This window comes from Hetaerina americana, unplaced genomic scaffold (assembly GCF_022747635.1).
Source record: "Hetaerina americana unplaced genomic scaffold, ioHetAmer1.1.p SCAF_3, whole genome shotgun sequence".
In the NCBI taxonomy this organism is placed as follows: domain Eukaryota; kingdom Metazoa; phylum Arthropoda; class Insecta; order Odonata; family Calopterygidae; genus Hetaerina; species Hetaerina americana.
This window is the reverse complement of record NW_027286874.1, coordinates 19,786,626-19,858,714: the sequence shown is the minus strand read 5'-3', so window position 1 is coordinate 19,858,714 and position 72,089 is coordinate 19,786,626. Positions and strand designations below refer to the sequence as shown.

Genomic DNA, 72,089 nt, shown 5'->3' with positions numbered 1-72,089 from the left:
TAAGTTTATCATAGCAACGTTTTACAAATCTAGCTCCTGTACGCTGCACGCGATCCAATTCGGCAATTAATCCAACTTCGTGAGGCTCCCATGTACTTGCATCATATTCTAAATGAGGCCTAACCAGGAACATTTCTCTTTGACTTTTTCATCACGTTTACCAAGTATTCTTCCAATAAATCCTAATTTTTTGTTAGCTAGTCCACATATTCCCCGTAGGGGGTATCTCCCAAGAGAGATCGTGAGTGAGGGTATTTAATTGAGTCTACACGTTCCATTTCGGTGTTCCCAATGCAGTACGTGTTCGGGTGGGAATTGCTCTTTTTCCAAAAATGTATGACCACGCATTTTCTTAAGTTTAATTCTAATTGCCAAGATTCAACATGTATATCCCCAATCCGGATCGAATGGGTTGCCTGATTTAATATTGTGCGACAGTTTACGCTCTTTGGGGAAAACTACTCAATTGATGAACAACGTCTACCTTTTCGTGGCAAATGAAGTTTCCCTATTTACTATTAAATAACCCTACCAAGTATTATTTGAAAATTTTGAAGTAATATGATTACCATACTTTGTGTATGGTAAATGTAATTCGTTTCATGGAAAAAATACATTTGGTAAACTTCTTGCTTATTGTGTTATTGAACATTATCTGAATATATTGATGGTGCCAATAGAAACACTTTCAGACAACTGGTTTAATTATGTTTCATTGTTCGGATATTTCTTGTATAACTAGACCATAACAATGGTGGGGCCTTTACAGAAAAATAAAGCGCATATACCTCTGTAGTCGCTAAAAACAGCTGATCGTAATAGTGACACATCTGTTTTTGCTTTTGGTGAGTAGTCAACGGTTACCGATGTACCAAAAAGGCTTGTATTATTACTTTCCAGCGTGCATCGAAGACCTGTGGTTTATTAGAATATGAAATTGATAGGAAAGATAGAATTGTCTAAAAATGAAGGTTGGGTGGATTTCTATGACGTCAGACATACTATGAGCAGCCTTGAAATCATGTATTGGATGCAGGCATAAGCGTGGCATCGAAAGGAAAGACTGTCTTGCTAGACATTTTTATTTCTCCTTGGAGAATCACTCGTGAAACCTTGGTTGGGACGAATATTAGGGTGTATAAAATTCCCGATGTGTCTCAAAATAGCCATTACAGGACAGTTGGGAATCTCAATGCCTGAAATAGGGAAGGAAATCAGAAAAATACGTGGGAGACATTCCATATGTCCCAGCACGGTGTTTATAAAAATACTCAAAGATGATCTTCTTGAGGAGATATCATTTATATGAACTCAAATTTTATAATATTCCAGATTTTGAATGAGGAATAGATAAAATATTCTTATTTCTGCTTGCTATTAATGCTCATTTGGATGGATTCTTCAATAATATAATTTTTTAATGCCGGAGAATTTTATTTTCTCACTATTTGTTCTTTTTGGCGCGCTTCCATAGGCAATTGGCATAGGGTATTTAACCTGCAATCTGTGAAAATTCGATCCATGAAATATTATTATCTAATATATGACGTACTAAAGATTTGTTTTCAAGTATTTTTGATGGCACACATACTTTATTACCAGAAAACTTAAAGGAAAATAGAATTTTCTCCCTGATACAAACCTTAATTTTAAGGCATTGCATTATGCTATGAATGTCTTTAACAATATTAACTCTAAAATTTACCATTCACATATTTATTTATGTTTCCTTTTAGTAAATATGAAATTTTATTTGGAGTTAATGTTAATTTTCTCCGTGATCCATGACTCTACGTTACTCATTGCGTTCGAAGATTGGTGCGTAATCTTCCCATATCACTAGTATATGTCGCAATTATGTAACATTAATGATCGTAGTAACGGAACAGGAATCCTCGTTCGTTAAAACGCCCTTACCGGGCACTTTTTCATATCTCTGATCTGCCTATATTGGTGAGAAAATCTACACCCGGCCGCCGTATTCACACCACCATTTAGAGTGAATATGTGAGTAAATGCTATGATTTTATTTTTTATGGTTATTCAATAAATTCTATGTTACTAGAGGCTTATGGAGGATCCGTTCTTCCGTATGGTAAAGTTAGAAGGTAGTTGAAAATGTTAAAAGAGGGTCGATGATGATTTTCAAAGGAAGGTGCCCTCGGAGCTCCAGTCACTACTCTTGCGGAAGTATTCATTAACATCTCTACTGCCATTATGAGAGAAGATAGTCGTTTAACTTTTGGATTGCTACACACATAATAAAAAATTCATCGGGTGCCACCCAAACCTTGGTAACATAATTATTCCACATGTCACTGGTTCACGCACGGTGGATTCCGCGAATTCGATTGCAAAATCGTGATTACTACTTTGATCAAAAATTTCCCGGAATTTATTCAGAAAATTAAAAATACAAGTTTATTCATCTAAATCTATATTGTCCCCTTCAAAGTAATCCCCATCGACTGCAACACACTTATGCCAGCGCTTGATCCAATCCTCGAAACATTTTTTATATTCGGTTTTCGGTATGTCCATCAGTGCTTCCTGCGATTTTTCCATTACTTCCTCTCGGCTGCTAAAACGCGTTCCCCGTAATGGTTTTTTAACTCGATTGAACAGAAAGAAGTCACAGGGAGCCAAATCAGGTGAATTCGGTGGCTGTTGGATGGTATTTGTTGCATTTTTCGTCAAAAAATTACGAGTAATGACAGCACTGTGCGACGGTGCGTTATCATGGTGCAAAATCCACGAGTTTTCTGCCCACATTTCTGGTCTCTTTCGGCGAATTGCTTCACGCAAACGTCTCATAACGCCCAAATAATACTCTTTGTTTACTGTCTGGCCTTCTGGCAAAAATTCATGATGCACTACACCGTTGTAATCCATGAAAACCGTCAGCATTGCCTTCTTTTTTGACTGAAAACGACGTGGTTTTTTTGGTCTCGGCTCATTTGGTGAACGCCATTCACTTGCCTGATGTCTGGATTGCGTGTCGTACTCATAAACCCACGTCTCGTCTCCAGTAATGATCCTTTTGATGAATGTGGGATCGGATTCAGCCTCGCAAATCATGTCTTTTGCGACGTCAACACGGTCTCTTTTTTGCATGAAATTGAGGTATTTTGGCACCAACTTTGCTGCTACACGACGGAAACCCAAATCATTAACCACAATGTCTTGGGCGGATCCATAGGCAATGTTCAAGTCCTCCGCTATTTCTCTGATGGTTAATTTGCGGTTATTGACCAACATTTCTTTTACTTTATCAATTTTTTCACCGACTTTCGATGTCGATGGTCTGCCACTGCGTTCATCATCTTCGATTGACTCACGACCACTTCTGAACCGCTCGTGCCACTGGTAAACGACCGTTTTTTTTAGAGAATCGTTGCCGAAACACTTTTCCAACATTTCCAACGTCCGTGCGCCACTAAATCCGTTTTTTACGCAAAATTTAATACAAGTTCGTTGTTGCAAATTTAAATCCATTTCTGCAATTGTAAAAAATCGCCAACACACACAGAGATAGATGTACTCTTGGCTACGTAACTTTTGCAAATGTCAAGTTATGACACTAAGATTTAAAGGGAATATCAACAACAGATGTACCAATTTAACAAAAAAAACAGAACTCAAATCGGAACGATGGGAGCGCCACACGGTGGTTATTCCGGGAACTTTTTGATCAAGGTAGTATTTCGCAAAAATCAATGTGAAGTGTGTTCCTCATCCTCCATATAGTCCAGAACAGACCCCATGTGATTTTATCCTTTTCTCCAAAGTGAAGAAACACCTTCGTGTATAGCGTTTTTCATCATCAGAAGCAGGTCTAGGTGAACTGAACATGTTTCAAATTTCAAAAGCGGCTGCTGACGCAATACAGGAGTCAAATCAATGGCAATTGTTCCATATGTACAGCACACCTTCCATTACACACTAACAATATAACACAAAAATAAAATTTTCAATAAATAAGTTATTCGAAAAAATCATCATTCATTGTAAAGCCCTCGTAGGCCACTGGAGTACATTTCTTTTGGTTCATCAGTGAAAAGTCGTTGACTTTTAATATTATGTTGCGATAAACTGAGTAGCGTATCAAAGTTATTACAGGATCTAGGTTGAGAATCACTCACTGAGCGAAAGTTAAATTAGAGGTTAAGTTTCTTTCATAAATTGGAAGCAGTTCTCTTTAGCGATTATGTTCAATATATTATTAGCCTCATTGTACTACGGTAGGAGAGTTCATGTATGTAAAATTAAAGATATTAAGTCTAGAATAGATAGGTTTAAGATGTCATATTCTCACGGAAGATAAGGAATCAAAATGACGCCGTTCGACCGCTTTAGGGGAAATATATTTTGTGGGAAAAGTTGTATGGGGTGTAATCACCCCCTGCCACACACATTAGCAGTGGCTTGTAGAGTCCTATGTAATGATAATGAAATAAAAACGTTTGTTACAGAATTCTCCTAGCTGTGTCAGACTTCCGTTTGGTGAAGTGGGCTTCTTCGATCATACGTGAAGTATGACGCGCTACCGCCACCTACGGCGTAGCAAATCCCTCTTTTTATGGTTAACGTTGATTGTCTCTGAATACTCGTGAAAATGACGAACGTCCTTTGAAAATGAGTGTCAAAAGCTGCCGCGGAGCCGCCTTACGCAGTAGGCTTTATCAGCAATCCCTTGTACCTTCCGCTTACTCCTAAAACTAATCATGATCTATTTATGATTTATTTTGCACTTTCTTATGTTTTCGTTCGAATGCTTCGGACACAAATGTGAACAGTAGCTTTAATTTGTTCTTGTGAGATTATGACTACTCAGCAACGACTTTTCATATGAATTTTTTCAACAATACAATTTTCCGATAAAATTCCAGAGTTCTCGAAATGTAAGTATAGGGAAAAGAATTTTTTGCGTGAAAAAATTCGACTTGGGGATTTATACGGAAATACGTGTTTTGAGGTTCCCAGAACACATTTTGCCCATGATCCGTTTTCCGTCTGTCTCATGTGCGTCTATGCATATTAAAGATTTTTTTCTAGGCGAGGTACATTAAAAAAATATTAATTAGGACTATGGGGAATTAGTGCTTGATATTTTTATTAACAGCATTTGAAATTATTAGGTTTTGGCTCAAAAACACTCATCGGAAGTAATACTATTTATTACTTTTTCGTCGTGTGTCAGTGGGGCTGCAAAATAACGAAAAACTTATACATTATATTGTTTATAACTGATGAAATTCCCATGAATCAACACTTTATTTTTCTCATCATGATGTAAAATAATTCAGCTCTTCGCGTGTGACTTGAAAGTATTTAAGGTTAAACTTTAAGAGTAATTGATTTTAATAATATCCCTTGCTTTCTTTTTGCAGGGGCTCAAATCAAAATAATATTTTATAGACCTGAGGAATGCAATATGTTGCCGTAAATGTCCATGCTATCCTTACCTTGAAAAAACATACATAAAATAATATAATGGTAAAATCAGATTTGATTGATGCTATTGAATAGTGGTTTTAGAGTGAATATGCATCAATATTGTGAAATATTGAAAGCATTTAGTTTATTCACGCATTGATGGATATAAGATACATATTCGCAGATTGATAAGGCGTATACTGATTAGGATTTCCCAGCGACTGTGGTTGTACGTTGTTATTCGATTGCAAATCTTTCTTCTGGTGAACTCTTGAGTTTTGAATTTCTATCGAAAAGGGTCTCATGCAAGTTTTTCCGTATAGACTCGGAAGAATTCAGGACTTCCTTCCAGAAAACGTTCACGATTGCTGCAGGAAACGTGTACCTGCCTCTTCCAGCAAAGTTGTGAAACGTGATTCGAAAACAAAAGGGATCGAAATTGGCCGCGGTGTTTTTTGTAGAATGCTGCTTAGGGTCATTTTTCCCCAACGGCTATAATGCAACAGCATTCCGCCCGGCTCGTTTGGTCATGTTGTTTCTCACAACTCTGTAGACGGAGTCCCCCGCGAGTTAATAGCCGCCTACGAACAAAATAATCTTCGACGGAAATCATGGATGCATCTCCCTCATTCATCTCTTATTTGTATCTTGAGGCATGTCTGAAATTTTTATCACCGTTCTCTCTCATAAACCGCATTTGATGAAATGCCAAATTTTAAACAATTCCTGCTTAAATAACTATATTATTGGCTACATAAATATGTTGTGTAAGTATTTCAGAGTCTGATCAAGACTTATTCCGATGTGATTTGAGAAGTGAGCGTCGAAGCATTTAAGAGTAACCAAAGTGCATTATAATGAAGAACTTGTTTTAAATTAGTCTCAGTTCGGTCATTGACATTATTACCTGGCTCAATGAACAAATCAGGATCGAAATCATTAACATGAAAAGCCCCATTGGCGGAGATTTTCTATTACCTAAATAATGATTTTCTTATTCTCAGATTCTTAATGCTTAAGAGTGAACGGAAAAATATGTCCTACATACCGTCTCAGGACGTCGGGTTTTCTGCTAGTAAAAATCATATCAACTCCAAAGCTACTAGCTGTTCATGAAGTCTAGTTTCAATTGCCATCTAATTATTTCATTTCATATTTGTTTCAATTTTTTGTTTTTGCATTCGTAATTCTCAAAAGTGGGTCGCCGTAGTCCAGGGTAGAGCGTTGGACTAGTGATCGGAGTGCCCGGGTTCGATTCCCGGGCAAGCCTCCTTGGGCACCTGCAGCTCCACCCAAGTGTGATTCTATGTGATTTTTCGGGTACCAAATCTTCCTGGGAAACCATAATCGGCCCAGGGAAAGGAACTGCCCCGTCTGATGTGTGAATTTCACACGCCGTCGGGCTTAGTACCGGTTGAATTCTGCCATCACGTACCACACCGACTTTCGGGTCGATTACTGTGTTTTTGGTTTTTTTTAATTCTCAAAACTTCATGAACAAATTATCATAAGACTAAGAAACCATCTCGGTTTGCTACTTAAAGCGTTTTCTATCTTCGTAACTAATAATTGTAAATTCGCTTTTGCGATCAGATTCGTGATAATTTTTGCTTCTTGCTCGTCACTAGCTTAAGCCTCGTGCTAATTTGAGGATTTTCAGGAGGAGTTTCGACTTAGATTTGCGATTTCCGTTGTTAACACAATGGCATAAATGATTTTTTCGTCAGTAAAATTCATGTTACATCATGCAGACCGAAGTTTGAAATAGGATGTGTTGTGATTATTTGAAGATATCAGCTTACTTAAGCCGTGGAGTGCACAGCGTGTCTGTTAAGCATAATCTGCATCGGAAATGAAAACATCTATTCCGGAGACTCCTTTTAACCCAGAAATAAACAATTGTATCGAGGAGTTTAAAAGCCTAATTGCTAAATAAAAATTATTTTGGCATTGGGAGAAAAACTGTCTTACGTAAATGGACTCGATTCATGTACCCGTTTTGTTAGAAAATGTCGGACGCTTGTAATTGGACTACCATCGTCATGCTGTTAAATGGAACACCATAGTAAATTTTATTACTGCAATAATTATTAGCATACAAGTTATTCAATTAAAATAATAAATGCATCTCATTTAAGGTAGGCGAAGATGAAAATTAGAGGGGAAGGCTAATCGTGACTGCTCAAATGAATAAATTTACATATAATATGGATTTAGATTCTCCCTCCCAAGGGGTATTACTCAGGATTCGTGGTGCCGGCAATTACCACCTTGCAATAAAACTTTAATTTCAAAGCCTTGTTGTTATTTATGAGTACCTGCCATAAGGAAGAGGCCATATAAGGAGGTATTATCATTTTCGCTGTCCAAGTTAGGAAAGCTGAGATAATTTCAAAGTTAAACTGAGAATAACCAAATAATTTTATACATGTTTCAAATATTATATCGTAACCAGCCAATAGGACCTGTTGTTGAAGGCAATATCAACTCTTATTCCAGAAGATAATGTACTGCTATAAGGGTGCATATTAGTCTTATTTCAGTGGGTTCCCAGCACCAGCTGAAATAGTACCGAAATTCTGCATCGTTTATAAACGTTAGTAGGAAATATTGAAAACAGAAGTAATGTATTGGTCGGGGGAAAATCTAAATCGGAAAAATAAATGAAAATAATTGGTTCGCTTTTAACGATTATGTTACAAAGGGGATGAAACAATCATTATGTTTGCATTGTAGTAATAACTTAATTCAGTTAAAATCTATTGTGGTTGTACGACAATAAGCCATTTAGGACGAAATTATCTGTTTCGTTCCACACCACAAGCTCTCTCTTTCCTTCACTTTTCCCACGGTGACTCAAATGTCATCATAATGCCTCAATTATTTCAGGATGTCGCAAGGAAAAAATATGCCGACCATAAGATAGGGAAGTTATAAATAGAGCCAGAAGAGATTAAGGTAGCAATTACACGTGCTATGAGGAAATAATACGTAATGACAAATATATATTACTGCCCAGTCAGTTTAGAAATAGGGAATGTGACACAGACGAGAATAGCTTGGGCCCAGAAACAAAAGAGCGAGATAGAAAGAGCACTGAGAGAGCTGAAATTGAACTAGGCAGTAGGCAAAGATAATATTCCCGCAGATTTGCTAAATAATTAAGGTAAAAGTGAAAAGAAGAGATCCTTTGAGCTTAAACTAGTATTTATGAGGGAGGAATATGGCAAGAATATTTCATTAGGTTATCTCGAAAAACAATGGAGCGTCAGTAAATGATTATTGTAGGATGATAAGTTTGATTTCAACTCAGTTCTGCGAATCATCAGTAGAAGGTTGTAGAATAGCGCAAATAACTACCTAAGCGAAGATCAGTTTGGCTTTAGAATGGGAAGGGAAACCGGTGACGCCGTTGCAGGGATGAGAATATTAGTTGAAAGGAACGTCGAATATAATGTGGAAGTCTTCGTGTGTTTCGTGGAATTTTAAGCAGGCATTCGACCGATTCAAGTGAATGAACTTGATGAAATATTGCGGACTATGAGAGTACACTGGAACGGTAGGCGACGTATTCCAAAAAATATTTAAGAAGTTTTTTATGGGCAGAGGATAGGCATTCTGGGACATGGTTGCCGTTATCTCCGGTACTTGTCGACACAAGTCGAGAACATGTTAAGGGGGCTGGCCCCTAGTTGGGAATAAATGAGGGCGCAGAGATGATTAAGTCAGCTATGTTTGCAGATGATCAATCAATATTTAATCAGACACCCAAGGAATTGCAGTTATTATTTAGTGCTTTACAGGAAATGTGTAAGAGGTATGGGATTAGGATAACCACTCAAAAACAAAGCAATGAGTTGGAAAACTAAGTTAAAACTTAATATAAGATGGCATTAACTAGATCAGGTGCTGCAATGTATGTATTTGAGCAGCATTTTAAAAGAACATGAGTATAGTAGTGAGGAAAGTAGGAGAATAACCGCGTAAGCAAAGGAAGTTGTCACAAGAAGAAGGGAACTGATGACAGGTACACTGGATGTGAATTAAAAATTGAGGAAGATGTGGACTATAGCGCTTTAAGGCTTTGAAACCTGGCCTTTGAGTCAAGAAGATTAGCATAAATGTGGGCCTTTGGAGATGCGGGTGTGACAATGGATGGAGATAATTAGTGTGACAGAGATGAAGACAAATACTGAAATTTTTAATATGGCGGTCGTAGAGAGGAATTTCTGGGGAATAGGTGGAAAAAGTGAGAGTTGGAAATATTGAAAGGTAGTGTGATGCTGAATGCCACGATCAAAGGGAGAGATTTGGGTAAGCGGAAGGAAATGAGGAGGCTTTTTAGACCGAAGGAATACAGGCAGAATTTACAGATAAATAGATCCAGAAATAATGCAGGGCAAACAAACGGAATTTTTCATTATATAGTACATAGTCCATAATAGTTTGTATAGGTACCGTCTAACTCCACCTTTAATAGGCAGAATACCTTGTATGCATTCTTCACTACGGAGCCACGGTATCCTGCCCATATGGTGATTTATACCCTGGTAATGATTATCACGATCAGTGATGTGACTCTGGAAGTAAAGGACTTTGGTAGAAAAATAAATTACCTTCTATAAACGGAGTTTTATCATTGAAATCTTTAGTAACCTTGTCATGGCACTGTAAAGGCCAGCGCACACTTGCCTTCCGTCTGCTTCGGCCCGTTTCCTTCCTCTTTTGCAGTGTCCTCGTAACAAACCGCATATCGCCGCCATCAGTCCAAATTCGAACGCAAAAGACCCTTTTTCTCACGGTCCGATGTGTTTTTCATGCGTTTAGCGGATGTGTTTGTGGATTCGCACGTTCCTGAGACCCATATTTCGGGAGAAGAGGACACGCACACACCGCTGCCCCCGACCACTTCCGTCAAATAATCTTGACCGAGAATTCCGGTGGGGACAGTCGGAGGCGAGCAAAGCTGGGGCAGTGTACCGTACGTCTCAATGCTGGATAACCATGACAGTCATTTATTTTGGGAGGTGGATAGAAGGCTTAATAAGGTCAGAGCAAGAGGACAAGCGTGGGCCCATATTATACACGGAAACTAAAGTTACAAAGGTTGTTTCTCAGAGTCGCGACCTAATAAGTTTTTCATTAAGATAATTGTTTCAAATAGTCCCTGTTGTCATTAATGTATGCTAGTAAACTATTCGATTTAAAATTACTGCTACTTAGATTTAATATCAAATGAGCTTTATTATTTTTGGTATTCAACCATTTAGTGCAGTTTTTAGATGGACATAGACTGAGCTGTGATTTATTTCTTTACCTCTCCTAAAAAAACAACGTAGCATCCAATACCTCAATATAATTACTCCAATCCCGCATACTTCCTCCCTTCATTCCGTTCAGCATGTCTATCCTATTCCTACTCCTTCTTCACTTGCCTAACGTTCTCGCCTCTATCACAGATTTAAACATCCCATCACCTCAAAATACTCTGTATCCGTATTTCCTGTTTCCTTTGGATTCATTCCAATGATCCCCTCTCCTCTTCATCATGCCTAGTACTTCGTTTGTTTTTCTTTCCTACCTTATCCCCACCCACATTTCAAAAACCCCCAATCTACGATTATCATCTCTCTAACGATCATGTTTCTGCGCTGCACGAGCCTTTTCTTAATGGTCGTATTAAACGTCTAGCCATCAATTACCTTCCTTTTTGTGAAGGGTTCTTTGCCTAAAGTAATTATTCGTACGTCCGTACTACCTCGACGATATTGGTTGGAAACACTTATAGGATGAATAAATTGTTCCACAAGCCCAAGTTTATGACCACTTATTTTAATGTTAAACTTAACTTTCCTCTTTCTTGATAATCGCATTTCCTTTTTCTTTATATTGGTTTTCATCCCACATACTACCTTGATCAAAAAGTTCCCGGAATAACCACCGTGTGGCGCTCCCATCGTTCCGATTTGAGTTCTGTTTTTTTTGTTAAATTGGTACATCTGTTGTTGATATTCCCTTTAAATCTTAGTGTCATAACTTGACATTTGCAAAAGTTACGTAGCCAAGAGTACATCTATCTCTGTGTGTGTTGGCGATTTTTTACAATTGCAGAAATGGATTTAAATTTGCAACAACGAACTTGTATTAAATTTTGCGTAAAAAACGGATTTAGTGGCGCACGGACGTTGGAAATGTTGGAAAAGTGTTTCGGCAACGATTCTCTAAAAAAAACGGTCGTTTACCAGTGGCACGAGCGGTTCAGAAGTGGTCGTGAGTCAATCGTAGATGATGAACGCAGTGGCAGACCATCGACATCGAAAGTCGGTGAAAAAATTGATAAAGTAAAAGAAATGTTGGTCAATAACCGCAAATTAACCATCAGAGAAATAGCGGAGGACTTGAACATTGCCTATGGATCCGCCCAAGACATTGTGGTTAATGATTTGGGTTTCCGTCGTGGAGCATGCCAAAAGACCTCAATTTCATGCAAAAAAGAGACCGTGTTGACGTCGCAAAAGACATGATTTGCGAGGCTGAATCCGATCCCACATTCATCAAAAGGATCATTACTGGAGACGAGACGTGGGTTTATGAGTACGACACGCAATCCAGACATCAGGCAAGTGAATGGCGTTCACCAAATGAGCCGAGACCAAAAAAACCACGTCGTTTTCAGTCAAAAAAGAAGACAATGCTGACGGTTTTCATGGATTACAACGGTGTAGTGCATCATGAATTTTTGCCAGAAGGCCAGACAGCAAACAAAGAGTATTATTTGGGCGTTATGAGACGTTTGCGTGAAGCAATTCGCCGAAAGAGACCAGAAATGTGGGCAGAAAACTCGTGGATTTTGCACCATGATAACGCACCGTCGCACAGTGCTATCATTATTCGTAATTTTTTGACGAAAAATGCAACAAATACCATCCAACAGCCACCGAATTCACCTGATTTGGCTCCCTGTGACTTCTTTCTGTTCAATCGAGTTAAAAAACCATTACGGGGAACGCGTTTTAGCAGCCGAGAGGAAGTAATGGAAAAATCGCAGGAAGCACTGATGGACATACCGAAAACCGTGGAACAATTTATTCATCCTATAAGTGTTTCCAACCAATATCGTCGAGGTAGTACGGACGTACGAATAATTACTTTACACCGGCTTTCATTTCTCTTTCCAGTTTCTTCCACACCTCTTTAACCATTTCCTCAACATACAAATAGTTATGCAAGGTGATATTGGACACCCCTGCCTAACCCCTTTTCTTAGCATTAACCATTCCGACTCTCTTATAGCCAATCGCACCAGAGAAGTCTTAATCATGTGCAAGTTGTGGATAAGTCTCCTATCCTTCCAATCTACTCCTAGTTTCTTCAATATATTCATTAATTATTACCATTTCACTTGATCGAATGCCCTCTCGAAATCTACCATGCAAAACAATTACACCCTGATTGTATTCTACGTTTTTATCTATTAGTGACCCTTTAACTGCTATGGCATCTCGTACCTCACCTTTCGGAACCCATACAGATCAGCTAATGCAATAATATGCCCTTCTCTCGGTCCTCTCATTGATGATCCTGAGAACAACTTTAGCTGCGTGTAAAATTTAACATATTGTTGTATGCTCCTCACATATGGTCTCTTATCTTTTTATTGAGGTTGTAAGTAACAGTTATTTGAAGATATCTACCAGCCAAATTCCTTTTTAATATGCGTTACAAATAAGTTCTATAAACTGTACTATCTCGTTTTCCTAAATTCCTCTATAGCTCCGCGGGCATGACGTCTACCCCAAAGGTCTTCTTTGATTTAATGCCCTTTCTATTTCGCCATTTGTCTGAACCTAAGCTTTCCTCATCTACGTCATATTTTTCTATTTGTAAGCTCCCTGGCGGAATGTCTTTACCATGCTCTATTAGTTTTCCCCCTCACTTTATAATTCAACTCTTTTTACTTTATTCTACCTAATCGTGAAACTGCGAATAAATGACGCTCTTCTTATTTTGTCTGCCCATAATCTAATATAACTGAAATTCCTATGAATATTTAAACATTTTACATGCCTGGTACGCCTATATTGGTGTTTAAAACAGTTGTTCCTTATGATTAAGGCCTGTCTCTTACACAATTCAATGCTTTCTTCTCGCGGTTTCTCCTCGTTTCTAAAGTTCAGTACCCTACCACATATCCATCTCTCCCTTCGCCCACCACCGTATTTCAATCCCACGAAACTATCAAATATTTCCTTTCAGTGGTACGCTTTATTATTTCCCCTAATTGATCATATAACCTAATTCTTCCTCCTTAGTGTAACTTGTTAGCTTGTAAATCTGAGTGATGGTTAAGTTCGGTGGTTATGGTTTTACTACTACTAATAATATTCAACTGATCTTTGTTTACTACGCTTACTTCTATCTTTTCGTTCAATACTACTGACACCTTTCCGTGGCTCTCTTCCCCTCTTCTGTATATTACAACTATTGCCCCAGTAAACTCCACTGTTCTTTCGTCTCACCTCGCAAAGCCCTAAATGTGTGTAGTTCCTCTTCATCTCCCGCTTTTATTTGATTTTTTGATATTTTTTTTGATTTTCAGTCCTCTATATGGTCTTTACATTTCTAAGTTTACTGTCTAACTGGATTGATCGTTTTTCTCGATATTCTGTGCTTCTACTGTAAATTTCGCTTTGCAAGGATTTAGTGAGATAACGACCACGGAAGCCTTGCCGCTGCCGGGCGCGGCACCCGGCTGATTGATCCGAGCCCCATAGTTGCCAGGAGCCATTGTATCTATAGTGGCGAATATAGCATTTTCGGTATTACCTTCCTCGGTAGTGCTTTTAATGTGACACCACCACTCATGTGGTCGCCCTCCTGGGATTAGACACCTTCGCAGCCGCTCCACCGAGGAACAGACGCTACGTGGACTCCCTTTCTTCTGGCTCCTACCCTTCGAGTTATCTAGTATGGCCGATGCTAACAGGGTCAAATATCAATGCTCCCTCCAGCGTACCTCTAGGAGTCACCATAAGACATAGGTCCTTACATCACGCCAAGATTGTAGCCAATGGGGTATTACGATGAGTTATTGCATAAATTATTTGACCATATATATGTGGTCTTTAACTTTGATAATTGATATTTCGTCATTGCATAGTAACTTGAAATAATGTTATTATAATGTGCGCAGACGTCATGTGAGGACTATAGGACAATTAGTTTGATATCCCACGCAGCTAAAGTTGTTCTCAGGATCATAAACAAAAGGATAGAGAGTAGGGCAAATGATTACTTAGGGGATGATCAGTTTGAGTTTAGGAAGGGGAGAGGTACGCGTGATGCCATTGCAGTAATGAGATTATTAATCGAGAGGAATATAGAACACAACCAGGAGGTATTTGCCTGTTTCGTAGATTTCGAAAAAGCGTTTGATAGAGTGCATTGGGAAAAACTAATGAGTATATTGCAGAAAATAGGAATAGATTGGAGGGAAAGGAGGCTAATCCGCAACCTGTACATGTCTCAGACTGCTCAGGTGGGGGTGGGAAACGGGGAGTCAGGTTGGGCAGTGTTAGGAAGGGGTGTAAGGCAGGGTTGCCCATTATCACCGTTGCTGTTCAACCTGTATGCAGAGGAAATGATCAAAGAGGCATGGGAAGAACTCGAGGTAGGAATGAAAGTGGGCGGGGAATTCATAAAATCAGTTAGGTTTGCTGATGACCAAGCTTTAGTTTGTCAGTCAGCCAAGGGGCTGCAAGCATTGCTTAGTGATTTCGAAATTCAGTGCGACAGGTATGGGATGAGAATCAATATTAATGAAACAAAGGTTATGCGATTTTCCAGAAAGAAAATGGCCAGGCTTAACATTAAAATAGGAGGGCAAAAACTAGAGCAGGTAGAACAGTTTACGTATCTCGGTAGTGTTTTGGACCAACACGGTCAAAGTAGTAGGGACGTAAGGAGAAGAATTGCGCTAGGCAAAGAGGCGTTCACAAGGAGGAGGGAGTTGATGACAGGGACTTTGAGTAAGGATATTAAGAAAAGACTCGTAAAAAGTTTGATATGGAGCGTAGCTATGTACGGTGCGGAAACGTGGTCATTGAAGCAGGAGGATAGACGTAGATTGGAGGCTTTTGAAATGTGGGTGTGGAGAAGAATGGAGAAGCTGAAATGGACAGAGAAGAAAACAAACGAGGAAATACTTGGTATGGTGGGCGAAGAGAGGGGTTTGTTGGGAGCAATCCTGTAGAGGCAGGAAAAGTGGATGAAGGGGGTGTTGACCGGCAGTGGGATGTTGAAGACTGTGATAGAGGGTAGAATGTTGGGCAAAAGAGGAAAGGGAAGGAACAGGATTTTGGACGGGATGAAGGGAGGAAGAAAGTACTCAGAGATGAAGAGGGACCTGATATAGAGTAGGATGATGGATTTGGTGTTTTGTTAGGAGTAATAAAATATTTTTTTGGTAGTTGTGTCCATCCAAAAACCTACCTTAACCGGTAGATTACCTTAAAAAAAAATGTGCGCAGAAGTTGTGATACCTTTTTTCGGTACCATCACCTGTATTTTCAACCATTGTTGTGGGACTAATCCCCTAAAGGTCAACTTAGGCGTGAGTTATGATCGCATGAAACGCCTGCTTCGATTTGATCAGTGCAATTTAGCGATTGGGGTTTTATTGGGACATTTTTATTCTGCGCCCAGTTTTCCCCATTACACGTCATGTGGATTTCCGAGGCCCTAATGTCTGAGGCAATAAAATTTATGTGACGTGGGCGGGTTCCAATTTCATAATAATGGCGACGGAGGTGGCACGAGGTGAAACTATAACTCAAAATGTCTGTTAAGGAGAGACTCAAGGATATAAAAGCCATCTGCCCCAAGTAAAAAGAAATTGAAGTCGATCTTTTGGAATATTGGAAATACTATAGCGTTTTTTGATTCGATGGAATTTGCCGGTGGTGTTATCGCACATCCCCAATGAGTATTCACAGCGAATAACTTAGCAATAAAATAAGTGAGCGCGATAGAAAAGCAATGATTTGCTTCTGGGTTAAAGGTAGCATTCTCAAAGTGAACGTCGTGAACTTCTTTCAATCTATTAAAACCTAATGGCAACCCTGGGAGGGGGGGGCGTGAGAAAGGGTAAAAAGTCCATTAGAAACTAAAGAATAAGATAAATGATGGCTCGAACCCTTTCCAGCACAGGAAGAGTAAAGATAGTTTAGTATATCAGTGGTGATGTGAAGAAGTTCCTCTCAGAAGCTCCGTATCCATTGCCTGGATTTGAATGTCAATGGATCAAGGGTAATCTCTGAGTAGCTTTTGTCGGTTAACTACGTGTATGTAACTAGAAAAACTTTCTGGCATTGCGGATTACTATTTTCAGGGTTTTGCGGCTTAAGTTTGACTGAAGTCTCTATAGATATATGTAGTTCCATTAAACGTTTTATCGCAAATCACCTAATTGATATACATAATTTATAAGGTTCGATAGCTGAACCAAAAATATTATAACGAGTAGTTTGGCTCAATCCTCATTATTGTTTTACTATCAGCGTTTAGTGTCCTAACGCATATCGAATTTCTCCAAGGAGGGCAAACAATGGAAACGTTTACAAATAAGTTTTATCGTATTTTACGTAATGTATAAAAACCTCCCTCAACCCTTCCAAATTGACAGATGGTTCCTCGACCTTCACAAGATTCCTAAGCCTTTGCCATTCAGGGCATGTCCAGCCAAGGAAAAGATTTCTGGTGCACGCAATTCATCCTATTTCTCAGAATATTCTCGCTGAAACTTTCACCTCTTCCAAGGAATCAAAATAAATTTTACAGGGAAAATGTGTGACAAACTCGATATCAGATGAATGCGAATGTGTACTCTAAAAGACACTCTTTAGAAGATTCTAGTTTATTCTCCGAAGTGATATAAAGTTAAGATAGGCATCGGAGAGGGAGCATTTCTAAATACCTAAACTCTTAGTATTTAACTTGTTGGAAATAATAAAGTTTCCTAACGAAACTCTTGTTTTATCAACCCTCGTATGATAAAGCGGTAGAATTTCATTACCAAAAATCATAATTTACCGCTCTGTTGAGAGATTGGCGTTACTCTTGGCGTTTCATGGAATTTATGAACGCCGGTTAGAAATGAGAAGAATGGAAAGCCCGAAAGACGTATTGTCATTGTATTCCAAATCGCTAATAATTCTTTGGGAACATAAAATAAGTTATTTTGCTTTTAAAGTTTGAATAAAATTTAAAATAAATACCTTTAGTGTTCTATAATTCAAAGCATTGGCGCACATTCAATTGGTACTTAGAGTGCAACAGCATAGCTTAGATATAAGACATTATTTTTCAGGGCGTTCAACAGTCTTTCTATGTGCATCTGCCTTCAGCGCTAACATGCAAGGTAGGGCTAAATATTCCCGATTTTGTCTCCTTAGTAAGACCAAGGAAATCACGAGAGGAATAATTCACCTGTAGACACGTTTATTTTAGAAAAAATCAAACCCAATATGCATAGATACTAAGAATGAAGAAAGGTAATTTAATTCATGCATGAGATTTGTTGCTGCATTATTTTTCCATAATCCACATTCAACTTTATTGAACCAACAGTGTTGGTGCATATTTAAATTGTGAAACATACATGTATGATGTACAAGTCAAAAATAACTGACAGCATTATTGTCTTTGAAAGAGGCACACCTTGAGGATATGCACCGTTAGCCCATATCCTCCGTGCAATTGGCAACGACATGGCCACGCATGCATAGTCGATTCCTAATAGTAGTGATGGGGAATGCGGAAGACAGTTGCAACGTTGGGGATATGTGGCTACTTTGGTAGCAGTAGCAATTTCATGAAATGAGAGAAGAGTCCAGGCGATTCCAGCGTCCTTACACCAAGGGGTTCTCAATTTAAGGTTCCATCTGTCGGACGACGCATTCCACTCGAAGTGTTCTCCAAATCACATCCGAGTTTAGATCAGAATACCTCTTAAAGATTCTGTCATCGCTGGAATTCGAACCCTGGCCCCAGGAGGGGAGCAACTCAACTAGCCACCGCATCAGCACGGTCCCCGAAGTAATATCCTACTATCATTTTGAAAACAATATTTCGGCTCGCCAGGTATGGAACGCGATCGGTAACTAGATTTTTGACCCCAAGAAATGCTCAAGAACATGGCATTTACCGTTGAATTCCATGTGCACATTTTGTCTGGGACTATCGAAGATGCATGCCACTAGGAACAATAACCCACACGGGAGCGTACTGACTGCGAACCCAGTACTGAGCAATAGTTACGGCTCGCGGCGCACTACGTATCGTGAAGCATGGCTAACTGAGTTAAGCTGCTGCGTCACAACCCACGAATGATACAGGAGACGCGTAACTCAATCACCTAAGCCAATTTCTTGGAGGTGAGACGCATTGATAGTTAGCCAAAGGAAAGCGTCCAAAAATGGTTCCAGTAATGTGGGGAGAAATTTCCACTTCCACATCCACTTCGAAGCCTATAATCAGTGGATGAAGTTAGTGACCTTAATCTGAGCCTATGAAATGCGGTAATTTCCACCACTTATCTGCATTTTGCATAGGATATAAATCATCAGAAAATTTTCTCCCGTACGATCAGTGCGACAAACTCATCACAACCTTTCGGCGATTTTTGAAAAGACAATAAGTTTTACTTGGAATATCTATCTCTTTAATGCTAGAAAAATATTTATTCATTTCTTGCTGTGGAGTACTCTATATTTACACCCTCCATTCCTTTTTCTTCAAAGTAATTTTTTCCATTCCTCCCTTAATCCACCCGCAGAATGAAAACTAGTGTTGAGAAGACTAGGCTTTAGTTTTAGGGTCATAGTTGTAGACCCATGATTCATATCCAGTTATGACTTTTTTTTCCGGAAAACCTGGGTTATCGTTTGCGGCTTGGAGCAAGTCCCCTGCAATATACGATAAAAGACGTTTCGACGAGGCAGCTAATGACCATTTGCGGAAAACGGACGAGGCCGATTGTTTTGAAAATTGGAGACGCTGGTATGTGTGTGTCAGGTCCCAAGGGGAATACTTCGAAGGGAACTAAGGCCTCATTTTTCTAGGTAGGCTATTTACAAAAAATATTATATAAATGTATATGTGTGTATGTGTATATATATGTGTGTGTGTGAATTTATTATTATTATTTATTGTTCGATAAAAAGCAAGTTTACATGATTATTTTTTTAAACATCAAGTACTTTTGGGGGAGATTCGTTTTTTCCGGAGCGACTGCACAGATATAGTTTTCTTCCAGGGTGTTGACACCCTGTTCGTATCTTCTCTCCCTGCACTCCTGACACTCCTTCCGCAGTGAAAGAAAGCACACCGTATTGATAATGCTCGCGGTGGTTGGACGAATCTCACTGAGGCAATGATAGCAGCGTAGTCGACGTCCCTCTCTCCCGTTCACTCGTAATAAGCATTTTTTAGTGCATTGCAAAACGAAGCTGACACCCAAAACATCTACAGGTAGAATGAAAATCAGGAGGATTAAAAGTACGATTCAGCCAAGAGGATGAGGGATAGTGATGAAAATGGATCGGCGAGGAAAGGAATAGGTTTGTGAATCGTCTAGAGGGTGGGAGGGATGCTAAAATGGTTACACTATACCATTAATCAAAGGGAGTGTTCGGAGGCGTGTTTGGGGATAGGGAGCGTATCAATTGGGGAAGAATTCTTGCATGAGGCTCGGTGGTTGTTAATTCTAATATTAAGGGGTGTGGTACCTCTGATCCTCCACTGAAACTCAAAACATTAGAGCAACCCTTCATATGGCTCTTGGAGTCCTGGAATTGGCCAGGAATCAATATTAGACATTAATTATCCTGCTCCAAACATATTTTCATTCCCCCTCCTCCCCCTCACCTTCTACATTTTCCCCACCCTTCTAGCGCTGCCCCTCCAAACCCTTTCCTTCCGAATTCTCTCTCCACCTCGATGAAGGTGGCTACGACCACCAAAAATTCGAAAAATAGTGAGTATCTTTTTTGTGTGTTTCTGTGTTTTTGTCTGTGTTCACTAGTGCTAACTGTTATACATTATATGTATTATATATATATACTATATATATATATATATATATATATATATATATATATATATATATATATAATATAATGGTGGCATAATATCTTGATTTTATCCAAAATGGAACCATTCATGTCCAATTATTCATTAATTTTGCTTTCTTCAAACTCGAAAATTTCCATTTAACGTTGCCTTGCAGCCAAAGCGTAGGCATGTCATAATAATTTGGCATAACATCATAACCTGACATCAAATTCTCTTCATACTTTTAGTCTTGCCTCAGAAATGCCTTTAAATTTGGATTATTATGTATAATTGCAACAAACTTGATCTGAGAAGGCGGATTTTTCAAGAAGGATTCTTCAAAGTTAGGATGAATCTAATAGAAGGCAGTGGGCTTAGTACGTGCGTTATAATTGATATCTTTAGAATGATCACGAATTTTTGTTCTTAACTCAATCTTTTACAAAAGGAATTTCTATTTTTACGCAAAGTATTCATCGTCGTTCCGCAGAGAGACGAAATAATTTCGTGATTGAACGTGGCTATATTATAAAAGTATTGAGTGTGACGATATAATTCATAAGTGTCAAAGAAGGGGCCAACACATCGATTTGACCCTCCATTCGTGGATTTTTGGAGCTATAAATTTTCCTATAGACCACAATTTATTTTAAAATAGAGGATGTGGAGCTATTGGCTGTTAAAGAAATAATCTCAAGGAAGAAGATCCTAAGGCCAATAAAAATAATTACGAAGAACTCCTATACCGGTATTTCGGTCACCAGGTGACCATCAACGGTGAGAAAATCAAATGGACACTTGAACTTGGAGGAAGAATGTGCACCAGGCACTGTCCAAAGTCAAGTGGGTGTTCAGGTCGGGGGGTGAGGTATATATACCTGGAGGGGAAAGGGGGAGGGGTCAAGTGATGGTCGGTAGGTGGGGGGGAGTTTGTTGAGGTCACGTAGGAAGGAGTGGGGGAAGAGTGGTGGCTATTAGGAGGGGGCTGCCTATTTCTGAAATGACTAACGAAGTTAAAAAGTGAACTGTTGATGATGTCTGGTTCATTGTTCATAAGTTTATTCTTGTTTAAGTGAATGTGTAAACTCTCACATGCATCGAGTTTACAGTGTTGTATCGGTTTTAATAATGTTAAATCGTTGGGAGTGATGGAGTGTTCCGTTTCAAAAATGTGTTTGGCGACAGCTGATCTATCGAAACGTCCGTTCTTAAAGTGTGCTATGTGTTCCTTAAATCTGATTTTGGGATTACGTTTCGTCTGTCCAATGTAGGAGAGTTGGCAGTGTGAGCAAGTAATTTCGTAAATACCTGATTTGTCTAACTGTGGTGTTATGTCTTTCGGGTTCCCCAAACACGTAAGAAGAGTGTTACGGTTCGAGTAAGTGACCTTGGTGCCAATTTGTTTAAAGACCTTATCAAGGCCTCGGGTTAATGTGGGGTAGAAAGGTAATGCGATAAATTTATTATTGTTGTCTTCCCGTTGTGGTAGGAGTGTAGTATGTTTATTAGCAAGTTTTCTTTTTTTGTTTCTGACTAATTTGTCTATAATTTGGGCTGTTTATCCGTTGTTAATGGCTATTTGTTTGATATTTTATGTCCGCTGTAGAAAAATCAACGCCTGTCAGTGAGAATTTACTTTTCTCAATTTGTGATACCTTATTATTTTGAAAGTTTTAGCTTCGCTCATAATCTACGAAGTGGTTTGGAAGAACTTTGAGAGTTTGGATCACTTGCGCAATCGGTACTCAATGTTTTTCTTTCAGAATGTCGCCGCCGTTCTGATAGCGCAGGAGGAACTTTCTCCGACTTTTTCCTTAATTTCAAATGATGTTGAAAAAACATCCGAAAGTCTCATTCAGTAGGTATACTTTTTCTAGTAATCCCAATGGCGATCAACTCATTTCAATTCCGTTGCCTTCTCACGAAGGAAGACAAGTTTTATCTTTCATTTCACTCTGGAAGAATGACGTTCTTCTCTATGGCTAGGCGTTACTCACCATTTAGCAATTCATGTATCACTTTTTTTATAAGTATATTTCCTGATTTTCCTGCTGCGAAGTGAACACGTTTAGGATATCTCAACTGTATTTGTTTGACATTATCACCACGCACCATAAAAATGGAAATAATTTTTAGCTAAAAATTAAAAGCTGCTATAACCTATTCATCGGATATTATCATCGACGTAGTAGTTGTACATGCTCAATTTGTGTGCTTTATATCGAAATATCACGACAACCGATTTCAACATTAATCGCATCACTCTTTATCTCCTTCTATTTTGCGTATTTCAGTTGCAAATTGAAATGATCTCCAATATTTGAAATTAACTTTGTCGTTGGAGGAAAGTTAAAAGAAATAAGAAAGCGAGGAGATATTTAAAGAAAGAGGGACGACAAAGTTTGTCGTAGAATGGACAATGCTGGGTAAGCTTGGATGAACATAGAAGAGAAAAGTCATTTTAAACGATGAAAATATTAGGCAGTATAGAAGAATTGAAGAAGAAATTAAAGGTGGCCCGAGTAAGGTTGGATCCAGGGGGAAGTACGACCTTAGATGCACACCTTATAAAAACCTTATAGATGGGACATTTTTCAGAGACAGTCCACAACCTATATCGATCCGAAAGACTATCAGTGATGATTATTGCTTGAATCCATCTCCTTCTTCTACTGAACATTGTGGCATAAGAGTATATATGGCATAAGTTTAATTGATTTTAACTCCAGTATTGCGTCATTGGCAGCTGTTGCAAGTTAGAACACGTTCGGTGTACCTACGAGAGCAAAGGAGGTAACATGCGACGAGCAATACCATGCATGGATTGACACTTAGCTTTCGTCTGCACAAATCGCCATCCGAGGCTTATGTAATGCTACAGGAGGCATATGGAGAGTCTGTTCCTCCCTTTATCCGAGCTATAAGATTATCTAAACTGTTTAAAGGGGTAAATATCAATTTTAAAAGAGCTTGGAGCTCCAGTTGCTACTGCTCCTACGAAAGTAAACGTAAACACCAAATTACGTTAGGAGCACTATCAAATATATTGAACATTTCATTGTGTACCACCCACACGTTGGGAACAGAAAAATTTACGAATGAAACGTGTTTATGAGCAGTGGGTTTTGAGACTACACATGCTCAAATAGCTGGAGGTGCGCATATAATTTTGGCCGCAGTAGCATGTTGCCGGAAGATGAGTATCTTTCGAAGGATATCACTACAGAGATGAAATTTGGCTACATTATTTTGATCCAGAGATCTAACAGCAAAGCTCTTATGAAAATATCCAGCCTCACCAGCGCAAAAAAGACAAGGTAGTGGCTTTTGCTGGGAAAGCTATTTGCCGTATCCTCATTCGATATTTAGAGAAATTTGTATCAGCATACTGTATCAGCACACTACTCTAAATGGAGCATACTCTAAGGATATGATGAAATTTCTCCTAGGCCAAATCAATCGCAAAATACCACGTTTCAAAGTAAAAGGCTGGATGCTGCACCACGATAAACGCACGGACGCACTTCGCAATTTCTTTTGCTGAATATACAGGATAGCAAAAATCAATGGAAAGTGTGTTCCTCATCCTCCCTATTGTCCATATCTAGCCTCATGCGACTTTTTCCTATCCCGCAATGTAAAGAAACACCTTCGTGGAAAACTTTTTCTTCCTCAGGTGAAGGCTGCTGAAGCGATTTTGAATGATCTATCATAAAACGGTTTCCAGCATACTCCAAAGACGTGAAAACGGTTGGAAAAGTGCATTGCATCCAATGGAAATTCTTTGAGGAGAACCATCAGAGTGTGAATGATGAGTAAAATGTATGTTGTTGAAAAAGTTGCTGTCATTTTTTATTGAACTGACCTCGTATTTTCCATGCTCAAAGTGGTTTATACTTGGCATTTGCTGCTTGGCCTTGCATATGGCATCTGCGCCAGCCGGTGATATTCGTCTCTACCTTGGGACTTAGATTTACCGGTCGATTCTCACACCTACACGATGATGTGGTGGAGATCTAATTTTTTTGTCAGTAAAATCCGCGAGAATGTTCTCATTCCAATACACCCTCAGGTTTTTTTTGTTTGATGAAATTACTACTTTGTGGTCGAATCTCTTGTTTTACGTATTTTTTCTTGTCGATTGTAAAAAATGCTTTACTTAATATATATGCCTTCTAAAATATGCCTCAAACCCGTTCGAAGCATTCGCACCACGACCAGTTACGATTCCAAAGAAAATGTAGATTTTACTTAAGGTGGATGGGTACCTTTTGAATTTTCTTTTTTAACGGTCGGCCGTTTCATTTCCGGGATCGGCTGCGAACGCTGAAGATGAGACCTTCGTTTCATCTTCGGCGGAATGTGGTGTCGTGCGAGGGTGGGGTTGCGGAGCAGGTTGTGGTGTCACTCTGGTGTGCGACTCGTATTAAAGTCCCACCTAGCGATAAAATGTACCATTGTTTCCGAAGATGAAGTAGGAATTCGCTATTGAGAGTAGTACGGTTGCGCAGCCCAAACCGTATTCTGGTAGCCACAGGTTACGGACTAAGGTATTGAAAGGATATTTGAAGAACTTTGAATAAATTTTACGCTTTGCGAACTCACAGCCGTTCGTTCTTTTTAACAATTTCATATTCGCCACAAATTCGATGGCTCAATAAAACCGAATGAAACTAATCGGTAAATCGTTTTGAAGGCAAAAAAGCAATGCATTATGATTAACTTTTATTATAGAGATAACTTTTACCTAAATATTTCGCAGCATAACAAATTAGAAAATCATCCGATGATTTTGCACTACGTAGTTAATATATTATTTGTTGGTGAAAATGTCTCAGTGTGAAATATAAAATAATAGCGCAAATATTTTAATGCTCATTTATCAGATTTGAGCGTCTGGCGAAATATTTCTGGCAAAAGTAATTATAATTAATAATCATTCCAGAGAATTGCAGTTTTAGTTTGGAATAGTGTCTCTGTCTCTATTCTATTTATCAGTAAACCGTGTGACGCCCGCACAACAAATCCACACTTGATCTATTTTACATATTTCTAATTGCCCCCGAACTTGGAACTAAATGTGTTGCTTTACATCCAGAATTTCTCATCTTCTGCTTTTAGAAGCGTTATTTATATTTGTCAGTTCCCCCCTCCAGCATCATATCTTCGAAACAATAAGAGTAATATATCTCCACAATTTCCTCCCCGTCGGAAATGAGTAACCTTATTTGGTGGAATTGCAAGGCATAGAGAATGCTCGCCTACCGAAAGGTCTCAGGGCAAAACTAAATTTCCACTTGTCATTTCATTTACGGAAATCACTGATTTTTTCATAATTTGTTATGGAAATGTAAAGGAGATTTTTCTATGTTTGTGCTAATACATTGTTTTATTTACACCAATGCTACTTTTTTCATAAAGAGAATTTGCAAAATAGTTGTCATCGATCTTGCTCATGAATACAGCCTAACAAACATGATAGAGATCTTGTGAATAGAAGTTCATTATAATCATCTTCAATAAACATTATTGTCTTTGCATATTTTCTCTTGCAGCCATTTATTATTATGTTTCGTCTAATTTGCGAAAGCGAAAGCATTAATCTAAATGCAATTAATTATTTATTAACAATGCGGCGGCCGCGTTCATGTCTGGTGCAGCTCAAAATTGGCCATTTGCGGATACATTAGCTGTTATAGTATGCTCAACAAAAAATGCATTATTTCAGGATGAAGGAGGTTTTTACATTTAAAAATTATTCCATCCAATAAAGGACCAAACCGTAATTACAGTTTTATTTTTCTGTCAAGTATAAAAAGTTAAATGGGCAGCTCACAATGTTAGTACAACGTGAATTGGATAAGTCAATTTGAATCAACAAATAAACAGTGCAAATACCTATTATTAACGTCTTCCGAGGAAGAAGGAACTCCCTCTTTTTCTTCTTGCATCCTTTTCAATAGCGTGCCTCGACATGGAATCGCTGGACGCCTCAGGATGATCGTCAGCAACGAAAAAAAAACATGCCAGACGTTTCCCATATTTTGCACACGGTCTGCTAAACATGGAACCTCCCAGAAATACCGCAATTCCCACCTATCGCTGGACACGCGAATATAAAAATCTTGACCAAGCAAATATTTGTATATGTATAAGCTGCCAGTTCGAGTCGGGAAGATGAGCTCCTCAATCAGTCAGCCGAGTGAAGCTGTGGTGAGCTCAGGCAGTGGAGGGGAGGGATTTCGGGAGGAATGTGGGCAGAGAAACATGGCAAAAGTGAAAATACCGTTAGTCAAAAAATACGCGAAAAATTGATCCCATGGGACTCATATTTAAACTCGCATTTGAATTCCTTGCTTAAGCGCCAATTAATAATCCGAACCCAAACTATTTTCTTATTCATCTCTGTAAACGTGTATTGAACCGGAACATAATTGGTGATTTGACGATGCGTATTTTCTCTTCGTTATGCCTCCAATAGAAAGGGTTCGTTGTTAAAGATGCATCTTTCATCAAGCGATTGGTGAAAACGGGAACTTTTTATCTACCAACAAACAACCGTTGCGAGAGAAAGGGCAATGGCCTGAATCGACGTCTTGAACCGAGGTATTCAGACCAATCATCTTACTTCCTCTGGTTATCAGCTCGGCCTGATTAATTATGCGTGGAGCAGTTTTTCTCGGTTTATTCTAATAAAAAGATATGATGTTGAAAATTGCAATGAGTGCCGTTTCATGGGGTGGTACATAAATAAGTTTGCCGGTACCGCATTTCCTTTTTTTCCAAATAGTTTTCACAATCAAGCCAGAACTCGTCGAAATTTATTTACCGGCGCAATTCCCAGAAACATGTGGAAATCTGTTGTCGAGAATCGTACTGATTATGACATATTGCCACTGATATTCAGAAATTCTATTCTTGTTTATCGTAATGTTATACGAGTAGAAGCACCGAACATGTGCGTATAATGAGAGATGATTAATTTAGAGTACATTTGCTCAAAAATAAAATTACCTCTTGGAAAAGAGATGTAATAATATGTTTGGGTTGCATAACATTAAATAAGAATATTCCGGGAAAGATTTTTTCCCTAACATGTGTAATTCAAATTTTGTTCAATCCTAATATCGCTGTAGGAATCGCAGTTCTCCTGATTGAATATGAATACCTACTCACTCCATTTGAACATAGTATATTCGCAGAATCAGTTTAATAACCTTATTACTTTGACTGAATTTGCCTCAATCACATCTTATTTTTTTTTCAGAATAAGAATTCTTCAATAATTTTTATTGACTACAGTTAAATTTTAGGAAGATAAATTTATAAGCACTAATTATTCTAACAAAAAATCACCGTCCTACTATCCATGCATTCCTCCAGAAAATTATTCAATTTGAATTATTTTTGTCATCACTCTCAATCAAAATTGAAGTGAATTTATATGCTATCATGCTTACCCTCCATATCCAGGTCTGGTGAATCTAAAATCCTTTCTTATTTCCCATATTATATGGTACAATGATGTAATGTATCCAGAGTTGGGCAAAATGCAAATTGTATTTTAGATCTAAAATACTTACCGAACTGTATTTCATATACAAATGTGCTGAAAAATACTAAGTACAGTATACTATAGTATTTGAAATTCAATCAAAGGTGCAAAATAATTTCTTGGAAAATTGTTTGACAAAGTATTTGTGTTGTGTCTTCACGTTTTTATTGATTAAACATGTTTTCATTGCCTTGCCACCACACATTTTTCAAATAACTGATCACTTTTAGTTCTGCCTTTGTGGACAGTTTATTAGTCCAGCCAACCAACTCTCAACAACAACTCTGCTCAACAGGGTCACTTGATATAATGTTGGCATTGTATCAAATAAATAACTATTTAACTATGGGATATTGAGCATATTAATTCTCTTTGATTTAAATAGTAAAAGCTGGATGATTTCTAGCTCCATTCCAGTTTTACCTATCCCCTTCTTTAGCTCCATCAAAATACAATCACTTATCATTTGTGGATGAAATTTTATCATCCCACTTCACGATGGTTGAAGTCTTTCCAATCAGCATAATTGATAGATCTTGTATTTTCTTCCTTTACACTTTTGCAATGTCTCCTGGAAATCATCTATTTTTAAAATATGGTTGAGAGCATATGGTTGGTATTGACTCACTTACTCCTGGACTAAGCATTAAGTTTTTCAAACCACATATTTAGATTTTACCTTAAGAGATTGCAAAAATGGTCCACAGACCTCCAATACTTATCTTTCACCCTCAATGCAAATTAAGCTGGAAATAATTGTCCAAAAGATAATGTTTTTCCTGTAGATGGTTAAGGGTCATGGCAAGTGACATTTGACTGCTGTTCAGCTTGTTTTCAATTATTCTAAATCCATTTCTTTCAAGTTTTTCAAACTTAGTTACAAGAAAAAATCAGGCAGTTTATCTTGAAAATTTATCACATAGTGAATTCAATCGAGTAATGCATAGGTAAGTTAGATGATGGCCTAAAGTGGAAGACTTTTTGACATTATTTATATCCTCTTAAATTGGTGCTTTTATTTCTTTCTGTACAAAAATTAGATGATTTTGCTCATGGAAATATTTTCCAAATAGTTTTTAGCATCAAGAACGACTGTTGAGAAAACTGAATAAAATAATAGTTGTAATGAAATATCTGTTTTTTGTCATCAATCAAGTTTCTCCTTTAATCTTATTTGGTTGAAAATTCACATTTCTTATTGCAGCATGGTGAAATGCATCTGGAATGAATATTTGTCTCTATGGTAACTGTCCAAATTAAGGGAGAATGTGTCTAAAAGCAAATTTAAATGTGTGTTTTGGACAATATTGCTTGAAGCAAGTAGACACAAAGAATAAAACTTTCACATATTAGTCATATTTCGTCGAAGGTCAAAGTCAAAAGTTAGTTAGATGGAACTTTAACTTGGAGACAATGCTTTCATATTCTAATGAATAAAATAAATTAATCTGTCAACAATGGTTAATATTTAACATGCTAATCAAATGTAATAAATTATGAAATTGCTATTTCAAATCCTGAATATCTACATCAGATACCCTATTGTTAAAGGCAAAACATGTATAGGTGTAAAATCCCAGAAAATTTCAGCATTGGACCCTGGGTCAATTTTTCAACAATATTTTAAAAATAAATCTAATTTTAATTGATAGGCTAAATAAGAATATTTGGGAATTCTTCACATTGAACCCAGGTCACCTAGAGGTGATGTTGCACTTTTCCGGGTCGACCCATATGGTTTAAAAAACTGAAAATTTCAAACTGCCAGCCAGCTATTGAGTGAGTGGGGCATATATCTACTCCATTTTCACCATTTATTGCTATACTTTTTTCTTAAAACTGAAGTAATCTTTCACTTCTTCATTCCACCAGATATCACTTTTCATTCTCCTCTCCACACCCACACCTTTACCACTTTGATTGCATCCAAAGATAATCAAATGCTCCCACACATCACTCTCATGCTCACATTTTTAATGTATTGTTCCCATTCCCCATATTTGCCATTGACAGAGAGAGAAAAGGGCTACTGAGTGGAGTTTGTTACCATCAGTGTCCAAATTTGAGCAAGAAATCCTTGAACAAAATAAAGTAATTGATTGATTGATTTACCATTGAATTGAGATTCCTCCTGATGCCTGCATATGATTTTCTTCTCTCTACTTTTCTTCCATACAACACAATCAGTTAATTACTGATAGATTCAAAACTGGCATCTACAAATAGTTTTAAATGCTAATTCTAATGTAGTCAACTGTTAAAGAAGTGGTGCAAAATTAGCAATCATACTCAAGAAAAGCAAGTTTGAACCAGAAAAACATCATCCATGAGCGGCAATCAAGAGGATTGTTTTGGAGAGATGATTGTCTGCTTTAAATACAAGACCCCAGAATGTTCCTGTTTCTGGAATGTATTTGATAGGATGGAAGATGCCAGAATTCATTCATCTCAGCAAAAAGAAAGGTTCATCAGGCTTTTCTTCAGAGATGGTTGTACTCACCTGAGGCATGAGAAGTTGAAGATTTCATTGAGTAGGATGTAACTGCAATGCTGTGACCCTGATGATTGATTAGATGCAGGGTTAGAGAGAAAGGAATTGGTGATATTATCGTCACTCATGTATGGATGGAAAGTCTCAACGTAGGTTTTGAGAAATAGTGGATGAGAAATCCAGCCAAAGATATTCATTTATGTTAATTGAAGAATTTTGCAGGGATAATATGGTCTGAGGAGAGTAAATTATATTTATTATAATTCCTGGTTTGAATTCACCAATGATAAGGAAGGATGCTAGGAATATATTAATTATTTTAGTTTTGAAACTAGGTGAGGTAGGCCTCATAGGCTCATGTTTTTAACCTTTGGGCATGCTTCTTTTATTGGATATAAGATTGAAAAACAAAATATTCAAAATTAAAATTTGTTCATCATTTTAATAAAAATAATAACATTAATTAATTTACTATTAGCCTTTTTTCAAAATGAGAAATATTTTTCTAATTCATAGGTGCTAGTACAATTTATTATAAATATATTATTATATATTCATGCATACAAATTCAGTCGCATAATTTGCATGCCTATTGTCAGGAGACAACTTATAGTTAAACTGAATGAAAATTATTTTAAAAATTAGTTCTAATAATCACCAAAGAGGAACAATATAGAATACAAGGGCAATCCCAGAAGTACCCAACCCAACAAAGCAAACACAAAAATTTTGGAAAATAATATATTTATTTTTTAACATAATCTCCTTTCAGCTCTATACACTTTTCCCAGCGATGTTCAATAAATTCGACACCCTTTTTAGAATAAGAACTGTCTTGCTCCTCAAAATAGCCATTAACTGCCAATATCACTTCTTTGGTTGGAAAATCTTTGACCATCGAGCCATTTTTTCAAGTTTGCGAACAGAAAATAATCCGAGGGCGCTAAATCTGGTGAATAGGGTGCATGAGGTAGCAATTCAAACTTTATATCATGAATTTTGGCCATTGAAATGATGGATTTGTGAGCTGGTGCATTGTTTTGATGAAACAACACTTTCTTCTTAGACAAATGCGGTCACTTTTGCTTGATTTCTTTGCTCAATTTGCGATTGCAATAGTTGCATAATACCCGCCATTGATAGTTTTTCCTTTCTCAAGATAGTCAATGAAAATCATCCCACCTGCATCCCAAAAATCCAACACTATGACCTTGCCTGCAGATGAAATGGTTCGCCTTCTTTGGAGCCGGTTCTCCCTTTTGAATCCATTGTTTTGATTGTTATTTTGTCTCAGGTGTGAAGTAATGGACCCATGTTTCATCCATGGTTATGAAACGGCACACAAATTCTGCGTCATTGATGTGAAACTTTGTTAAACACTCAATTGAAACATCATCATGTCACTGGTTTTGCTAGAGTATGAGTAAACGCGGCACCCGCCTTGCACCTAGCTTTCTCATGTCCTAATTTTCAGTTAATATGCAATGTACCGCACTTTTTGAAATGCCTACTATATCTGCTAGCTTGTGCACTTTTAGTTGGTAATCATCCAGTACCACTGTGTTGATTTTCTTCACCGTTTCTGGAGTTGTCACCTCATTTGGTTGACCAATTAGATACTTGTCTTGACAGCTCGTAAAGCCTTGGTGAAACTATCTTTTAAACCCAATATTTTATTGTTGTTAACAAAGTAGCAGACTCACCCAGAGTAGAATCCAGTTCACATTTATATTGGTTGGGCTGAGGGCTTTCAAATAAAAGTATTGTATCACATAATGATGACCAATTTTCTCTATTTTCACAAATTCACTGCAAACGTTCGCTATTGATGGCTGCCAAACAACGTGGCATCTTAAAACTTGGAACATATGCGTCATGGATTGCCTACTTTCTAATACAGTGATATTTTTCAAACTACTACTGCCATCTCTAGTTCAGGCTGGATACTTCTGGGCCTCCCCATGTAATAAGCAAGATCCAGACATAAGAAAGGATTACCATTCTAAAAAATTACCATTATAAAAATTCACAAAATTGAGAGCTGCTGGATAATTCCAATTTGGAACAGGTTAATACTAGCATAGTATTAGTAGAGCAGCATTGCAGGCCCATTTAAAGGATCATTAAGACATTTAGTATAAATAATTATCACTAAGCAGTTCATTATATTGCCTCATAATTCTGTTATTGGCACTGAATTAAGAGTAATTTATTTGATGAAATTAGTCACATAATTATTGTGATTAGAGAATGAAAAATAAACATTTTGCCTCAAGAATGTTCATGCAGTAGAGGTTGTATTTTCAGCAGTGACCTCTAACTTCTTGACAACATTTGGAGACATAAATCATTTACATGTGATAATTTTCGTTGTGCAAAAAATAAAACAGTCCATTAGAAAAACTCATTACAGTTATCTTTTATTAACTGCATACTACAACTGTATTAGCTCTCTTTCCATTGATTTAACCAGAAATTGGCTACCCTGAATGACATCCAAAAAATGAATGTAAAATGTAAATTACTAGTTATAACTAATAATACATCTCAGATAGAAAGTTTCCAGGCTTAAGAAATGCAAAAGGATTAATATGATTTACTGAGCTCAGTTAGTTCAATCAATAAATACTTTGGATTTCTTTCATCGGAAAGTTTATATGCAGTAGGTGTAAGCATCCATCATCAGTTAGTTACCTTGATGGGTCACCTCCTTGAATACTAGTCAAAATGCCGAGTTTCTGGTGAATATTGTAAAGTCTTAATTCATAAAATATAACCCTAGAAAAAAAAAATTATATATATATATATATATATATATATATATATATATATATATATATATATAATATATATATATATATATATATACACATACATATAAAATATAAATGGCCTAAAAATAACTTACCATATTCTTTGCCATTGGTGGAATTGAGAAAATGAGAGCCACAAGTTAACAAGCATAAGACTTTGAGCTGAGCTTTTTCCATTAAAGAAAGAAAATTTATTTTTATTTGTGGATCACTCTCCAAGCTGTCACTTACTTTTCACTGCCTTATATCAGGAGCTATTACTGTTACACAGATATTAACTTTTAATACAAAAAATTCATTAGCACTCTTTTTTTGGAAAAGTATATAAATAAGCTACCTTGTTCTCAAAGCTTTTAGAGAGGAACTGATGTTTCAATGTGAGAGTAAACAGTAGGATATGAAGCTTTAAATTTGAAAAATAACAAGAGGAGAATTCGTTCAAATGTAACAAGTATGTTTTGGTCTGTAGTTCCACACTTTCCTTTTTGCTTGATGGAATTTACCCACAACCTTTAACAAAAATCTAGGTGCATTTCTTGAAGGCACTTATTTCATGCAGCTGAAGACACATTCTAAAAGCAGGTTTTTCTGAAAGCAAACAGATAAAATTTCATAGCACACATCATGGTTCTTCACTATTGCCTAAAATTTAGTTAATAGTAATGGTATATTATACAAATAGAATTCAATTATTTACAAATGCCTAGTTTAGTATTAAAACACCTTAATGATAAATAATATAAATTTTATCATTTTGTGCATGAAGTAAACAACAATTACAATAACATTAAAAATAATTACTAATTATTCTGGGAGAAAAAATTTTCTTCAGCTTCATTAGCGCTTATGCATGCGTAGGCATTTTTAAGAGGTTTTTTCTCTTGAATCCTCTTATTTCTTTGGGAAAGAAGTGGAGAGAGGCATTCCCTTAGCGTCTATTGGAGCACTGAAGCACACTTTGCATTTTTTATGTGTTTAAGTTCACCTTTTTGCTGTAAGCATTATAATAATGCTCCATCATATGTATATTTAATAAATTAATTTAAAAATAAGTAATCAGCAGTACAAAAGCAGGATCAGTGAGAGCAATAACAAGATGTAACATTGATGTACAATACTACTTTACCTCAATGGATACTTTTTTATCAACACTCCTGTTACCTATTTCACACATGTAATACAGAACTTGGGGTAGGAACTTTTAGACATGTTAAGACTCAGGGCTAGATTAAACTTGTTACAAAGATATAAAGCATTCAGTTTTGCATCCAACAATAGTGATGTAATCAAGTCCCCTAATTACATTGGCAGGGCTGGCAATTGTAACAAAATAATAGATAGATAGACTGTCAAATGGATAGATTCAAGCATTCATTTTCTATGACACTCTTATTAACAGCATTAAAAGGAGGAGCATCTAAGCCAGTAATAGGAATGCACTGTCAAAAGTACAGGTAGACAAGAATAAACTTCCTCAAAACTTTATCTATCTGGCATCCTAATGCCCCCTGCCATGCACCCTTATGCCAGGTGGGGTGTAGGTTGAATGTAGATAAAGTCTTGTATTTATGAATTGTCTACCCAGAATGTGTAGAATAGTAACTGGTAATAAGTGTCTGAGTTGCATGTGCACTTGCCTTCTTTTAATGTTTTTCTTGTCCTCTTTGTTTAGGCTCAGGAACAGCTGCTAATCATTAAATACTTATGTTGTATGAATGGTTTTTGGTCACCCCATTTCCATGTAGTTTTTGGGTGGATTGTGGGGTGCCATGTGCATGAGGTAATAGAATGGATACATGTAGATTGGCTGGTGACCTACTGGCCCCTGCCACATATCCTTCCGACGGCTTGTTAGATAAAAGGCTAAGGTTCAGATTAGTAGGCTTTTGCAAAGATGTTCACAATCATGCCATCTTATGATATTGTTAGTAAATGATTCAAATTAATCAAAATCAAAGGAAACAAAGTAAACATAATCAATTTTAACAATTTTCTCAATGGTGACAATAAATAGTTATTTTGGCTGTAAATAAAAATTAAAAAATATATCACATAGAACGAGCTGTAAGTACTTTGGTCTCAACCTCAGAGAGTGCTGGCGGTACTGGGAAAAATTCAACTTAATTCAGACTTCGAAGTGGGTTCAGACTTAATACCAGATTCTCAATACCTTGGTGGGTTCTAAGGCACTTGGTTCTCAACTGAGACTATACATTGATACAATATACTGAATTTATTTTTATTTATAAGGTAATCTACTGGTTAAGGTAGGTTTTGGATGGACACAACTACGAAATATATATTTTACGACTCCTAACAAAAGACAATCCAGCAACCTACTCTACATCAAATCCCTCTTCATCTGGAGTACTTTCTTCCTCCCTTCATCCCGTCCAACATCCCAATCCTGTTCCTATCCTTTCCTCGTGTGCTTAAAATTCTCCCTTCTATTACAGTCTTCAACGTCCCACTGCCGACCAATATGCCCTTCATCCATTTTACCTACGTCCTTAAGATTTTTCCTAACAATCCCCTCTTCTCACCCACCATACCTAGTACAACCTCATTTGTTTTCTTCTCTGTCCATTTCACCTTCTCCATTCTTCTCCACACCCACATTTCAAAAGCCTCCAATCTACGTCTATCCTCCTGCTTCAATGACCACGTTTCCGCACCGTACATAGCTACGCTCTATATCAAAGTTTTTACTAGTCTTTTCTTAACATCCTTACTCAAAGTCCCTGTCATCAACTCCCTCCTCCTTGTGAAAGCCTCTTTGCCTAGCGCAATTCTTCGCCTTACGTCCCTACTACTTGGACCTTGTTGGTCCAAAACACTACCGAGATACGTAAACTGTTCTACCTGCTCTAGTTTTTGCCCTCCTATTTAATGTTTAGCTTAGCCTTTTCTTTCTGGAAAATCGCATAACCTTTGTTTCAATAATATTGATTTTCATCCCATACCTGTCGCACTGAATTTCCAATTCACTCAGCAATGCATGCAACCCCTTGGCTGACTGACAAACTGAAGCTTGGTCATCAGCAAACCTAACTGACTTTACGAATTCCCCGCCCACTTTCATTCCTACCTCGAGTTCTTCCCATGCCTCTTTGATCATTTCCTCGGGATACAGGTTGAACAGCAACGGTGATAATGGGCAACCCTGCCTTACACCCCTTCCTAACATTGCCCATCCTGACTCCCCGTTTCCCACCCGCACCTGAGCAGTCTGAGACATGTACAGGTTGCGGATTAGCCTCCTTTCCCTCCAATCTATTCCTATTTTCTGCAATATACTCATTAGTTTTTCCCAATTCACTCTATCAAACGCTTTTTCGAAATCTATGAAACAGGCAAATATGTCCTGATTGTATTCTATAACCCTCTTGCTTAGTGATGTCATTACTGCAATTGTATCACACGTACCTATCCCCTTCTTAAATCCAAACTGATCATCCCCCAAGTAGTCATTTGCCCTACTCTCTATCTTTTTGTTCATGATCCTGAGAACAACTTTAGCTGCGTGGGATATCAAACTTATTGTTCTGTAGTCCTCAGTTGATTTAGCCTTTACCCTTTATGGAATAGGAACCCAACACTGATCTCACAAAGTCTTCCAGCCATATTCCTTCCTCACAGATACTATAAATCAGTCCATATAGCCTCTTCCTCCCACATTTTCCTAAACATTTCAGTAGTTCTGCAGGAATGTTGTCCACCCCCATGGCCTTATTTAATTCCATCTCCCTTAATGCCCTTTCCATCTCATCATCGAGTATGCCTGGACCTAAGCTATCTTACTCTACCTAATGTTCCTTTTCTGTGTCTAATATTGTTGGCCTAAGTTCTATATTAAACAGTTCTTCTATATATTCCTTCCATCTCTCTTGGATCTTTTATATGTCAACTATCATCTTACCTGTTCTATCTCTATCTGTTAGCATAGATCTTCCCTTCTTACTTCCCAATTGTGATTTAACATTGCTGTATAGCGTACTAATTTCACTCTTCCTCTGCAAACTTTCCATATCCTTGCACTGCATCTTTCACCATGCTTCTTTTGCTTTATTTGTTGCCCATCTTAATTTATTTTTTAACTCTTTGTACTTCATTTTGCCTTACTTTGTGTCTATATTCTTCCATGTTCTTCTCTCATCCATCTTTGTAATCATCTCAAATTTTGTGTTAATTATTATTTCTTCCTATCCACTTTCATGTTAAACGGTTTTCAATGCCCATTTCCAATTTTAACCTAAGATACTTAATTTATAAATAAAATTTTGTCTGCTCATGTTTATACCTTCCAATTTCATTTTTTTTAACCTAATCTTATTTCTTGAGAATCTTACTGCCTTCGTTTACCTTAGATTGATCCACTTCCCACACCTGTTACAGTAGCTCTGTAATTCGCTTGGCAATGATTGCACTCCTTTAGCTGGCTAGTAAATTAAGGCTTGTCCACCTGAAATCCCAATTTAATTAGTTAATTCTTTGCCTACTTTAATTCTTATTCCACAGTAAAATACTAAGTTAAGTAGTGAAATGAAGGTTTAAGACATGAAGTAGAAGAAGATAGGCTTTGGATGGCATGGATAGGAGAGAGACTGAATTTTGAAATAGAGTGCTCTAGAGAGAAGACCGGCATCAAGGACTTGCCAGAAGGCAGAGAATTTTATGTAGGTGATTTAATGCTCCTACTGTTTCTTTTGTTACTTTCATATCTCATGTTTCTTTTGCTGCGCTTGTCTTCACACCCTAAGCCCACAGAATGTGAAATTCACTAATGAGGCTAAGGGCCAATTCTTGTCTAAAATGTCTGGTAGCCTAACAATAATATAGTTTGGATGAAGCCCAATGTCAAATAGGTATAGAATCCATCAGGAACCTAAAGCCATCCAAGTCGATGTGCATATTAATGCGGAATTTAAGCTTTTCTAGGTATTCTCTGCTTAATCAGAGAATCCCAGTCTATGTGGTTTTTTGCGTGATGTAGTAACAAAGAGATATTTAGCTTAACATTTGAAATACTGTTTAACTAAATAAGTGATCTTTGAGGAAATTGAAACAAGGTATTTTAAGGGGATTCTAAGAAAGATCAGTACTACTGCCATTTATGGTTTCTGCATAAATAAAGCATTTATGCAAACATTAATAATAATTAATACATTCTAGATTGCACAGAAATTTATGCTGGCAGTTTAATCATAGCGAAAAATAGGATATGTGTAGAACTATCATTTGGTACTATGTGGTACTGATCTCATAGAACCATTTTTATCCATTACATCGTGTTCCTGTCATAATACATCTTGGTAATTTTTTTAACTGGACTCTCTCCAAGAGCTTGAATTACTTTAATTTAATTGTGTAGGTATTCATTGTGTAGCATAAGAACCTTTCAGTTTACCATTTAGATGGATCAGAGTATGGATTTTGGAGAGAATATTTAGTGTTTAAATACTTCATTATTAGTGCCATTGAGCTCTGAGTGATTATATAGTTAAAGAAATTAGATTGCAGATCTGTCTACTGATATGAAATTGTATATTCTCTTCCTAAACTCAAACTTCCAGGAACCTAAGGTCAGATGGTTCAGTTAGTTAGGACATTGACAAAAGCTATGAAACAGTTAATGTGATGTTCTTTGTTTCCAAATTTCTTAAAAGATTTTGAAAAATCAACACACTACAGCTGGTGCTAATTGGATTCCTTTGCATGCATCATTGGCATTAAATTTTTCAGGTAATTTATATGATTTTTTACATTCATATTGTTCATCTGTACAATTAAAACTTAGATTTGAAGGATCTGTTCAAATGCTATAGTGCTGAATAAATACTCAGATGTGAATGCATGTTATGCCTTTGATTAATATTTAAAGCATTAGTGGTTACTTTCTATATTATGCATTATTAACTATTGTCCTAGCGATATTTTTATTCTTTTTCACAATGATTAGTTAACAGGAGATAAAAATTAAATGTTGCAATTCTTGTTGACTCTTAAGTAGCTCTCCCACAACCTCCATCCACCTACACCATTCAACTTGCCCAAAAATATGTTAGTAGGCTATCATTATCAATTTCCAAATGCTGATGTAAGTAGGCAGTAATGTGACAGTCACAAAAATGATCGCCCATCAGAAAGGTGTTATCATTCTCATAGAGCTTAATGGTTTCTGGGGATCAGAATTTGAATAAGCTGGATAGGAATAAACTCAGGACAATTACATGTAAATACTAGATTGATTGCCTGATAGATACATCCTACCCATAGAGAAATCTTTTTTCAGGTTTTTCGTGCACAATTCATCATTTACAGATTTTTATATTTACAAAATGAGCATTCTATGCACTTTGATAGATTTTGGACATTAAATTACATTTATTCAATTGTTTCTGGCTCAACTTTGTGGAAGTTCATGTTCATTGAATGAAGAACATAATGTATTTTTCATTTAATGATTAAATTGCATAAGCATCATGTATGTATATTATATACTCGATGAATTAAGTTAATAATACAATAAAGTTTTTTCTCAATGAATTGTGTGAATACAAATATATCAACACTCTTTAAAGAGAGATCTCTGCTAATACTGTATTATCATATTTTATCAATGTATCAGATTTTATTAGTCAATTTTTGCCTAGTATAACGTACTGCCTCAAAAGTTTCACAACTATTCTTAACTTTAGGAAACATTAATTGAGCTGTTTATTAAAGTTACTGCTGGTAATTCCTCTGGAAACAGCACTGTGGAAATAAATTTTTGATAAAGTCCTTCAAAATACATAGCACACAGAACTTATATTCCTAAAATGTTTCTACTGTTACATCAAGTAACTTGATGATTGAGTTTAAATGATAAAGCTAGAGTTTATTTTGAGCTGTGTCATATGATAAGCAAAGTTCACACATTCAGGGCAGGGTAACAGTTCTTTCCCCCCTTTTGCCTACAATTCCTTAAAATGTTCTTGTTTCTAGAAGATAATTTTTCTTCTTTATTAGAATAGAATGCATGGAGCTATCACCTGTATTTGAATTGGGACTTTCCAATATATAGCCACTGATTGTACAACGCACTTCTGATCTATCACATGTCCATTGTCATTCAAATTAAAATAAGAGCCAATACATAATATTAAACTGTCCCAGTATTCAAATTTGTTGGATGACACACCAAGGTTGATTCTTAGTTAAATAGAATTGCATTATGTTTCATTCATTCCTCATGATTAAGACTACTGATATTTTCTTAACCATGAGGGATAAAGTTGATTTTAGTATATTTCACTAAAAATGACTTTTTTATCTCCTTATGTGTCTAATTTTGCATACCCAATTCTCACCCATCACTTGTCTTGAATTTATGATTGGCGACAAATACACCCATGGCAATATTCTTCTTAATGATGTAATTATTAATGGACGCATGCTATCACAACTGATTTTTTTTATTTTAACCATATGTACATTATTAATTAGGAAAAATATTTTTTACACAACATTTCAGTATTGACTCAAAACTTAAACAGTGTTAACAAATTATTTACACTATTTTTTAACAATAAATTCATTCCAAATACATGCAAATATAATAAAGCAGTCATTACCAGTCTCAAAACAATGATGGTTGTCTGACAATGATTATGGTGAACAAAGCAAGCCATGTTTAAAAAATCAAATACTGTGTTTTTACAGGTCACGAGTGCTAGGAAGGAACAATTTCACTACACGGTTGTAACATTGGTCGATCGGGCATAGATGCCGTGGAAATTGTTTTGAAGAGGTTTGAAGTTTCCCAGGGCCTCAATTCCTCTAGGATAGAGCACCTCCCTCGGGAAGCGGATCATTCTCATATTGATCTCGTTCAAGTTGACGGTGCCCGCGACATACTTCTGGAAGCGAGTCGAGAAGACATAAAGTGAGCCGTCGGCTGGATCCACCTGCAAATCGGTTACCGACTGCAGCCTCTCCCTGTCGACTGCAATTGTCCTGTGCTGCCCGGTTGCAGCGCTGTAAGATCCGAGCGCAATCTCCGTCAGGGGGCTAAAGTAAAGCGTGCTCTCCTTGTCTATGGCTAACCCGATGCCCTGAGACGATTTGGTTCCGACCAGTTTCACAGGTAACTCCTGCTCATCGCCCGCTGAGAAGTCTCTAAGTGCTGACGTGGGGACAGAATAAATATTGTTCTGGGACATGGGTTGATAGTAAAGGATGCGTCCGCCGAGGGTGTTAATCGGAGAGAGGGCCATCCCGATGATACCGTCCATGAGCTTGTATTTCTCTCCAGCAGTCTCGTAGTTTCCAAAGTCCGGGTCAGGGTACATGGTAAGGTCAGAAACTCGACGGACAAGGTCCTTGGCGAGGTCGTACACAATAATTGCTGGATCATGATCGTCGTTGAAGTAAAAGAAAATGTTGTCACACTGACCAGTGTGGAGGGAATCTTCGTCATCAAGGATGATATTGGTGAGCAGGGAACCAGACTTGAGAACGTTGCTGGGGAAGAGCATGCTCCTTACGGGTTTTCCAGTGGTCAAGTCGAAGGCTATGAGCTTTGGTGTGCAGACGACGGTCTCCGAGTTCACGATTCCAGCGTCGACGACCCAAAGTCTGTTGCAGCGATCAACCTTGACTCGGTAGACGGATATGAGCTGGGAGCAGTTGGCTAACTCGCCTACAAATAGAAAGGTGAGAGAATATATTCATTATTGTTAATTAACTCTTTGTTTATAACGTTTTGAAAGAATTTTTTAACACATTTTGCTGGAATACGAGTATTATTGAAATAAAAATTGATCCCATTAAGGTCAATAAGTTCCCGAGATCTTTCGGAGAACATAGTAATCAGAAAGATTTTTTAGTATATTTCTTTTCTGACGGGACATTCCATCGCAATCGCTATAAATATATGATCAAAAACTTAGACCTTCGATATAGGCATCTGACTGCCCTACTATTTTGTCTAAGGAAACTGATTAATCGACTTTTTTCACGGCTTTCTTCATGCGGACCGCTTGCTGGCTCAATAGCCTGTAAAATTCCAATTACTAATGTTTGCACTTCAGTGTGAAAGCCCAATTATAATATTGACCCAGTCGTAGCTAAGAAAAAGATTTAAAATATTTTTAATTGCTTGATGATCACCTGTTGCTAGTTGTCGGACTTTAGACGATTTCCTTTTTCATGATCATGCCCGTTTAATGGAGTATTTTCACTAGCAACAAGTTAAAAAAAGAGAGATAGAATTCGATTTCAGTCGTTCCTAAGTTCAAGATAGAACGTCTGCCTTCAGCAAGTTGAGTACATATCAAGAAGAGAGTTGAAAAATCACTTCAATCATTCTTGCTCTTCGGGTATATGAATTAATGTTAAGGATTGAGAAATGAGAGGAGGGTAGTATACATTGTTAAATGGGCTCCTAAGGCAGCGTCTGCTTTTTTCCCTGTGGGCTCTACCTAGCGAGAAAAAGTGACGCCATCTTTACGCGAACTCTCTTGAGAAGTTAAACCCAAATCCTTAAATTCTATGAGCTGATATCGCTTTAATTTTTCAATTAATAACGCTATAACATAAATCGTAGTTATACGTACGTGGCCATAATACAGAGCGCTCCAATTGCTCGAGTGAGAGGGAGTATTATTTCTGTCATGAGTCTATTTAAGGAAATTAATGATAACGAGGTAAAATGACATCGCGGTTTTATTACCCATTTTGTGGACAATTTTCTTAGTGTATTAGATATAAACCCAATTTATGTGCTTATTTCCTTTTAAGTTGAAGCTCTTTTTTTGCGCTACGTAAAAATTAATTTCACTTTTTACGACAGTCACAAGGAAATGAAATAAAATCTAGAATACAAATGCAACGTGAATACTGTAATTACGCTATCGCTCCCATCGTCAACGTACCATCCGCCCCAGTCGGAGACTGCCATTCAATGCTGGGAAATGGTTCGAGTTTTGGGTTGGAGACCACTCCGGCAGCATTGCGGGGGATGTAGTTGAGAGTGGACGGGACACCGGGGAAGAGGCGCGGTACGGCGACGAAGTATCGGTCCGGGGTGAATTCGAGGCCGGTGAAGATGCTCCCGAGGGGGTCATAGGCTTCGATCAGTGAAGTCGGGTATCTTGGGAGGTTGTAGCTCAACGCGTTCCACTCGAAGATCACCTGTAACGGACTGCTGTGGCTCGAGAGCTGCGGTATGGCCGGTGATTGGTAGGATGGCAGACCTTGCAGACCGCCGCTTGGTGGCAGACCTTGCAGATATCCGCCGCGAGGGCTGACGCCCTGTAGAGGGTTGACTAGCACATCAGGGACGGAGCAGAGCACGGGAGTTGCCACTGCGGCCAGAAAAACGGCGGCCAAGAGTAATCTTGGTGCAGTCATCTTTGAGGTGTGCTGTGGAGATATCATGAAAAAAGGAAGATTTAAACAGAGAGATTCTTGAAAGAAACCCTGGAAAATCTGATATTCGGGCGTTATCTATGTGCAAATGTTGGGATTTCAAACTCCAAATGTTTTGCATTGTCCGGCGCGAGATAAGATGTCGCGGAATATGAATTTTGAAGAACGGCATTCGAATCTGTTTCTCCGCATTGCATTCTGGCTCGATATTCAATTTCGATTTCTCGGTGAATTGCGACTTTTTTCACCACGGCCTTAACACAGGGCATCACTCCTCTCCATCCAGATGGCAGTTACAGTCCAACTTCTAGATTTTAGTCTCACTTAAGCAATATCGTCTCTTGAAATTGTGAAAATGAGCCTAAGTGCATTGTAATTTCTACGCACGGTGTGGTTTGCGCGGTAAAAATCATTTGTGTTAATGTCTTGTTGGTGAATTTTATCTTGCTCGTCCGTTTGGTGCATTAAGATCGCTTGGGCTAGCCCGTTGGCAATCATTTTTATTTTATCCGCGAATAGAATGGATTAAATGAATAATTTCTTTTTATGAAAACATTAATCTTCAGAGTGTAAGACATTCTAGTTGAAATAATAGTGTCTAACTCTTATATTTGATACATATATATATATACATATATATATGTATGTGTGTGTATATATACATATATATATATACATATATATATGTATGTGTGTGTATATATACATATATATATATATATATATATATATATATATATATATATATATATATATATATATATATATATATATATATATATATATATATATATATATATATATATATATATATATATATATATATATATATATATATATATATACACACACACACACACACACACGAGGGTCATCCGGAAAGTAGTACCCGTTCGTGCCGCATGAAGTGCTGACGACGCGAGTAGCCGCTGGACGAGGTCAGATAGCTTCAGTGGCTTGTCTGCCTTCTCTGAGCCAAGTTGCGTGACGCTAGCATATAGCATACTCGTATATATATATATATATATATATATATATATATATATATATATTTATATATATATAACAAGGTAATCTACCAGTTAAGGTAGGTTTTTGGATGGACCCAATATATTAATTTATGTATATATATATACAAGAATTACTTCTCTATCTTCCGATGAAGACGGAGTAGAATTCCGTCGAAATTATCAAGAAATAACGTGTGAGTGTTCCTTTTTTGTGTTTCTATATTGTTTGTCACTGTGTAATGTACTATATATATATATATATATATATATATATATATATATATATATATATATATATATATATATACATATAAGGTGATAAATAAATGCAAGGCACAAGACATGTTTTCTGAAATTTTCTGAGGCCGGAAACTTTTCAGACCACCCATACATTTATTTATCACCTTAATATGTGTGTGTCCGTGCGCGCGCAGTACACACAGGTATTTGTATTTGAGTAACACAACTGAGAACGCAATATAATAGGGTAATGCACGTACGTTTTCCAAGTCTGTTGAAGGCATGAAAAGTCTATTCGAGTGTCAGCTTAGAATACGAGCTTAGAATTAAAATTCTGTGCACTTTTGCGTTCCCTTTAAGTCTGTTAATAATTAATGTAAAATAGTTGGCAAATATTATAGTTGGTTTTCTACTATTGATGTAACTGATGCGTTATCTGTCCAAAATGCTTAGTTAGAAAGATAGTGACAATATGTTCAACCCCAATGGTGAAGCAATGGTACACGTAGTATGAAGGCGCGACACCATTGTGATTGGCTTATTCTCTAGTAAAACGATCTATTTTTGACAATTTTCTTTGAAAAAGGACATCTTTAAGTAGTTATGTATACGTTGTAATAAAAGGGAAATGCTTATGCGCGCGCTATGTCAATCTAGAAAAATAAAAATAAAGTTGCCGGTGAATTCAAGGGTGTAGCTTAGTAAAGAAATTTGGATTTATATCCTTGGTAGCCTTCAGAAGAGGAGTTATTATTTTTAATTAATCAACTCCAATGTAATTGGTCACGATTGGTTTCCCTGGGAATTTGATTAGTGTAGTGCACCTCGGGGGAAATGGCATCATATGCCAAGTCTGCCTTATATACGACGAACAGATTCCTAGTCACCGAGAGGGTGACTCAAACTGAACGTGACAAAAGCGAACCGCATAGTACCACTCCCACTTGTACCGTTGAGTGGGTGCATTTTTGTAGCCGTTCCATCGCATTAATGCTTATATCGTAATCCTTTCCGCATTTCCTTCCATGGCCAGCGAACCGTACCTTCCCTCGACACGCATTCGCATACTCTGCCTAACCGCAGCTCACCCATCCAACCAACTAGTCGCGCCAGTTACACTCTGGCAGCTAGGATGTAATTGACCTGCATCGGGTTGCAGCATACTCCTTGGGTGAAATTGCTTTGTAAATGTTTTCTCACTGGCGCTTTCGAGGAGAGTTGCTGACATGCGTGTATGCCGACCCATTGCATTTGGAGCGCGTTATCTGTCTATCGATGCAGGAGGTACTGTTACTACGATACTGATTTCCACGTACTACGTCTTCAATCAACTTGCAAGCATTATCCAAGTAAAAATTCATAAATTTACGATGCATTTTTTAAATCTCTTCAAAATGTCTTGGTAAAATCGTTTTCAAATCAGGTTAAACATCGACATACTATACACAGTTTAGTTAATGTCATATTCAGGTTGGTTTTATCTCATTCTCTTGTTATTATATTAAGAAATGTTACAATATTAATTATTTCCATTGTTTATCATGTGCTGATTCATATATTACTTAAGAAGAACCAATTGATGAGAATTATATGACATATTTTAGTTTGATTAATAGTGCAAATTAAAATACAATTAAAAATGAATTCAATAGTAATAGGCTCATATTTATGTAACTTCATCATAACAATGATGAAACAAAATTTTGTTTTTTCTCTTTTTATTATACTTTAATTGTTTTTGTTACTTTAGATATCAATATATTTTTATTGATATCGAAATGATTAAGTATTATCACGGTTTTTCGATTACAAATATCCTTGATCTTTTTCTCCACCGTCTTGACGACTTTGACGAATATCTCAAGAACAGCGAACAAGAGCACAACTTCCCGGGTTAAGCTTTTAGAATATGCCATCTAATTTGAAAGAATTCGATTGAAATGCGAGGTAAGAATTAAAAGAATACAACTGATAATCTGGACATAATGTTTGTAAATGGCCAGTTACACTGTCTGAAATCTATCTGAATGTATGAAATGAATTTCACGAAGTTCCGCTTAGTGACGGATTAACGCACAGATTGGATAGAGATTTGGGTGAGATGATGATCGCCGTATAATTTCATTGGGCATTGGTAATCGTAGTCTTTCGCTCAAAAGTAAACCTTTATGCTCATGTCTCACATCGGGGGCTTGAAATTAACGCATAGTGACTTATTAATATGTTTCATTACTTATGACACTTAAAAGTATTTTTTAAATTCACTGCCACACATTTTTACTTAAATTTAGTGGCTGTAAATAATTCGCCGAATAAAGCTTAATGCTCAGAAAACGTATCAAGGAGAAAAGAAACACGATTTGAGTACATGTTATGCTCATTTGATTTAATACTCCATGCATGAAAACTGTTATAAGTTAGCAAACTTATAGCCTGAAATATGCGTAAAACTATTCATTTTAAGGCATTTTAAATTCGACTTTACCGTTGAATTACGGGAAAATATGTCTCCAGCAAAAATCCCGTAGTCATGGATATAATATGGCACATGCAGTCAATATAAACCATAAAAAATTGCGTTATAATTTAATTTCCAAATCTTTTCGAAATTTCGTCAAATATACAATAATAAATGAACAAAATGAGAAAGCATAATTCCTTCCCCCGTTTTAGTTCAAATTCCATAGCCGTAGGCCATCGATTTTATATTTTAATGAGCGAAATAAAATCAGTCTGCGCGGAAAATTTTCGTGTTTCCTATCTATGCACTTTGAAAAATACAATTGAATCTAGATTCCAACACGCATCATTTTCTTAGCATGCAACAGTTTTTTCAACAGTCATCCGAGGAACAGGAACTTTTCCTAAAAAATTCAAGTCTCTAGCTCAAGTAAGAGGTCCCAAGAATTTATGTCAATTATTTAATCAGCCAGTTTGTAACTATATATGTATTAAATAGTGAATGTTTGTCTCCAGTTTTTAAGCAGTATTAGTAACAGCGAAATAAATATGCTCTATTGGATAAAAAGTTATTAGAAAAGTGCTCTTGGTATTTTCAAGAAATCATAAGGTTTAAATTTGTACTCCTCTTCACCCACACAAAGTCCTCTTCAAATAATGCTTTCACTTCCTACCACTCGCTTGCATTATCTTGCTTGTATGCTACAGTATGTAAAACTAAGGAATTCTCCGATTTTGAGAAGGAATATTAAAGGGAAGATAAACCAATGTTAGAAATACTGATGATTATGTGATTAGAATGAACAAAAAAAGTATTTGTAATAAAAAATAAATTTAGTCGAAAAGAAACTTCCGGTGAATGATGAATTTATACATGCATGCATGTATGAATGAAAGTTGGAAGGAATTTGGCTGAGATTTCATCTTCATTCAACGTGATAATTTCGATGAATACTGGCTATCGAAGTGTCCGATTAAAGTAAAGGGGTTAAGATATTTATGCGCTTTTCAGTTTCATGTCATACACCTTTTGGTAATGAAAATATACCTTATTAGAACTAGTGGTGATTAAGGAGTAAGTAGTATTTGGCTCTGGAAAATGGATCAAAGCATTCCGTAAATCTCCTCGAGTGAGAGTTTATTATCTCTTAGCGTTATCCCTTATCCATCGCATTTTTTCATATTATGGATATGAAATTTTTCTAATCGGGGAATTTAATTAGCTAAAATCTTACATGATTTTTCTAATTATTCACTAAATTGAAGTTCCAAGCAATGGTAAATGACAAAAATGCTGTCATCTATCTCTAATCCGCAACCTGTTCATGTCTCAGACTGCTCAGTGGGGAACAAGTAGTCCGAGCGGGCGGGGAACAGGTAGTCCGGATGGGCAGTGTTAGGAAGAAGTGTAAGGCAGGATTACCCATTATCACCGATGCTCATCAACCTATATGTTGAAGAAATGATTAAAGAGGCATGGGAAGAACTGGAGGTAGGATTGAAAGTGAGCGGGGAATTCGTAAAGTCAGTTAGGTTTGCTGATGACTAAGCTTTAGTTTGTCAGTCAGCCAAGGGGTTGCAAGCATTGCTGAGTGAATTGGAAATTCAGTGCGACAGGTATGGGATGAGAATCAATATTAATGAAACAAAGGTTATGCGATTTCCTAGAAAGAAAAAGGGTAAGCTAAACATTAAAATAGGAGGGCAATAACTAGAGCAGGTAGAACAGTTTACGTATCTCGGAATTGTTTTAGACCAACACGGTCAAAGTAGTAGGGACGTTAGGAGAATTGCGCTGGGCGAAGAGGCTTTCTCAAGGAGGAGGGAGTTGATGACAGGGACGTTGAGTAAGGATGTTAAGAAAGGATTCGTAAAAACTTCGCTATGGAGCGTAGCTATGTACGGCGCGGAAACGTGGTCATTTAAGCAGGATGGTAGACGTAGATTGGAGGCTTTTGAAATGTAGGTTTGGAGAAGAATGGAGAAGGGGAAATGGACAGAGAAGAAAACAAATGAGGAAGTACTTGGTATCGTGGGTGAAGAGAGGGGTTTTTTGGGAGAAATCCTATGGAGGCAGGAAAAATGGATGAAGGGCATATTGATCGGTAGTGGGATGTTGATTGTGGGACTGTAACAGAAGGGAGAATGTTAGGCAAACGAGAAAAGGGAAGGAACAGGTTAGGGATGTTGGACGGGATGAAGGGAGGAAGGAAGTACTCAGAGATGAAGAGGGACATGATGTAGACTAGTTTGCTGGGGTGTGTTTTGTTAGGAGTCACAAAATATATATTTTGTAGTTGTGTTCATCCAAAAACCTAACTTTACCGGTAGAATTCCTAATAATAATAAATAACATACATATAGAGACTGCCATTGAGCCATCTTTGAAATAGTTCCCCAAACCGGGGGTACCCTAGCTGCATTCTACTTCCTAGTTGGCAAATATAACCCACTCCTTGTAATTTGCGTCGTTTCGTTGATCCTCATAAGCTACTCATGTCAGAGCTACCTTTATCGCCCAAGATGCATCTAAATTCTACGTTATCCCGTGAGTGCAAATGCTCATGTGTCTGAGTGGAGTGACTAGGGGACCTTGCAGTTACTCTGAAACGCACGGCTCGATGGGGGCGATTGCTTAGGCTGTTTCACCGAGGAATTTCCGATTGAGGTGTGCGGTTTAGTCGTTTTCATTTTCACCTTTCTCCCCGTCGAAAGAATTCTGCAAGGCATCGGGTTTCGCTTCGTTTTCTCGTCTAAATTGATAATAACTCACATGAGTCGATTTTTTTCCTCATCTGAATCCTCTGGAAAATCGCAGGCTTACTCCGTGAAGGAGAGAAACTAGAACGCTCGTTGCTGTTATTTCTCTCACAGAGTCTCTTCCCCATCCCTCGCAGAAAAAAATCTCTCATAATCACGTTCCGTATTCTTGTCTTGCACTCACTTTCCCTCTCTCCCTCTTCGTATCCCTTTCTTTTGTCGTAACATACTTGCAACTGAGAAAGGTGGAGTCATTCATTCCGCGGCAGGCAATTATTAATTAATGTGCATGGTGGTCGTGCACTCTCCGAGGCACTTCCCCGTTTGCCCGGTACAACATTCACGACGCCCGTGATATACTTTTTTCTTGCTCTTTGGTTGAAACCGGTTACTGAATGTGTGAGTTGTAACGCTCAAGACAAAGCAAGTAGGTTCATGTGAATTAGAAAACTGCATTGTCGTAGAGCTGCACTTTCTAGTGAAAGATCACTACGTGCTCTGGAGGAGAATGGCGCTCTGATGGAAAGGCAATAAATTATCTCACTCGAGAGTTCTACAGTCTATCTAAAAACATCTGACGTCTTAATGAACCCTACTTACTAGGGAAGTAAGTTGATCTGGTTGAGCCCTTAAATGTGAAGTGGTTTTTAAGTAATGGTATTTCCCTTCATCCAATATTCCCGTATAAGAATTTTTACCTGGAACGTCATGCGCGAATGTATTGCCTTACTCCGAATAATTTAGCTTAAGTGTTTTTAAAATTCTTAATAATTACTTAATGTTAACAAGCTTGGAAAGTTTCTTTCTTTGCGTAAGAAACCCAAGTTTCATCGTGATGATGGAAAAAAAATTAGACCTGATTTTTTGATTTTATTATCATTTAGTTTTTCTGGGTATTTTATTAGAAATATTGGCATCTTAGTGGAAGAATAAACTGTAAACGCGAAACGAAGCTGCCTTAATTTGAAGGTATATCAATAATTCTACATGCCTACAAGGATAGAAGTCTTATTTATGGTCGCCGTGGGTATCGGTTATGCTTACAGTTGACGACTGATAATTTCTATTTATTGTAGACGAGTGAAAATTGGGAGAAGGCTACTCTATACTTGATAACTGAATTTCCTTGCTCTTTTTGAGGGTTTATTTTTCGCTCCGACGGATGTGAAAATTTTGTATTTGTGTTTTTGGCGTAATTTCTAAAACTGAACAAAACTTTACGCCATGAAAAAGGTTCCGTCCTGATTTAGCCTATCTTTCCATGATAATATTAAAAAATTCACAGTATTGATGACAATGTATTTTTGTTATATTATCAACTAAATGGAGCGTGCACACTCGGCTCATATTGCATGTAAAAGTCACTTTTCCTTGATTATATTTTTTCTAACTCCGTTAATGTTGAGGCAGTTCCCATAAACTAGAAATACGAGCAGGTACCTTATTTGACACTATATGGGAGAATTAATAATTACATTTCTATATGGCCATAATATGGAATGGTAATAATACGCATAATGATTCACATGAAGAGTATGTTAAGTCGTTGTGCATCTTAACTTTTAGCCGTTCGCAGAAATATTCTGTCTGCGCAAACAAAAAAAGGATGATTATAAGGTGGGGATTTAGTTTTAAACGAAATTCTCGCCTTAGGTGGGGTTTTTGTTTCAAATCTGATGGCTTATGCATCTCTGAAGTCCTTAAACTGCGTCCTCTGACACTTAAACTCAGAAACCCAATAGAAACCAGGAGTTCTGGTGAAAGTTGATATTTTCTTAATTATCAATTTATATTCCTTTATTTTAATCACTGTCAACTCTGTTTGTGTAGTTTATGTTCACATGTAATAATTTTGTTTCTCTGGGTGCACTATTACACTATTTTGTTGAAATCCGCGTTACATTCGCAATATGCACTTTCGCCAATGGTAATTAGCTATAATCAAACTGAAATGCAATAGCCTATTTGGTGGTCCTGTGTTTATTTTACGGTTGAGAATTTTGAGAAGTTGGGCTTGAGAACTTCATAGTTAATCTTCGGAATGATTTCATTCACCAAAAAATAATAAAGACCACTAAAAGGGCTTGTGCTGTGTCATTACTTTGATGGTTAACTCTAGGCGCCCATTACTCACACGGTGGTTTATTTTACATTGAACGTGTAATTCAAACAAAAGTGATCATTTTATAGGATATTTGTAATGCATATTTTAGTATACAGTCTTATACTTTAGAATGTATGCGTCAAAAGTAATTAGTCTTTCATAATATCGTTTTGATATAATTTTTATGAAAAGAAACTTTTCTTTCTTAAATGAAAAAAACTTTTAATGGTATCATGAAAGACAAATGCACTCCAGCGGAAAACATGAGACTAATAAAGATCACGGACCTTTAAGAATTAGAACTTTTAATTTTTCGATATTTATCCCTTTTTAGCTGTGATGAACATGAACCCTGCAAAATATTGGGTCGGAAATATGTCGTTATTGGATCTCTTCATTTAAATTCTACCCGAAGATGTTGGCACTTAATATTTCTCATCGTTTTATTCGCCAATTTCTTCAGCCTAATTATGTACGTCTCTCCGTAAAAAGTCTTGAATTATATTCATTGTTTATATAAAAAGGATATATAACCGGATTTTCTTCAGACTGGGAGATTCCATGAGTCAAAGTCCGAAGAAGACCTACATAAAGGACATTGAAAACTTATGAAAAGATGGAATATTGAAGGTATTTCGGCATTGTTTATTTATTCAATATCTACGCACTTAGAGAAGTGATTTGAATATTTCCGGAAGAACCTGTATTTCGAACGAGTGTATTATTTAGTGTCAACGTTTACTTTCACGCATTTCACTCCTGAAGTGAATATTCACTCTCACTTTTGCACACCGGATTTCGTTTTGTATTGCAATGAGAGAGAGTTGTGTGCTCAGGAAAAGTGTTTACTTATCTACTACACTTCTGCCCCGAGATACCATCACCAGATCTCCTAAGTTATCAACATCCTTTAAAGGAGGAAGTAAGTTTGATTTTTTCTCTTTCTCCTAATAAGCTCTGTGGAAAAGTCTGGTTTTAATGGCTTCCCTGTTTTGAATGCATCTGAAATTACCTAGCATCCATAGGAGAGCCGTGCTTTCTCTTGTATGCATAAGCCTTAATTTTAAATCCTAATTGTATGTCCTATGATCATCAAGCAGTCTGATCGTGTGCTGGTGTAAAACACTTTTTACTTTCCTGACTTCATGTCATCTTTGGGTTGCGGATAGTTAATCTAAAGTTGTAATGAGAATATGAGCACATAAAATGCGGTATTTGTGCAAAGGGTATAGAGTGAAATGATCTTAAGTTTTGCTAGGTTTTTATTATAAATTAGAGTCGATATGTTTTTCTCATAAGGTATTTTCTCACTCGAATAAATTAAGGATCGACAAGTTCTGTAATAGTCGGCCATGTTACCGCTCCTATTTAACCTCTCCTCTTGAAATAATGTAGAAGATATGATCTCGTTACTGGAAAGTATTTTACTATGAATAGCTTCAGTCATCAATCCGCGGGTTGTTTGGAAAAGTGAGAGTGGAGGATCATCAGTGACGTGTGAAAGTCACACACAAGGGTAGTCGGGCCAGTTTCTTTCCTTGTACTCTATGTGGTTCCGCAGGAAGTTTCGGTGCCCACCAAATCACACAGCTTGGGTGAAGCAAAGGGTACCTATAGGTGTGCCTTGGGATCGAACCCGGGTCCTCCGGTCGGTAGTTCAACGCTCTGCCTCCTGTACCACTCTACCCCCGTACTACCCTGCCCTTGTGGCTGCTGACTTAAATGCTGACATGTTTTGCTGTGAATTAGGAGTTTGAGCTATAACCGATAAATATCACATTTGGAATTACGGAGTGTTGGAGAAATAAAAATATTGCCATAGAGTACTAAAAACTCGTTGTTTCTTTGGTAAGTTATAAATTTGTGTTATAGACTACGTTTTATGCTCACCGAAGTAAATCTTATGCTGATTAATTTCGTTGGACTATGAATAGTATTAAATACTTGTATTCCCGAATGGTAGGCACACTTTTTGAGGCACCAGAGTGGTGTCCCTCCAGTTGAGAAACGCAATTCACGAAGGACTGAATTTTTAACGATCAAAAATCCTGTATCTGTGCTTTGAAAATGAGAAAAGCAGGTTTGAGTGTTGATGTTGCTCCCAGCATATGTGAAATTTCGTGCCACGTAAAATAGGCCTTAACTTTCTCGGCCTATGAGTCAAAGAAAATTTATTGGAACAACGCCTGCCCAAGACGTGCACAGCACAGGAAATTCGACCAGGAGAAGGAAACATTACCTCATTACATTTTCTTCGCCAGAAAAAAACGTTATTCCTGCGATAACCTGGGAACGACTAGCACCTACACAGGTGGAGGATAGCGAATGGAAAATAGAGATGGGCAGTGCTATGCAGGAGATAGAGATGTACCTGGGAACCTCATCAAATCAGTTAGATTCGTGGATAAGCAAGCGTTAGTTAACCCGTCAGCAATGGATCAAAATCATTACTTTAGCTCACTGCAGAATTAGTGTGATTGGTATGGGATGAAACTAATAATAAGAAAACGAAGGTAATGACTTTTTTCCAAAAGAGAAATACAGTAAATTAAAAGATAATCATTTAATTTGGGGGACATAAACAGGTACAAGTAGACAGTTCAACTATTCAGGAAGTAGTTGTAAGTGTGGGCAGAGTAATAGAGACATTAAAAAAAGTATTGCGTTAGCCAAAGAAGCTCATGCAAGGAAAGTGGGTTTAGATGGCCAACACTTTAAGTAGAGATGCGGAGAAAAGATTTGTGAAAGCGTTAATTTGGAGCGTGTTTTGTTTGGCTCGGAAAATATGTCGTTGAGGCAAGAGGCAAACGATGAAGTTCTAGGCATGAAAAGGGAAGAAACCCGGCTGCTGGAACACATTCGAAGAAAGTAGAACAATAGGGTTCAAGGGATCCTAAGAGGCAATGGAATACTGAAAACTTTAATAGAAGGGTGGATGTCGGGAAAGCGAGTTAGAGGTAGGGTAAAAGAATACGTGTTTTTAATTGAATTAAGGGAGATAGAAAGCATTTAGAATTAAAGAATGAATTATTTTAATATGTATTTTGGAGTTGGACGATATTTTCTGTCAAGTTGGTTATAGAATAGGTGTGCAGTAGTGTGTAGTTCCAGGGTCTATTAAAAACTTACTCTAGCCGGTAGACCTACTACTACTAGTGATAATTCCTACTATTTTTCTGATAAGTGATGCTGCTTGCCAACTCCCTACCATGCTCCCTCGAGTGTATACCACTACTCACTACACATATTATGTATTCTGCATTTACATATTATCGCCATTTTTTAGAAATGTTTATGTCACAGGTGCATTTCTATCATGGAAACACTGGCGATGCAATTCAGAGGAATTTCGAGCCATACCCACGACGGATTTTCGGAATTCACGTGATAATGTTTTATTTATTATTTATTCAGTGAAGTGGAAAGTTCGGACTGATATCAGACCTGGCAAGTGTGTGAATTATGAGACACGAAAAGTACAGCTACATCTTGCACGTAATAGGTGTGGCTTTCTAACGCTCTTTAGGTAGTAGAACCACAATTTCAACCATTTACGACTTCGGAAAGTGTGCTCTGAAAAGTTGCTTGTCATTACGAGTTTACGTATTCAAATATGGACAGATGGCAGTAAAATCTGCCAAAGAAATAGACTTCCATTATGAGGTGTGAGGGTATTGTACTCTAGTGACGTATTTACCATAAATAACAATTTGAACATGGCTGAGAATAGCGAACAATTTGATATTCATGTCAAAGGTGGATACTTCTTTTTAAATTACCTATCCTTTGTGTGATAGCTATTTTTAAAATGTGTAATTTTCCTATGAAGGCATGATAAAAATATTATATGAACAAGTCGAGAAGCTTAGAAACTGATTCTACATGAGATATACCCTTACGTTCGTCTTTCTAACGTCTAACCTAAATACACACCCACACACCGGTTGCCAAAATTTTTCTTGGGAAACCATAACCGGCACAGGGAATGGAACGCCCCCTACCCTGATGTGTGAGTTCCACACGCCCTCAGGTTTAGTATTGAGTGAACTCTGCCATCTTTTACTAAACCGACCTTCGTGGTAATTATTGCTTATAGTATATATACATATATATATATATATATTTATAAATACATATATAAATAGGTGTGTGCGTGTGCTTTTGTACGTGTACATATATTTTTTTACACACACTCGCACGCACACAGCTCGGGTGAAGCTGAGGATGACCGGGAACCGAACCCGAGCCCTCCGGTCAATAGAGTACCGCTCTATTCCTGGAATAACACGTTCCCTATATACATACACACACTAACATCGTCATGTACTTTAAGCTACTGCCTATCTTGAGCCATATTTCTAAAATTAGCTCTTCTGTTCTAAACGTCCTAATAAGTAACCATTGAGTTCGTAAATGCTCTTAATGTATCAATACTTTATTTGTAAAGCTGAATTTCTAAATGTAACTTAATATTTATTCCAGAACAGTAATAGATAATCACTTATAATATCCACGAGGTGCCGTATATTTATTTCTAGAGTCGTAGGTCTCTTTGGTAGATAAAATCTAATTAGACTAGACTTCGTGGAAACGATTCTAGTATGAACGATGTGAAGAATGAAAACAGACCAGGGGCCAGAACTAGCCTTAAATGGACGAAAGACAAATTTTCAGGACGAAAAAATGTCCATCCTTTACAATTTCTTTTGTATGCCACCAATTGGTCATTTATTAAAATGGAAACGTTTGTCGCATGGATTTACTTCGTTTTACAATAAGTATAATTGCAGAATATTAATATTTTTAATGATATATTTTCATTTGAAGATTAGACATGCATTTAAGTATTTTCACCTCCACTTAAAGGTATTATCATATCAAATCATAAGGAAAAAAACAAGTGAAACGGACAAAGGCATACCAATATTTACAAGTAAAAATAATCACATATTTCCCCTTCATTTATAGCTTAATTTTAATAAATAATGTACAAATTTATTATGAATGTTAGGGTTTTAAATACAAGCACTGTTATGGAAAAGAATGTGGAATTATTCTAGCCACAAAAATTTACCAATGATAGCAGTAAAATAAATGTGGAACGGAATATGATAATGCACAAATGGTGTCGAGGAAACTGGAGAAAATAGAAATATTCGCAAATGCCCTTGCTTCTTGTTTTTGTATCCATGTTATAATAACCATTTTATTCCATAGTTAATCGTTAACATTATAGTCATAGTTGAGCACTTTTTTGCAGTGCACTTAGTGTTTGTGAGGTGTGCAGCAAACTGCACCTGAAAAAACTAACCCTGTTTCTGTTCTTCCATCTTCAAGTATGTCAAAGAAAATTACTTTGGAAACACCAGAACAACTGGAGTCGTTATCGGCGAAGCTGAGCAAATATATTTATACCAACAATTTCTAGGGTCATTATGCTGCAAATCGTGAATTTAAAATTGGCAGTGAGAAAACTTTGAATATTGTTCTTCAATTTGTCGCAATGTTGTTATATTATAAGATTAGAACAGCACGTCGGGGTGCTTACGTCTTGATAACCCGCAGGCAATGAGCATGGAGGGGATAACGACCACTTATTGGGTCAGTTTGTGACAGAAACCACTTTCAAAATATTTGATTTAACTATATAATTCTTTTCAAGTTTCACTAGCCAGATTCTTCCCCTTGATGTCACAACAAAAGCTCACGGATATGCAGAAAGAAAGCAATCTTTTTTTTACCATTCGCGTGTTGACACAAAGTGTGGATCGTGGTAGAGGTGAAACCGGTACATACATGGTTTTGGAATAATAAATATATCGGACCGCTAGCCATTATCCTTAATGAATATTTAGTCTGGTTTACTCTTGACTGACAGTAACATTGAAAAATATATTTTCAAAATATGAACGAAATCAGATGATTTCATAATAATTAGAAATTTAGAATAGACCCTAGCAACCAGATGCCAATTGGGGACACTCAGGACCGTTTTTACAAATCAGAAGGTCACCTTCTCTTTTATTATTGCAATCATTCCTTAACATAAAAACACAGTATAAGGAGGTATTTTAGTGAAACTGATATATGTAAGGAATCTCAGTGAATCTTCCTGAATGAAAAATGGATTGTTTGCTAATTTAATTTCAATGCATTTTGAATATGCGTTTATTGCCAATGTAATTCCCTAAGATTTTATACCTGCATGAAATATTCCTCTTTCCGAGAAGTTCCCAAATAGTTAAAACTCGAATGTTATTTTGGAAACTCTCAGGAAGAATTAGTTGATTACTAAATTAATAATGACGCTAGTGTGCGCGTACTCCGTGTTCCTCTTACCTGTGAACAACATTTTAAATATTTTATCCATAATAGCATTTCAAGATCCATTGCCATCCGTTATCCCTTTCTATTATGTAGAAAACTCAAGGGTCCCAGTGTCTTCCCAATGTGGTGGATATTTTTTCAGATATTTTCAATAAGTTCATTTACGCATGATCAGATTATGAATGCCTCGGTCGGGGTTGTTTTAGCCGACCTGGAACTATTCCCGTCGTGCTAGTGTCCACACATTGCTAGATGTCGTTGGTTCCAAAGTTGATTATGTGGGGTTTTCTCCTTTTACTGAGTGATATTCTTGTCCTATGCTATGATTACCGACAAATGTATCACATTAATCTTAAATGAGGTTGCTCTGCGCGGTACAAAAGGCCACTATTAAAACAACTCGAAAAGTGGTATTTTTAGCGCATATAATGAATCTTCTATTGAAAAAAGATGTCTGGAAAACTACCGCAGTTGTGAGGTTAGATATAAAAAAAATTTATCCCATCCATGAGTAAAGCCAGTAGCAAATTTTCCAGAATATAAGGAGATATTTTATCCGTGATAAACTTAAGGGTTTTGCTCACAAATAATTAAGTATTATACTTCGTAGTGGATATACTCGTAAATTATTTTCAAGCAAGTAAAAGAATTATTGGGTGATTGCTAAAATCAATCAATTAAAACTAATTATCGAGGGAGTAAAAATAATTCAAGTCGTTTTTGCTCAAAAATTATGCACTTATTGCATTTAGCAATGTGACTTGATTACCACCAGGCATCACTCCCATGGCCATTACTTGCTTCCCTTCGTGAGAAAAAATGTCCCTTCAAAAATGTCAGTGTAAAACTTTTTTCATCCCCGAAATTACATGGTAAACACTTCTTCCGCTAATGAAATTGTATGCCATATTATCTCGTGATGACTTATTCTGAGACCCTTCCCAAATGTCTTGGAACCGCTCCGTAATACTTTCACTAAAAAACAAGTTCATTGTCCCAGTTCTTGACACCCAAGGGAGGTCAAGCGGCAAAAATTTTCGTTTCACTCTTACATAATCGAACCGGGCCTTCAGACATCCCCAGGTTCCTCCACGCGACTTCCTCCACAAATAATCGTATGGCTTAACCTTTCTTTCTTGACTCTCCGAGACCGGTGCAATGAAATAGGCTCGATTCGCGCTGCTGCAATGGCACTCACCTCGGCCGGTAGTACCCGCATCGTTTCATAGCTCTTGCAATATTTTACAAAAATGTATGTGCTTAAAGGTTGGCTTTTCCTTTTTCCTCGTAGGAACACCTGAGTACAATAATATATTGCCCGGCTTACGCTTAAAACAATTCGCGGATCGTTTGCGTTTTCTTTTCGGATTGCGAAATTTGTATCACAGGATGGACGTTCGATTGGAAAAATCAGAAAAAAAACTCGGAGATTAATTTATATCTCCAAATATTTTGGAAAAAATTGGAGGATTATTGCAAAGAGTCGGGAATTTTATTACAAATCGGGAATATGATATGGGAATCGGGATTATCCGTGAGAAAAACGTTCCTTTTAATGTGAGATCAATTCTTTACCGTAGATCTCGAGCTTGCCGACCCTTGCGAAGACCGAAGCTATAGTCAAAGCGACATCAGTGATTCACAAGTGGCTCTGAAAGCAATGATCCACCGAAAAAAACTAGTCAGATTCTGCACACTCAAGAGAACAATCGGGAAAAAGATAAACATAGGAATCTAGCAAATGATTGGCTACCCTGCATTATCTAAATTAGTGATAATATTCTGTATTGTTCATTCGTCCATGATTAACCGTTTTAGGTAACTACTAATGAGTTTAATTTCGCTTTAGTGTGTACCTAAACTTGTACCTTGACCCACATAAATGTGCAAAACTAATTGGATAGTGGATGAAATCATATCGAAAAATTTTCAATTAATTTTAAAACTTATGTGTTAAAAATTGGCGGTAAAAAATGCTACGAAAATGCATATGATTTGTAAAAAAATCGCCGAAATTTTATTTAGTTATATTACGGATTTATTCATAAAAAATCCAATTAAATTTTTTGTTTAAACCCTGAGATGCCTCTGTGTACAACTAGATATTAGAGAAAAATTATTTCCAGTTGACAATTATTTCACATGAAATGTAAACCAAGGAAGACTGAGAATTCAACGCCCGAAAATTAGTAAACCTGATAAGCACGCTCGAGTGTGTGGAAGTGTTTTTCAATTTCCATATGCTTATTTATTGATTAACAATCGTTACGACGTTCCCTATTGAAAAATGTAATAAAGATTTCCATTACTCTTGGCAACTACGAAAATTGGTTTTGAGGTTCAATTTTGGTATAGTTTATAAAAAAATGATAAATATTAATGAATTTGAACAAAGGGAATACAAAATTATAAAAATTTGACATTTTACACATTCACCTAAAAAATAAAGTCGTTTTGTGAAACAAACTAGTCAAATCTATCTAATGGAATATTATATATCACGACAATTATTCACGTAATGGTTCTAATGAATATGAAGGAGACTGAATATATCCTTTATTTAATGCGATAAAGATTTATTTTGCTTCTATGCACACGAGAAAAAATAAATGAAGGTTAGTTAAAAGTTCAGTAAAATGATATTTATTTAAAATATTTGAAAAAATTCAAAAGCATGTACCTGGCCGCGAGGCGGCATGCTTTTGCAATGTGTACGGATGTCTTGAAAATGGAAATATGTGAGAACTTGAGTGAAAAGTTTGTCATTCGTTCAATTAAGATATTCTTAATGAGATTACTATTTCTTCTGTTTGGAAAGTAAGCGAGCGCGAAGTTCAGCATGTTTACCACTTCGATACAAGCTATAAGGAAACGTTAAGGCTCGGAAACTTCTGTCAGCTGCAATTATAGATATTACCGAATCATATAAATTAAAGGGATATAGAAAATAAACTGTCAAATAAACTCCAAGAAAATAAATGGAGCTGTACTCCGACCATAGAAAGGAACCAGAGGAGAATAATTTAGCGGAAAAATAATTTAGAATGAGATGTGATGTGAAAAAATTAGGTTATAATCCATCTACGGTATATATTTGCAAGAGAGTTTAGTAGTCGAAATTGCACCTAACCGTCAGTTAGCGAAGACGTATCCCGGGGTGGAAGCTTACACGGATACAAGCTAACACATGCGAAGGATAGAAAAAAGTGAGAAAAAGTTCGACTCACTGTGGTATCCCTCGATCTCTGCGTAAGGGTCGCTGCAAGGAGTCGCTCCACTCTGATCCTCGTCCGGAGAGTGAGTGTGTCTCGACCGCGAGTCGGCGAGTAAGTTAGGGAAACGTGCCGCCTCCTCCCTCTTTTACTGCTCCCTCTTATTAACCACGTGGTCGGAACAAGAGGAACTGGTTTATCTGCTGCAACCTTTGGACCGTGCGAAGGTATTAAACTGCCCTATACGTTCAGGTAAACTCGGATTTTGTAATTGTGCTTTTCCGATAGTGAAAGTTGAGCCGTGTCTATTTTTTTTGTTTGGTTGAGTACAAGAAATTCCATATTATTCCCCCTTTTGCTTACTAACGTTACTCTTGCGCGGTCACTTATATTGACTGAAACTAGTACCGGCGGCATATAGGTGGGTTCTTGAATATTTGGGTATAGTTCAGAATGCACAGAAACGCAACACACGTTTGTGTTTATCCAAACATTCAAGAAGCCGCCAATTATATTTTAAGTGTTACTTGAAATTGACTACTTTCAGGAGGCCCGTGAAAAAATATTTATTTTTGAGGTAGGGAGGAAAAATTATTTAACAATACCTCTTCGATACAACTACTATACAGAATCAAATTATAATCATAAAAATTCGTTTTACTCAATGAATTAATGCAAGTGGATGTACTAAATTTGAGTAAAAACCCTATAATATTTAATGTGGAAATTCTCGTTCAGAAATTAGCCATATTGATTTTTTAGAAAATGGCAGTTCTATTTGGTCATGTTTTGTTAAAGTTTTTTCTCTGCCGAAAGTGAACATTATGTTACAATAACGTGTATTTTTCATTGAGGCCCTAAGATAAGAACGAAGATAATTTCATTTTTTATTTCACCGCTAAAATTTAGCGGTTGGCGTGTTGTTTAACCAATACAACGTTCGTTAGGCCCCACCCTGAGTGTACTGCAAGTGATCCTCATGAGGTAGGCTCCATTTTGAAACTGGAAGAAGTGCAACGTAAACCAGCTAGGTTTGTAAAAAGTTGTTATGAACAAGATAGTATTCCAAAGAAACTGCGGGAGATGCCGCAACAGTAACTTTTAACGGAGTCATCCGCTAATGTGCATTTTAATGCAACAATTTCAGAGCGTAAAAATCATTCGCCTTGACTGGGACGAGATAGTATTGTCGCGACACTATTGGAAGAATTGGAATGAGAGCCACTAGTTGCTTAAATACATGTGCAGGCTAAATTTACTGCTTAACTTTGAGGCTGAGGAGATTGCAGGCCCCGACTTACTATGGTAGAACACTCTCGTGCGGTGATTTTTTACGACTTTCGACGTGAATTATCCAGATAGGAGTGCATCGATCAACTTACTTACACTTATGGCGATGAAGCCCTATCTTTGGCCACGGTGAAACGCTGGTGTAAGATAAGAACGAAGATAATTTCATTTTTCATCATCGTCTTCACTGTAACACATGTTAGAATTTTAATAAAGGATAAAACAATAGCCACGTAATATGGAGAGAGGTCCTCTGATTGATTTTTTGTTTTTTTTTTGTTTAGATCAGATTTTCAATATGAATTTTCAACTTCCATCAACCTGTCTTCTTTCGTGTATATTTTTTCCATCTTCGGCTTGAACCTAAATGTTTTAATCTCTTTCCTACATTTTAAAGCAATATAAATTAATAAAAAACTGAAAATATGCCTTGAAAATGTCAATCTACAGTTATGGTATTACTTTTGGTAATAAAAAAAACAAATCCCGCCCATGAAACAAAAACACGACGTTTCCTGTAGTTCATAGTCCTTTTCCTGTATCCAGTTTTCTCACCAACAGATGACATCTGCGATGATAATTTTCAAAATTGAGTAATATGCTCCTCAAAAACCAATGGATTAGCATAAATAAATTTTAATATACCAATATCAAGACATGGGAAAAAAATAAACAGAAAATCGACTTGTCTCCAAAGGGAGATAAGTTTTCACGCTAATTTGACCGTCTCATGTATTGGAGGACACTCTATACCATTAAAAATACGTGAATTTGAGAGTTGCGTAAATCCTTGGAATATAAATTTGAGTTTCACCATGAGTGTTTGTGTGTGTGTATATATTTTTTTGTGTGTACGGTGGACACGCACGCACTGGATATTCCAAGTCGGTGAGAACAATAATTTCGCCAAAAGGGTTGCCACGTGACGGGTGCGATTGGGTCAAAGCCACCGGACCGTGGATAAGATTGGGTTGTTATCTCGGCGAAACGAAATTTAAGAGTGAAGTTGACCGAAATTGCCGAAAGCTTGAGAAGAAATATTACTTGTCTTTGGCTTTGATGTGCCATCGAGCGTTAATTGTAAATATGGAGTACGTAATTATTTCGTTACCCTGTCATGTATTGGCACGTTCCTTGGCCTCACACTTTCTCCGTATAATATTATCTTTGTACAGAAGTACATATATGACTCTCGTGAAAGTAAACTGGATTTAAAAAAACGCCGTTTCATACTGACACAGTTTGGTTTTAAAAAGCCTTATCGGAAAATAAATAGTCCACCAGCTGTCTTCTCATGTTTAAATAATTTTTTATGTATGCGTACATAATTTCTCAGATTTTATTATGGTTATATTCGAATAAGTCAGAATGATCATCGCTAATACAGCATTTTTTTTATCTGAACATTTCTGTAAGTCTCAGTCTCGCTTGTTCTCTTCACATCTCAAGCGGCTCCCACTCTAATTCCTTTAAAAGGCCTGTCATCCTCGTCTTCGTATTGTAATACATTTTTTTATGAAAATAGTGGATTTTCTCTGGGCTTTATCTAATTCTTTTAGCCTCACCTTCTCCCTAGGATTCCAAATACTTGCGGTGTATCCAAATATGGCCTAACTAGAGCGAAATAACACCTCTGTTTTACTTTCTCATTACATTTCGCCACCACCGAGGCCGATGTTTAATGAAGCCGAGTTTCTTGAAAGCGAATCCGCATACTGGCTATGTGCTCCCTAATATGTTCTCCCCATGAAAGGCGTGGTGTTAGAACTACCCCGAGATATTTAACTTGATCGGCCGGAGTTAACGCTGAAGTTATCGTAATGCAATTGATGGAAACTTATTTCAAATTTAATGAGAAATAGTGTAGTCTTATATTACTTATGATTAACTGAATAATAATAATAATTTAATTTTTTTTATTACAAATTTCGTCAAAAAATATCTACTTATATTACGACAATTACGGAATGATTATCCCACCCTTTGGTATCTATGAAATGTAAAAACAGGGAGAGCTCACTTCGCTAAAAAAAACGATAACAGTATTAACCTTTTGAATTTTCAGTTTTTGAAATTCCAGGTTAACATATTTCAGCATCAAACTTTTTTCAAACCTGTGAATTCAATAATATTTTTAAATGAACGAATATAATTAATTTCACTGGAATTTAGCATCTTAAAAATTGTTCACGGGTAAAATTTCTAATCAAATCAATTACTTAGTATCACTTTGCCCACAAACGAAAGTGAACCATTATTGTATTATATTTAAGAAAGTTGTCATTGTTTTAGATATCATCTTTATAAACCGTTTTAGTGTTATTTTTCGAATGCAATTTTTTTAAACTAATGCTAATTTTTCTAAATAATCTTAGTGATTTAAGAGGTCACACTGAACTGCGACTATATCGGTTACTCTGGTGAAGTGGTAGTTATAGCAGAACTTTCAAGGTAACATTTAAAAATGTGAATTCAAGTTTAATGAATTTCATGTTTCATTTTTTCTGATTTTGCCCTGTTTCTGCCTATAATGCCCCTGAAGATATATTTGACATGCTTCGGCTCACTGGAAAAACATAGGTTATGCTCGATAGATGGCTCGATAGATACCTACGTATGAAGGTTCAGCAAAAGTACCTACAAAATATGAAAAAATGTGTATTTCAACTGAAAACTATATTTTCTTCTTTTTAGATATGGTTAAATAGTGTTTGTCGTTTAAGAAGTATTTCTCCAGTAGAATAGTTTTGTATAAAATACAATGGTACAAGTAGAGTTTAAGGATCATCGTTGCAGCACGCATTGTGGAACGATAGTAAATGACAATCGGGATAGTATCATATCCTGCGCATTTGGCGGAGCAATAATATTATGTATACCATGCATTTAAGGATTTTTGATAAATTTGGGGAGATATGGAAAAGCTTGAATTTTCCCTATTTGATAAACTAAAAAAAGACATGAGTTTTCGCGAGGAAATATTTGCAATCTTTTTACCATAACTAATTCCTGACAGATTACCAGGTTATTTTGTATTAGTTAAATTGTAAATAGTTATACATATATATGAATAAAGATTTTTATCTCATTGTCTCTTTTTAATAATATTTAATGCGTTTGAAAGGCTTAAAACAAAGCGTTGATTGCCGCGTCGCTATTATTTATGGCGCATAGTAACCACCTGCGAGAGGACGAAAATGCCTTATTTGACTCTACGCTTGGATAAAATTATAGGCTGCCGAACATTAATAAATTTTACCTCGTCTACTCTCGTTTCTCTCCCGCTAAGCATAGTTCACGCCTAATCGACACAAGTAATTCAGTGGGCCTGAAGCGGGGAGGAACTTCCTCGGTAGACTTAGATATAAAACCAGAATGCATTTATTATTTGGTTAGTTGTCTTGAAGTGTTTATTTTAGTGTTAGGATGGATGTTATTGTCTATTCGGCTGAAAAAATCGAAAAATCTGGCGATATTGGCTCAACTTTGAACCCAGAAGCAATTTTGAAAAAATTGAAGTTGCTGTCTTTAATTTTATTTAATTTGAATTAAACTACACGTTCCTTGATTTTACGTCATTTTGACAAGACTAGTGACAGTTTAAATGTACTTCATTAATGAAATCCCTCCTTATACGACTACCAGAAAGGTGCAATGCGAAATTCCAGCTATACAAGCCCATTTAGGGAAATTACGATCTAATAGTATAACTATTTCCCGTAAGTTTATGACATTTCTTGGATTCTAGAATCACAATTTTAATTCGAATTCCGAAGTACACAATATTACCCGACAAATTATAAGATTTGTATCTCAAAATATTTCGAAATGACAAAGCAGGAGACCGCTTAAATGTATCGTGTCGTGTATCTACATTATCCTGTATGTCTCTTTTGCAGTATTTTTTCTTGACAATTTCCTGATTTTAGTTCCAGGCTCGCCCGCATGTTTCCAAAAGAATTATCTATTAGTGCTTTTGAAATAATAATCTGTAACAGAACACTGCAAATAAATTCAACTTGCCTAATAATTTTTTTAATGGCAGATAAACCCACCCGAATTATCAAAAAGGGGAGTTCATTTTACAGGTGAGGATAGATCTAACGTATTAATGAGACATAAAACGTGTAAAATCATCAACACGCACTCATTTCCCAGGAAATTATTTCACTCGAAGAGCAATACAGATTGAGTTGAGGAGGGGTATCCAGATGCGTCACCTGTGTTTAGCCGGGGTCTCCCGACCAGTAGCCGAACGCCCAATTACTATACATAGGTTTGATTAAATTTCATAATATTTATATCACAAGTATACCATTGCATATCATACCTATCCGATGGTTTATATTACTCATACAGGAATCGATTTCTCGTGACTGTAGGCAGATAGGAAGTTAGTTTCGCTCGCGATTCGGAATTTATATTGTCCGAAATAATGACTGATTCAGAGGTACATATGTATTTTTATAGGTGCAAGAAAGTAGGTCATCCCTCATTTATTCTCTCTTAGGATGTTTCAATGGGTTGCTGAAGCTTAGTGTTCGTTTTCCTCCGTCTAATGCCCCGATTGGCGTGTGTTCATGGTGAAAAGTTAAGTCGACTAAGATGTAACCCAATCGGAAAAGTATAAGAAACAAGACTAAGAATTCCGTAGAATTAAGACTTCCTTCAGGCTTCCATGATTCCCTTCGGGCTCCTCCTTGGCGTAAAAGTGACCTGATCTTCAAGGACGTTGCGATCATTACTCCGCCTTCACTCCGTTCGCGCCGTACGATGTTGACAAATGTATGCATCTCGTTTTGGCTCCGGCAGATATTCAGTTCAGATCCTTCGCAAAAAAGGGTGTGGTCTCTCCGTCGGCGTTCCCTTTCATAGATCATTTACCGCTACGAACAGATAGGAAAAGACGCGATCGAGTAGAGTGACTGCTGCTCTGGTGAGTGGAAATGATTTAGCAATTACCGGTACTTTAGAGACGCTAATATGAAGAAAAAATATATTGAAATGAAAAAAATATACGGAAAAATTGGCGTCGAGATTTTTTAGAATGTATTGAATAATCTTGGAATACATTTTTTGTAACATTTTAATTTTTTCATCATCACATAAGGATAGCATTTAATGCATGTATATCAAGACAGAGCAGGATATACGTATACTGTTATCAACAGTCCGATTCTCAAAGCTGCAAGTAAGTTTACCAATCCTTTCAAATATGACATCAAAGCCATTTGACTTAAGCCACATGCAATGCCAAATGCAAATTTGGCGCATATTGGAGAAACTTAATTAGAAGCCCGTGAAACGAAACTATAATTATTTTCAACGGAAAAATCCTTGAGAAACGGTCTGCATGGAGTTTATAGGATTAAATAGGGGCCAACTCTCATTTGGCAGCTATTTACGGTGGAAAGACATTCACACGGAGACTTCAAGGCAGTTTATTCAGTGTCTGAAGCCGTCCAACCATCATCGCCCGCCCATTATAAACACGGTATCCATACATGAATGACATTAAAAAGTAGATTATAGTCGCGCAAGGATTAAAACAAATATTATCAAAACTAATAGCTAATAGAAATAGTATGATATTTTTAGAATTATATATTTTAAAAATGATTTTTACACTTTCACCGCTTTCCTTTCAAATGGAAAAATCTTTGCAGAAGACTGTAGGACTCATATATGGAGCACTTGATGATTCTAATTCTTCAGTCCAATTCTTAAGTCTACATATAGATATCTGAAATATATCTCCAGATTTATAATATCGAGAGTAATTAGGCACAGAGTTTGTAGGGCTGAGAATCGTAGGAAATGTCCTCCGAGAATTCTCGGGCAATAATAAGCGTGAAGACATTTAATTTTTAGAAATAACATTTAATGTTGCAATATATGTTTTAAAATTTTGATGCAGCTTTATCTCTAAATTCTCGCTCCAATTTATTACACGATAAATGCCCTCTTCCAGCTAATACGCATGTTATACGAGATAGAATAAATAGAATAGAATCGTAGATAGAATCCTTCTCCTCGGAAATTTTGAATATAGAAATGACAGTTACTAAGCGGATAATTGATTTGATTAGTCGGGAACATGTTTTATCTATCGGAATAAATAGTTACTACTGCATTCAACTACCCCAATTCCACTATCTCAAGGTAAATGTCTTATTACTTTAAATAGAAGTGATTCTGTGCCATAATTTCTTGCTTTATGTCACCGTAATTTCTCATGATCTATATAGATGTTTATGTAGTTCAAACTATGTTCACAATCATCATCTTATAGAAAGTCAACGAAGTGTAATAAACAGTAATATGAATACATCTGACTGAAATACATATTAGTGACATACCTATGATATTATTCGTATGTGCATAACAATAGCAGTTATCCATATATTTGAATTTGTTATCATGAGTGGTACAATTGTTTTGTTGGCCGATTTGGATATCCTCAGTGACTTCCTGAATTCCTTATAATTTAAGGGCAGTCTCCTTTCAATTTAACCTTTATAACCTCTCATATATGTATTTGGTTATGGATGCCGGATGTACACCTATTTTTTGTTGATGAGATTCTCATTAGTTTCATGATAGTTGAAGGAAAACGTTTGGTGCACCATAATGTCTGCTCTTTGGTTGCCTCTCTTTATTTTTATACCCTCGCTCATTCCTTGGAACCTGATATCTCGATGTCATGCAAGAATGACTAGCGATATAATCTCATGCGATTTATCTTTTCTCCACATTTTGAAGTTAAAAGTACGTACCGTATGCATTTTACTTTACCTCCGGAATCGCTTTGCGGTATCTACAAGGACGAAGGTTCGGCGTGTCGCGAAGTAAATACCATTAATTGAACCAACTGCCTTTCACCGTAGTAATTTGGCTCCTATTTGTTCATAAGGCTGCATGTTTGGCGTCACTTTCTGTGATATGGTACTAGTTAATAGTTTAATTGGTGTTTTAATGTATTTTGCTCGATTTTTAAATGTCTCTTGTATTCATGGATTCGTAGAAAATTCCCGAGACTTTCTTACCTGCTCTTCCGACTAACTGTGCGGGCATAGATAATATTTCCGCAGTTTTATATTGATATTTTTATGCTGGATTTTATTTTAATCTATTCATGAGATTACCATATTGATTTTTGAAAACTTTTTGTGATTTAAATACTCGCTAAATACATACTTATTCGAGAATTTGGCCAAAATATATGAATTTTTACGTTATATACATTAATTGTAATACTTTAAATAGTTTTGTAATCACACATCTTCAATTCTTCTTATATAAAGTATTGTTCGCGTAAAATTACCTTTAGAGTTTTAGAAAAAATGGGACCTGTTTTCTCGTACCATGGAGCAGAATTTCTGGGAATGGAACTGGCCCCCTACCCTAATATGTGAATTTCACGCGCCGTCGGGCTTAGTGCTGGGTGAACTCTACCATCACCTACCAAACCGACCTTTGGGTTGATTACTGTGTTATTGTAGCAGAATTTATAAGGAAGGAATAGTTATTATGATTATGAAAAATACACATGTGCTGATAGACATTGTCAGGTGGCACACAAGTCCCAAATAATCGTAAAAGATAATACATAAAACCGGACTTCAAAACACAAATCTCTTTAACAAAACAAGTGAATCCCCATCCCATTTACAACCATTAATCAGCAAGAAAAAAAAAGATAAATTAAAAAAAATTAAGCTATTACATATAATACAATACACCACACATCAATCAAATTATTACATATATGCCTTACATCTATTCTTAAAAGTATACACTCTGTTAGGAAAGGGCTCGAATATTTTTGCAGGTAAGGTGTTCCACTCAACAATTGTTCTATTTAGAAAAGAAAATTTTTTTTTATTTGTTCTCTGTGCCCGGCATTTTACCTTAAATTTGTGATCATTTCTGCCGTTAAAATTTGGGTTCCCCGCCTCTTTCCTAAGATCCCATATCTGAATATGGCAAAGCGACGTCTTCGGTTACACTAGGTCTAGTTTTAATTCGATAATATGGATTTAAGCAGCAGTAAACCATGGAAAGTATGTCTCTGTACTTGATTCATTAGTCTGGATACTGTTTCGATGTACTCCGTCTTCATCTTGTTGCTTAGAATCCTTGGTCAAGGCCAAAGGGGTCACGTCGTGACGTGGGGGTGGATGATGGGAGGAGGATTTGAAATTAGATCTTTTTGTACCCTGAAAGCCACCGCTAGGGTGTGTGGAAGGGGGTGCATAAACTCAAGAATAATTTTTACCCGAACATGACCCTACCGCGGCTGGACGATGTTATTATGATCCCTTATCGTTCGTGGGAAAAATGACATCTTAAATATATCTGTTCTACACTTAATCCCTCTAATTTTATTAACATGATCTCTCCTACCGTAGTACGATAGGGGTAATTATATATTTTCAACATTACTGCTAAAGAGACACCCTTCCAATTAATGCAAGTGCTTTGCATTGGCTAATAAAGCTCAGCATTGGCTAATTTGGTGTCTTTCCTGTCGTCTTCCATGTCGTCGGACTCGTAGTCGGTTCCATGAAATTCACTCTCACCCACAGCTCATTGACCTTACTTGATACCTGTCTTAAGTTGGGTAATAGTGACAATCTAGTATGCTAAAGGAGTTGGAAGGAGATGAGCGCACATGAATACTAATCCAATCGATTCACCGTCATAAAACCCTAGTAAAGCTTAGAGATGAGGTACACAAATAAAATTATTTTTTAGGCGAGATATAGTGGTATAGAACAGTCATATCATGTTTAAAATAAAAATGGTATATATGTGCCGACTTACTATGGTAGAGCACTTTTTTGCGGTGATTTTTTAAGACTTTC

General features: G+C 36.9%; 1 protein-coding gene across 1 annotated transcript; it reads right to left on the bottom strand.

Annotated features, from left to right (window-relative positions):
* Positions 1–40,962: 40,962 nt before the first annotated feature.
* LOC139690806 (major royal jelly protein 1-like) lies at positions 40,963–43,801 on the bottom strand. Its single transcript, XM_071588383.1, has 2 exons — positions 43,324–43,801; positions 40,963–42,089 (listed from the first exon to the last, which is right to left on the bottom strand). Exons 1-2 carry the CDS (start codon positions 43,799–43,801, stop codon positions 41,140–41,142), a joined length of 1,428 nt encoding a protein of 475 aa, XP_071444484.1. The 3' UTR covers positions 40,963–41,139.
* Between the last annotated feature and the right edge of the window lie 28,288 nt (positions 43,802–72,089).

What these genes read in the sequence shown, in the direction of transcription:
- LOC139690806 (XM_071588383.1), bottom strand. Translation starts at nt 43,801, where the DNA reads ATGACTGCACCAAGATTACTCTTGGCCGCCGTTTTTCTGGCCGCAGTG. An exon ending in GTCTCCGACTGGGGCGGATG is followed by an intron (nt 42,090 to 43,323) that starts GTACGTTGACGA and finishes TTCTATTTGTAG; the next exon opens with GCGAGTTAGCCAACTGCTCC.